We start from the raw sequence: 62,421 nt of genomic DNA, 5'->3' as shown, positions 1-62,421 counted from the left end.
TACAAAAGCAATGCTTACACCAAGGGGGGGTTCCCAAATATTGCCAAAGAGCCCTTTGAAAAATTGTAAAAGCCCTAAACATCCCCATTCACTGCATTGTAAAACAATTAATGCACATTTATGAGTGTGTTATGACGATGCAGCACACTCAAGGGTATTTACAATTATGCGAAAGCAAGAGGCGCTTGCGGCGAGTGCTTTTGCATAATATTGTGAATGCCCGAGAGTTGCTCGCATTGTCACTAACATCATGAATCTTAAAATGTGCATTAATTGTTTTATAAAACGGGTCGGCAAAATTAATTTTTCATGGAAATCTTGTTCAAATCCCTCCAACTTGTGTACGATCGCACAGACGAAGACATCACAAGACTGTCAAGTATGACATCACAGGCGTATCTACTATGCGCGCCTAAGTAAGCGCATCAAAATCCTAGCCAGCCTCTTACTGAACGCGTATCAGTTTATGCTGCACAAAAATTACACAGTGCTGCACAACAAATGCACAGTGCTGCACGAAAAATGCACGACTGGAAGGTTGCGCATAATTAAAGCATGAACATGTGACTTGAATACGCACTCACCATTGGCTACATCCTTGAACCCGTTTTATAATAAACATTATGTAATGTTGCAGATTTATGGAGTTGGTTGTGAAAAGTCTGAAAAATGCAAAAAAATCATTTGCCTGGCCTACACTGCCCTCCCTAGTTGTTACCATTATGTATTTTTGTTGACCTTGCAGTTTAGTGTTTCACAAGAAATCGACTGAATACTTCAAAGATGGCTTTGTGAAAACTTTGTGAATCTTCCACATAACCATAGCAATACTAACTCTGATCTTCCTTCATATTCCTATATTGGACAAAAACAAACGAATGCTGAAGAGGAAACAAGCAATAAATTATGTACCTTTCTAGCTTTACATTTTGAGTATAATAATACAAATTTATCAAATCACTATCAAATGGAAATCATAAGTGTAAATATTCTATATTTAGTTGATGTCTTCCTAGCATTTATTGATTCGCTGAAACTTTGATCTGAAATTATAAATGTTGAAGTTTTGAAATAGATGTGTGCCTTCTTTATAATATTGTAGGTATGGGGATTGTTTATATATTTTAACTGACAACGATTGTCTATGAAATTCTACTCTCTTCCGACAACTGCACGTTGACTTGACATAGATGTTGATTGAGTTTTACATACCGTAGTCATTATGGTTTTCAAATGAAATAGACAAGTTCATGGTGTTGATTGTTTAAAAAATAATTAATGTGTTACCATGAAATGATTGGGGGTTGAATCAGCTCATCTTCTGTAGACACTTTTTGCTATAAATTAAATCTGAGAGGTTCTCATAACATTTTTAAAACTTTGCTTTGGACACCACATTTTGACACCGTCACACCCAGGTGCATGTACATGTATGAGGTGCATGAAGTATACTATCATGCAGGCTATCATGTGAAACACGAAAATGCCATTTACAAACTCTATTAATTCAACCTAAAAAGATTGTTTTTCCTAATCTGATTTAGGCTATAGATTTGTACATGTTGTAAGAATATACAGCAAAAAAGATCAGATTTTATTCCCCCCCCCGTGTACGTTTTAAAAGTTTAAGTAAAGAATAGAAAAATTTATTTGATTCTCATTGTTTTGCAGATTTATGACTGTAGTACACACATATATTTACTTAACGTCTACATGTACTTCTGTTAAGTGTTAAATAGTTAGGTACATGGAGTTTGTTATGTTATTACTGGTGGGATATACATGTGCACAAAATAGGGAAAGGGGTATATTTTGCTTCATGGGGAAATAGCCTTCAGGAAATTTTCTCTGTACACACTGGAAAATGTTAAAGTTTTCTGTCTTGTATGGCCATTACATGTAGGCTAGTGAGTTTGATAGGAAAATGTGGAGCAACTTGGAAGGTATGAATCAATAATCCAAACTGTATACTATGAAACTTGTCTTGATGTGGACATGCATCCATCTACTTCAGGTGGTTAGTAGTGGGGACGTTCATGGAGTGCTTTAATGTGCATACAAAATGAGACAAATCATTAATGTATCATGTTAGTGGTTTTTGAAGAATATTAAAGAGATGGCGCTCATGTTTTCTCACTTTCTTTTCAGTTGCCCCCCCCAAAAAAAAAAATTAATTAATTAATCAATCAATTGATTAATTAATCAATAAATAAATGAATGAATAAATAAATAAAATGATTTGTACATGGGAGAAATATGGTATTGATACAGTAACAAGTGAGCCTTGGGTATTTATTGCCTTGATAAAAAATCCTATCATACTGGTCAGCAATTAACACCTCAATGGAGTTACAAGAGCCCCCCCCCCCCCATTTAGTATGAATATTTATACTTTATAGTTAACAGCCTGTCCATGATGTGTCATGAAATGAAATGCAAAGAAATGGAGTAGCAAAAGTCCACCATTTTCAATCATTACTATTATACAAACCGTAATTGACAACTGTCCCTATAAAAGGGAATTCTAAATTTCTTTTCTACCTCATTGATTGGTGGTAAATTTATTTTGAGGGGTGTGTACATGAAATTTGTTGTGAAATCTATAGTTCTTCCATTCCGTCAACTACTGCAGTCTAAAACACAACATCTCAATGTAAATCTAGGAATATATTATGGCTTACATGTATACTCATGTACAGTAGATGTATTTCCGAACTCGAGCAAATCTACATTTTTTTTTAGATAGGTACAATATTTCATCTACATTTTGTATTGTACATAATGTGTACGAGTATGTATTTGATTTCTTGACAGGGATTTCCTTTAGTTATCAGGGCAATTACGATTTTACATTATCATAATTAATGTTTTCTCATAAATATTTGTCATTGATTCATACCAATGAACTCTCATTAAGATATGATGAAATTGTTGCCTTGTTGCTCTATAGCTTAATGAGCCTTTTTACATGTGTCTATTTCTCACTTTTTGTGGTTTACATGTATGTGTTTCATGAAACTGTTCAGAAGTTTCAGTGGATTTTACGGACAATAGATAATCCTTTCTTGTGGAATACGATACAAAGCAAGTATTCATTGGTGTTGATTTGGTTGTTAAGAAAGTGTCATCAGTCATTCGTAAAGTCACTCGTAACTTTCAACAGCGTTATGAAACACTCCACAGGTTAAACTGATTACTTGCAGACACATGGCTAGTTCGCAGACAACCGTAATCAGGATTGGGGAAAGTCATTTTTTATTCATGGAGGAATTATGATACAGTATTTGTTCATCATTTCAGACTAAAGCATTTAAATATAACTGAATAATTCATCACAATTGATATATGTTAAATGATGAAATAATACCATTTGCATTTGACATTAAGGAAAAAGTTTATCAGAGACACCCCCCCCCCCACTTAAAAAAAAATTCAAGATTTCAAAATTTTGAGATTTAACTTACCAATATGTCAGATTTTAAGATTCATATTGTTCAATTACTTGATGTATTTGTAATGCTGCATATGGTTTCAAATTTGATTTGCGTGATATAGTACAATATTAGTGCATGGTTTTTGTATTTGTTTTCATGGGCAATAATAATAGTGCATGGTTTCTTATTTGGTTGCATGGGCTTGCCGTGATGTATTGTTGGTGAAGAAAAAAAATACCAGTTCTCTTTTAGCTATAATAAATGCTAGATCAGAGATATCTATTGGTATTAATGTTGAAATCTGTGTAGCCTCTTGTCATTTGTCCAGTGTATACATGTACATACAAGTTTTGATTACATGCACATGAATGGTAGGTTAATGGCAAAATATAATAACTGCTGTCATTGGCTAACTTCCAATGTAAAACACCAATCAGCCAATCAAAACTTATGTTTCATTTGAAGTTGATGAATAAAGCAATCAATGGTAGGTTTGTGAAATTAGGCCCTAGGAATATTGCATTGTTATGTCAGTGCTGTGTAACAAACACAAAAAAATACAAGCAATTTGTACAGTTATGTTCAAAATTGTACTTTATTGATTGTAATAAAAATATTACAATCAATTGTAAAAATTGATTTCAAAACTTGATGTTCTAGGGTCCTGTTTCACAAAACTTGTTATGATACACAAATTTCAAGGAATAGTCTTAAAAGCTTCTGAAATCATTCAAATTTGATTGGCTGATGTTAGGCTTGTTATATAAACTGCATGTTTATGTTATTATAACAAATCTTTGAGGCTGGACCCAGATGTCTTTGCGCCTACTTCAGTGAAGTTCTCTGAGACAGTTTGTGATGAGAGAATGACTATTGAGAAGATGAGAGGAAAGTTGGATGAGACGTATAGAAAAACAGCTGCAAGAAAAGCAGAAAACAATAAATGGAAATAGCTTGAATAAGAGAGTGGATTGGGGAGGAATTGGACAAGCAAGAGGATGAAATTGATGATTTCAGAAGCTTTTTTCTATCTTTGTTATTGAAGTTTTTGTATGATTATTATGTTATAGGGTCAGCTAATCACAAGGCTTGTTCCTTTCTTGCTGTCCCTCTCATATTAAATCCAGAGTTTATTTCTATTTGTTGTTTTTCTATTTTGTTAATACGATGCTTTATATATGTAATTGTTGTTATTTTGAATAGGCAAACTAGTCAGTTTTGACTATTGTTGCCTTATAAACATGCTTTTCTTTTTCTCCAAAATATGATAATTTCTTTGTTCAAATTATGTCAGTCTGAAAAGTAAAAGAAAGGAAAGAAAAGTTCTCAGGAAATTGTGCAAGACCACCTCTCCTGCCCTGTATTAGTACGTTATCCTGACAAGCCCGCTCGAGGTGCATTTCAGTGTTTTTTGTAAGGATTTTTATGAGAAAATAAATTGAAATTGAAGAGAGAAATAATACAGAGGTGCTAATAAGTTAGTGAACCCAAACAGAAAATGCACTCATTCATGCTTAGTATTACAACACTACAATGTCCAGAAAAGCAAACTTTATTGAATGTAATATTTCATCGCCTGACTTCACAATTAAATATCTAAAAGATGGCAGAACTTGAATACTTTTAAACATTTTCATCGTCTGGTGGGATTTACAAAGTTTTTAGCAACACTGTATATCAAAGAGAGAATGGAGTGAATACATGTAGATAGTTAAGAATAAGCAGAATTGTCTTAATGAAGAAAATTGATTAAAGATATGGGTCGATCAGCCCCCTATTTTTCTTCAAAACTGAGTTAAAAAAACAGGCTGCAATTAAACTACATTTAGTTGAATCAAAACCATGAAAACAAAGAAAGGTTGTTGGGATTTTATGTCCAACCTTGCTGAACAAGGCTCTAAATGGCTTAAAGATAAGGGCCCCATTGGGTTGTAACAAGATAACCTACTAATTCTCAATCATTTGTTTAAGCCCCCATCACACTTATTCAGAATCAGCAGGAATCAAGCAGAAGCTGGAACGAAACAAATATTCAAAAAATCTAGAAATTTTTGAGAGGAACATATTTATTCAAACTGGAGTTGAAATTCAGTAAATTGACCAGGTGAATCATCATACACTAGTCAAAATGAACTGCAATGGAGTCAGATTGATAATTCGTGCTACATTCTTGGACATTGTCGGTGCATTCTAAATATTCTGACTGCATTTTGAGTGCATTTGAAATATTTTTGTCATTTCTTTTGGCCGTCCCGAAGGTTTTGGTCATGTTCAAAATATTTGAGGGGTATAATTTCGAACGGTGTTCGAGGTAGATTTAAATGACCAACTGGTGGTCAAACAATTCTGCTTGATTCGGAATAAGTGTGATTGGGGCTTTAGGTAGACCTTGATAAAAAGAAGATGGTTAAATAAATACACCCACACTCTATTTGCTCTTCTTTCAAAACCTGTCTTTATTGCATTTTCTGCTTGTATCTGTTTTGTAATCTTCTCTGAAATGCTTTTTATTTATTTATTTTACAATATGTAGAATATATACAATACAATATTACATAGCTCCAGTCAACAAACGTCCAATTCAAAACATTAAATTTGTACCACACATTTTCCTCCATTTGACTCAACATCCCCCATTTGTCTTAAGATCTTCCTCAGTACAAATCTACGTATCGTTGTGACAAAGGAATGAATCTGACATAAGTAAATTTGGCTAGGGAATATGGTAAAACTTTTGACAACATGGGAAACGAATATTACCTTAATACCACACAATATGATTGTCATTAATGAGGCAGACATGGGGGGAATGCAGCTTGAGGGAGATGGTCAACTATAGAACATTTCAATGTATTTTCAAAATACATGGCCAAGATGATTATGTTTGTTACATATAAATATGCGACAAGATTAGATAATATTTTTCATTGACTTATCCTCTGATTCAACATACTCTATGTAAAGAATAACCTAAAATGCCAAATTAAATTTTAGACCATTAATTGGAAGTGGGAGGGGGAATTATGCATGTTTTCTGCAGCTGGTGTACGCCTGTCTTAAGTGACTTGTACACTCCGCACATCTTTCATGTGACCTGTACTTAACATCCAACCACGACAAAATCTGATGTTTGAAGAAGCAGAATCTAATGTGACATACAAATAGCATCTTAAAATATGCAAAAATATATATTATCCTCAGTGAAATAAGATACAGTACAACCTTTAATACATAGCAAATTATTGACTGCTGAAAACTAATTCTCAACATGTTAGCTTTCTTTTTCTCAATTATATATGTTGCGATATATCTATTTCTATATTTTCGATATACTTTTCATATTCTTCTGCATCAAATTGGAAAGTAGACTATAGTTTAGTTGCTAGGCAGTATTGATCAGTGGAAAGTATCATATCGTAAATTTTCTTATATATTAGAAAAATCCATCAGTTTCTTACCTTTAAAAAAAGCATGAATACTCGTGTTACTCTGTAACCTGTAAAGTATTAATAAATTTGCCAGATTTTATAACAGAATTCTCTTTACATCCACATAATGCATCCACATAGAGCATATGAAGTTTAAATGGTCTGTACAACATCCCGCCCCAAGAATCTGGTATCTTTTATCAGTTTAATAGTTTCTCACACAAATTTCTTTGATTTTCAGTTTAATGCATGAAGATTTCCATATTAATTTTTTAACATATGGGCAATGCCATAAAACAATCAACCTTTTTGTACATCCGACCCATTTTTCTAAATTCTTGATTCACTTTATAAAATGGCCAAGTCATGGTCCTTTGAGAGCATTATAGACTGTCAAAAGAACCAAAAATCAGATACAGAAAATTTCATGAAGGTCTCACAAACATGGGGTCGGACGCACATGTTTTATGGAAATGCCAATATGAAACATAAAATACATATTCTACATTTAGTTACAACCTAACCTCAAAAATCTGATGACTCTATCATTTATTCTTTTTTTTTAAACGACTGAATTAAAAGCATCGCTTCCCTTACGACCTCTCACAATAAGGTTGCCATTTCAGATAACAGAAATGGCACCCAGCCAAATGTCAATAAATAATCTTACATTTTTTACATGCATGTGTATCAACTTTTGGAGAATTTATCAGCTATTAATGGGAGCATTTCATGACAAATTTTGTCAGTGATTTTCACCAACAGATGTTAAAAGCTACTGAAAATCCTTGCATCTGATTGGCTGAAAGGAAGTTAGTCTGTGAAAATAGCTCACTAAACTATTCATGAACTGCTCCACAGATCTCCTTTGAATTGGATTCCAAATACATACTATATGGGTAATATCACTAAAATTTCCATCAATAGGACACATATACCTAGTTCTATGCATGGCCGTTCGTGTACATGTACTTACTGCGTATTGGTGGTGAATATTCAAGGTACAAACAATTCAAATAAAAATGACATTTCACATTTTGACAAATTAAATTAAAAAGCATTCAGAATAAAATTTAATAACTTAAACCATACATGTACACTGAGAACAAATTTCTTCCTGGACTCAATAACAAACAGTATTTATGACTGGTATTTTCTTTTCTTATCCCGAAAGCTCCAATCTACAGACTTGCTTTACAGATCATGTTAAATTATATCCATGTGTATCTTATAAAGTACAACAAAATACAACTAATTCTATAGACTATAATTCTGAATACATTTCTTTCATCATAGAATTAATTATACCAGACATTCACATGGGGTTTCCATGGTGGGACTTTCCATATATTATTATACACAATAGACAGTTGAACTGAATTTTCATACACTCAACGACCATTAGGTTTTAACCATTGAGTGGTAAAATAACTCTGCCAATACTGACCTAAAAAATAAAACTGCCAATTGATTGCAGAATGCAAAGATAAACTAGATTGCAATAAATATTCACTGCAAAAGTATTCCAAACCAATAAATTGTGACTATGATTAAATAAAGGATCCTGAATGTTTTTAACGCAAAGTATAAAGCACTGTGTCTGTGGTTCTTTGCTTGTAAATCTACTTCCTTAATATTCTTCTTGCCAGAATCCGTAATCAACTACAACCAAATTTCTTAGATAAAGGTTGAGTTTTCGGGGGTTTTTTATTTGCGAAAAGGGATACAAAGTGCTTTTGATTCTAAATCTATCAATTTGCAAACTTTGATGTATAATTACCATCTGCACAATGAAGAATAGATAAACTGCAAAGGTTTGAAGAGCATACTGGCCCATATTAAACTATGGACAACCAAATGAGACACAAACCTTCATTTTATAGATAGATATTTTACAGTTATCAGCCCATTTTGGAATTCAATTTAATAGAAGCTGTCAGGGAATCTTTAGTACACTAGTTTTGTACAAACATTAAAAGTTTTTGATATTTTTTTTGTTAAATAATTTCTAATTCACTTTTGTTCATACATTTCAAATTTTCTACACAATCGAGTTCTTTGATATGGATCTCATGAAAAGCACTATATAAGATAAAATTCTTATTATTAAAGTATTACAAAGGACAACAGTTAATGTAAGATCATACAGCAAAACAGAGTTTTCATATTTTTGGCGTTCCATGATTTTGGCAAAAAGTTCAACAATAGAACGTGGGTCTTTCCCAGCCTCCACAACATTTGGCTCCTTTGACCTTCCAATGACCTTGTGACACTTACTTACAGCTCTATCAATGGAATACAGTACCCGTAGCCTACACGAAGAAACCCTGTAAATAATATATGCATACTGACTGTTCTGAGCATGGATTTCGACAACTATTTCTCCATGAGTGGATTTATTCAATTCATTTATTATTACTATACATTGTTACAATATTTAGATGGTTCATTTGTGAGGCAGTTCAATAACTGCACCAGACTACTCGCCAAGTTTTCTCAATTGAAATAAATACATAAACAAAGCTAGTCATAGTTAATGAAATTAAATACTGAGTATTATTCTAAGTGAAAAGAAGAATATCATATTGTAAAAAGATAAATTAATGTCTCAATTTGATGATTTTGAACTGTGCAATTCATTGCCAATTTGAAGATTTCAAAAAAAATGTAATGATTGTCCAAAGATGATTACATATGGGAAAATTTGAACACTTTACTTGTATCTCACTGGAATACAAAGCTGACCAAAATGAAGTAGAACATGGGTCTGGGTCTCAGATTTCTTTTTTTCAATATCAGCATAGCCACAAAATAGGGAATTCGATGAAAGTATCAATACTTTATTCATCAGGTGAAGTTTCGCCCTTAAACTCATAAATCAATGATTCAAATTTCAATTCTTAACAATAAATTTCATATCAATTTGCCACTCAATCATAATAATGACAGAAACTGAACTCAATTTAATACAATATTTTTTTACTGAGTAGAATGAGTAATCAAGTCATACCAAGTTAACTAAAATGAATTGCATTTCATTAATTCTCAAATATATGACCTCTTATTTTTATATTATTGTTTCTCATCTCATATTTAGCTTGATACTTATCTATGAAATACTATATATAATTGGTTTAACTATGAGGGAAAGGGAGGTGAAGATGATTCTAGGTTACATGAGAAAGGGGCTATATTATTCTTACTCACAACACAGCTTATCAATTTCATATATCATAAGATCTAATTAACTAAACATCACATTTATTAACAAGCGTTTCCATTTCTTTTCAGGATTTTGAATTAAGACGAGATGAATTGTGATCAATAACAAAAATTGCATTTAGAGTGACATAGACTCATATCACAAACTTCCTGTGTAGACCTTTCAAATTCCTAACTGGAAGTATGATTTTCAGGATTAGCACGGACAACTTCCTTAATACGCAATAGTTATGAAGGGTTTCATGGAAACAAACTGAATATAAAAAGAAATAGGGATAGCCCTCAAAGAGTATTATCCACATAATAATAGTAACAATTGTAAATGGAAATTGACTTTTTGAAATTCGAGGCATAGTGAAAACTGAAAGCTGCATTCTATAAATGTGTATTGTTTTGTTCCTATATGGCATAACTAAGCCCTGTATTACAACAAGTTGGGACTGACCCAATCAATCTGAAGTATGAAAAGCCAAAAGTGTCATGATTCTTTATCTAGAACAATGTGCTCACTCTGGTCCTTCATACATAAAAAGGTGCTGATTGGTCTAAATAAATGGTTGTTTGACTGATTTGGAAAACATTTCAAGCTATTGCCTCTTAGGGGACCATTTCATTAAAGAGTGTTTTTAAGGGCGACTGGTGACCCTTCCCTGTGGTAAATAGTATTCACCAATAAATGTACACTGGTGATTATTTGGCATGTAAGAAAGGTTCACCAGTCATTCACCTGGGGCCTGTTTCATAAAGAGTTACAACAGTTGCAACTTTGTCATTATGGCAACTACCATGGTAACCTTGATCGGCTGCTGAGCCCCGTTGCCATGGTAACTGCCATAACGGCAAAGTTGCAACTCTTTATTAAACGGGCCCCAGAAGTAGTTTGTACCAGTGCAAAGCCTATAGGAATGACGGAATGAATTCAGTGGTCAACAGGGTAAATAAATACATGACTGCTAGGGAATGGTGTTGGTGGCTTTCCATAGTTGCGACTGATAGGATCAAACTAAATTCCTTTGGAAGATGACAACCAGGGTACTGTTCAATAAAGCTTGTGACAGGTTGTCATTTCTCTGAAAGTCACCGTAGGATCAGTCAGAGACAAAAAGAGTGTTTCATCAACATCTGTCATCTGACAAATTGCCGGATCCAACAACTTTCCTTGATTCTGATTGGCTGGGGGGCACCGTTACTACTTGAGTAACTGTCGGATGAAACGGGACTTGTAGGATAAAAGTTCCAACAAATCCTTTCACCAAATGCTCTCCTCGGCTTCTCAGCCAATCAAAATCAAGGATTTCACTGAAATTGTCAGAGCTGAGAAATATAATAAATTACCCTCTGGTTGTGCACAACAGTCATTAACACATTTGTCACAAAAATGCAATATTTTCTCTAATTTTTTAATGAACATGGGTGGATGACTTTCCTTGGATGCTGGAGAGGCAAGGAATGGTTGGATTCTTGTCACCTCCTTGCTTTGTAAGACTCGTGGAGTGCCTTGATGGCATTACAGATCTCTTGACGTTTCCTAGCGACCACCTCCTCGGGGAACCAGTTCTGAAGACCTCTCATTGGTGAGTGGTAGTTCCTGATTGGCTTCTGCATAAAAAAGGATTGAGATATGTTTACATATAAACTCTGGTACTGATAACAAAAAATAAAATTTTCACAGAATTAAACAAAATTTGTGCATAATTATGAAAAAAATAAATAAATTATATCTCCCAAACGATAATTCCGGAACAGAGTAAAATGTTATTACAGAGTAATGAGAAAATGGAGATTAAAAAAAAAAAATTGCTCAAAATTCCTGTCTGTTAATCGTGTCATCCCACATGTTTCCTGGGTTAGTTTCCCCAGAAGAATGTAGTAAAAAAATGATTATCATTTCAAGCAATGCCCAAATTATTTGAATTAACCTTTGTTGTCCTAAATAAGCATTCTAGTGTCTGACAAACACTGTAGGATTGCTTTCAACCATTTCCTATCATGATTAGATTTTCAGACCATAACAAAAGCTTAAATAGCTTTAAATGCCCACGTAGCCAATTATAAACTTTTGAATTTTCTAACTACCGGTACATGGCCCCAAATTTTGAATAAATGAATGTAAAGTAATACAGAATAAATTATGCTCTGAAAGTAAGCACATGTACAGCTGAATAATGTGCAGAATAAATAATGAATCCATTTGTTGAACTTCAGTCTTGTTTTTCAAGCACAATCATTACAACCAGACACTTCAGAACTTGTTATCGATTGATTGGAACACTTTAATATGACAGAATTTAATTCAATGGTTTGTTTTCTTTTCACAAAGCTTTGAAAAGCTTAACAATTACTTCATTAATTTTTGTTATTCTTCAATTTCCATAAAGTCAAATTGGATGAGCTTACTTTGCATACAGTACAAAAGATACAATTTAAAGGATATTGTTGAACATTCTATTACAACATTTTCAAAACATAATCATAAACTATAATAGCACCTATTTCAAAACAGAATTCCAATATCATTCAGATATTTCACAATGTATTTGCACATCAAACTGTTGATCTACATTTTTAATGGTAGAAAGAAAGAACACAGGAAGAAGTGGTGAATCAAACAGTGCATTTTTTTCAGAATAGGCTTTAATGTTCTTTTATCAATGAACACTATTAAATGTAACAAACAACAGGACAAGGAGAAAATAAAGAAACGTATTGCACAAAAAGGATGTCAATGTAAAGACTGACAACATATTCATTCTTACCTCAAAGAAAGTTTCAACATACTGGCAGACATACAATCCACAGTCACTGAAGTTATTCTGTTGAGGTATCTTTGGATTCATGCCCTTCATGTTGGCAGTAGTAAACTCACATTTTCCTCCTTTCTTTTTCTCCCATTCTATCGTCAAATAGCTGAAATCAAATGAAAATTGGGAAAATATCATCTAGGGGACTTCTTTGCCTGGAATCTGTATAAAAAATTATTTGCTTTGTGATGATTTTATGAACATAGATCCTGTTCATACGGTGATATGAAGAAGCTTAAAGAAAAGTAATAGTTATGCAAACTTTCTATTCATAGCCTAACTTTTCAATCACAAAGTATTCAACTGCCTGTGAATATGTCCCAGCATTCTCTACAACAGCCACAGAATATTTCCAAGAATCTATTTGAACTGATTTCTTGCCATGGTCGATGTTTTCCAACATGGTATTGCTGATATCAAAGTGCATGAGATGTCCTTTGGCTGCAGCTGCCCCTCCGTTGACAGCTGGTGCCTGGGTCGGTTGGGTCTATAGAGCATCCAATTCATCAAGCCTTATTGGCTTTTACGGATGCACCCTTTCCATTATTTTCAATTATATTTTGTACTTTATTATTTGTATGCTATGTATATTACATTTCCTATTTGTATCGTTTTAATCAATTTGATATTTCCATTTTTACTTGTATATGTATTTTAATGGAAATAAATAAATGAATGAATGAAAATAAATTTTGTTTGGAGGCAAAATTTTGAAGGCAGACTATACATCTTATTCGCTTCATTCTGTCGGATGGAATGTTCACACTTGGCAATACTCTTATTAGACAAGTTTGGCTTATTAGACGAGTTTGGCTTTCGCACAAACAATTGTGATATTTCCTTTGTTTGTCAACAATAATGTAAACTTGAATTTCAATCATAATCAGGAGGGTGAGAGGGTAGGCAAGAGAATGGCAATGACTTGCAAGTCAATCTTTTACAGGGGTCCATATCACAAAACTTGTTATTATAACAACTTTACAATGACAGTTAAAAGCTACTGAAATCCTTCAATCTGGTTGCTTGATAGTAAATTTGTTACAAAAATTGCTCATTTAATATTATGACAAGTCTTTGTGAAAAAGGACCCATATTTGCAATTGAAATTTGCAAGTAATTGCAAATCATTTATGTGCAACACCCTCCCCTCCCATACATTAGTCTCCCAATGAAAATGATTTCAAATAGGTTCATTCATAAACTGCTCATGTATACTTACTCTCTCAGTTTAGCAATGACGTTCCTCCTTGGTGGCCCAGCCAACGAATCAAAGACAAGGATACATGGCCTAAAATAGTAAACAGAAAAACAAAATTGACACTCAATATGAAGCTATTATTGCTACTGGGGAAAACCAAAAAAAACACATCATATCAACAACTTCAAAATTGACACTCAATATGAAGCCACTATTGCTGGTGGGGAAACCAAACAACATATCATATCAACAAGTTCAAAGTCCAGATGCCTATTGCAGAATAAGCCAAGTTTAAATTAAATTATTTTTTACACAAATTGTGCGCAAAGTCTTGCATAACTTTTTGAAAATCCACTTGATCACTGGCATAGTACTTACTGCCTGAAGTTCTTTTGTTTTCCAACGTGGTATTGCTGATAATCAAAGTCCAGGAGATGTCCTTTGGCCGCAGCTGCCCCTCCGTTAACAGCTGGCGACTGGGTCGGTTGGGTCTTTGGATCAGGTTTGCTGGATGATATTGCACTGTCTGACGTAACCTAAAGATAATTGGTTAAGTAATTAATTGATTAATAATTTGACTTAAATCGCACCAATCCACTCTGTAGAGTGCTCAAGGCGCTTTTCAGGCAATTATAAAAGAAATTAAGAAGAAGAATTGAAGAGAAACATTTTAAGGTAATGTTTGAAAGTTTCAGATGTCAAGCACTGTTTTATGTTTTCAGGGAGGCTATTCCATAACTTAGAGGATGAGTAAAATGATCTTTCCCCTCAGGTTTTGGAAACTTTTGGGGTAACAAGAGAATAGGAAAAGCAGGAACGTAAGGATCTTGAAGGGGTATAACTTTTGATCAGTGAAATGAGGTACTGGGGAGAAGAGCCATGGACACAGTGGAAATGGGGTATATACTGGACACATGAAGACATGGAATTCAGGGCCCCCATCTTACAAAGAAATGCAATTGATTTGATCACCTTCAGCTATATATGGATCAAGTTTGCTGGATGATATTGCACTGTCTGATGTAACCTACGGAGAATTGGTTACAAAAAGGGGGAATATACTGGACACATGAAGACATGTTATTCAGGGCTCCCATCTTACAAAGAAATGCAATTGATTTGATCAACTTCAGCTATATATGAAAATCCATCACTGTCATGACTCTTCCTACCGGATATTTGCAGTGTGATTTGTAAACAAAGAGGAAGCACACTAAATTGTCAAGACAATGAAGAATATACAGTGTCTACAAGAATTATTTGAACACTACAAACAGCAATGCAAAATGAGAAGATTAATCATGTTTAATATAAAGAATTATATATCATATGAAAGAGGGAAGTATAGCCATTGTTTTGCACCTAGTTGCAAATTGTGATCGGTCCCGCATGAATAATTATGGCTTATGAAATGCGACAATGCATTTTTTCAGACCTTGATGTGATCATTGAAGCATAGCACGTAATACTTCAAATCTTTCAGTGTTTATAATGTACAGTGTACAAATAATTCTTGTAGAGACTGAATGATTCGAGCAACCTCAGCTATACGGAAATTCATCATTGTCATAATTTTTCCAACCAGAACTTTGCAATATTCTTTCTAAACAAAGAGGAGGCACACTGAATGTCAAGAAAATGATGAATGTATGAGCATATAACATATCTATTAAAACCTTTTTTGTAAGGGATTTTAAATGTGGATGCTGCTGGCTTTCCATAGAAGTGGTTGATTGGGTCAATTGCAACTCTTTGTAATACAGGGCCCTGGGATATTGCACAGAACTGAAAATTTCATGAAATTTATCATCAAGATTTAGGCCTCTTGCACACAAGTAATATGCTTTTATGGAAGAAAATACGAATAGGAATTGTTACCTACAGTGTAATGTCTGAAAAGGGGCATTCCAGGGGAGTTCTAGAATAAAGGAGTTCATACGACCCTCTTTATCACATGAATTTGTTATATAAGGAAATAACCCAAATGAGAGAATATAATGATTTAGGGAACTTTCACACAAGTGGCCTGAATGAATTAATTCACCATATTTGAGAAAATCAACAAAATTAGAAAATGTGGATGATTTATATGTCTTATCCTTCATAAACTTGAATAAACAATAGTGCTTTAAATAAAGTAGTTTTTGAAACTGCAATTTATGAATCAGCTTTATTCATCTTGCTGGGAGTAATACAAGCATGGCCTGCTTTCAATGTGACACCCATTTTTGATATCAGTTCATGATTCGAAACTGAGAATAGCTTTCAGATGGACAGCATCATTAATTACCTTTTCTGAAGCTGTTGTACTGTTTGAAGCTTTAAGTGCTTCTGTACTGTTCCCTAAGGACTTGTTAAGTGGATTGTCTGAAGGGTCATTCGTATTTTCTTTCAGCTCTCGTGTAGTTCTTTCACTTTCATGATCGTCCATCCTTTCATCCGGACTCTCTGAAGTGTCCATTGGCTCCTCCTCATTTGTGCTATTGCTTCCCTGAGTGGCTGGTTGCTGGCCGACATGCGCAGCCTCTGCCATCCTATTGGCCGATTGGCTAGTATCATGCACTGTCTTTGTGGTCTGTCCTGAAGGTGACTTTGAGCTTTGAGAACTTTGAGATGCTGGTGCTTGAACACCTGGGTTCCCGTGATTGGCTGCTTGGTTAAGAGCTACGTTATGATTGGCTGGCTGTTCTGATGGTGAGGGCGTGGCTCGTGATGGAGTGGCGGGGGAGGGTGTGGCAGGCGATGCTGCTGATGCCGGTGATGGTTGATTTGATGATGATGGGCTGGGGGATTGGGATGGAGATTTACTGTTTCCTTTCTTCATGTTGATTACATCCCCAGCAAAACAGATGATTGCAACAAACCAATGTGCACTGAAATAAATATTTTACAAAAATACATATTCATTTCAATTACATACAAACATACAGCAAATAGAGTAAATACAGTAACTGGAAAGAATGGAATAATGTGGAATGGTGTATCATCTCTTAAATCTATTTTATATCTCCATTAGCAATTTAGAATATTCTAATTTGTTTCCATTCCGTAACACTTTTTTCAACTCTATTGTCATTATGTTTTTTTTTTGCAATGAAAAAAAAAAATACCCGATCAGTGCACGCAAAAATATGTTGATATATTTTTTACATGATCTCATAGTGAACAATTCACCAGTGGTTCGAGCATTGGACTCATAATCGCAATGTTGTGAGTTTGAATCCCTACTCTGCCATTGTCTCCACTTTGATAAAAAGGCCCGAGAGTAATATCTGTTGTCTATAAGGTCAGCCACTATGACTGATTTACCTACACGCAAAATGTTTCCTAAGTTACCAGCAAAACGCTGTCCTGCCGACTTTGTACGAGAGTTACCATAACAGAAACATAATAATACAATAAATAATGCACAGGGGTACTTGTTGATTTATTCCCAAAATGTCACAAAATAACCCTGGTAATGTGCAAAATAACCCCAATGATTTCATATTCCTATTTGGTTCAACAGAAATTCAATTTTGAATGAAAAAGAAAAGGGAAATTAGTCCCTATGATGAAAATCAATTTACCTCCTGCACTCGAGCCCCATAAATAAAAAAAGAAAAATATCACTGCAAACATTGGCAAGAATATTATACAAGTACTCATGCCCAACTGTGCATTGTGACGTGCATCTGTAATCCAAGCTACAACATAGAAATCAAGAATTGATGCAGAGGTTTGAGGTTCAAGCCCTTTGTCATGTCTTTCAGGTATGATATTGAATGACGGCCCCAGACATAAATAATCATATGTGATTAATTAATATCCGGAAAATAAAAAAGACCTCCCCCCTTTTTTTATTTCCCTTGTTCTACACTCACCAGTCGTTGATGGGAATTATGATGAAGTCTTTGGCAAAGATATCGACGTGACGAGTCCACTTCCTGACCTTCTGATGCCGTTTCTCCTTCGGGGTGAGTCCGTTGAGGTCCGGCGAGATGTTACCTCGGGTGTCCTGTTGCAGCAATCGCTTGTAGAAGAAGCAGCTGAATAGATGGGTCCTCTCCCGGTCGACATCACTCAGTTTCTCCATCACAATGTACCTAGTAACATAATATGATGTGTTAGTATATATTATACAAATCCCAAGAATGTTCTGAATCTGATTGGTCCAAATCGGATCACATGATATACTGCAAACTGGACTATTGCATCCAAAATGCACTATTCTGCACTCTGACGTCATACCAAATGCACTATCCTGCACTCTGACATCAGAGTGCAGGACAGTGCGAGTTCTCGAATGATCTCATATTATCTAGAATTTAGATCAAATATAGCATTCGGGGCAACTCAGTAACATGGGTAGGGGGGGTGTATAAAACAAACAATACACTCATTCTTGTGCATAGAAGACCTAAAAAATGAACTCTGTGCTCGACTCGCAGTCCTGCTGACCTTGGTGCTGTATAATCATTGACTCTTCTCGCACATTGTTCATTAATTGGCCCTGCATGCACGCACTTATGTGCATTATTTGTATAATAATGCACATCAATAAGGGTATTAGTAAGAATATACCCACCGGGGTAACTTTGAAATGGCTCAAACATGCCTGAGGTAATGACCGAGGGTGTCAGAACATCATGTCATGGCCGGCAAAAATTACATAACTTGTAACTGATCATCACCTATTATATTGCACACTAGAAAATATGAATTGATGGCCATGTGAAAAAAGCAACTAAAATCCTTTTCCCCATTTCTCCTTTTTGTTCTTGAATTGTTTACTTACTTTAGATAGAAATCAATAATGACATCATTCAGGAATTCCCCTTCTTCAAGGCAGTCTCTGTCTTCTGTTGTCACGGTGATTCCACCAAACTTGGGTGGTGGTGGATACACAAATAATTTACTGAAAGAATTGGAGAATAATAAAATTATTTTTCTTATATAATTTTAAGAACTGCACATGATTGCCACATTATTATCAATATTCTTAAAGAATTTCACAAAAGAAACAATGATTTCCAACTCCAAGAATGACACAGTTCCCTTCAAGCACAAAATCCCCCCCCCCCTTTCCCAAGATGTAAAAATCCCCCAATCAAATAAATTTACTCGGGATATTTCTGTATAGACTTCCCTGTCTATTGTTCTGAATAGACTTTCCATCTATTAATGATAATAATAGCTAGTTTTTATATAGTGCTTTCCCCAGAATGGCTCAGAGCTCTTAACAGCATATTATTACCCAGATCATTGGATTCACTTCAATCCCGCACGAAAAGTGCACAATTTTCACTCCCTGGGGAGCATTCCTTGCATTCATCCCAGCCTCATTATGGCGCTGACAAATTAAAAAAAAAAACTTTTGCATCCTACCGGGTACCCAATTTAGCACCTGGGTCGAGAGTAGCAAAGGATTAATGCCTTGACAATGGATTTGAACACACGAGCCAGAGGGTCCGAATCACTACACCACGCCTCTTCCACTGCTCTTCTATTCAAAGTACCCTCGGTACTTCTGAATAATATCCCATCTATTCATTCTTTGATGTCCTGGTTGAGAGTACTGCCCTTATGGAAGTATCCCTTTGTATCAATACAATAAAGTGGAATGAATAGAAGAACTCCCAACAGGTTAATATCATAAATTGTCAAGGTGTAACACACTTACTTATCAACCTGGTCTTCAGAGCTGGCTTTGGTCTTGACCACTGCACCCTGACCACTCCCTAGCCTGGTGAGTTGCTGCATGGTAATGGAAACTGGACGGTCAGCTGAATTGAGGGTAGCTGCATGGGACCCATTGTTTGGCCTTGTAATGAAGACCGTGCCCTTCATCTCAGGCCTCGTTGAGGATTCCAGGAGGGAAGTGGTCCTCGCCTTGTCTATCGGCTCAAATTTCAAACCTAACGGAAGAAAGGGGGATTTATTCTGTATTATCTTCCGCATACTAGCTATAGGATTGGTCTAAAGTTGGTCATGTAATAAAGGGTAGTTTCCCATCAATCATAACTCACATTGATGGAACTGTAGTGTTTCGCTAATATTTTCAGCCATACGGCCATCAAGGGCAGTGATGATCATGCAATATCTAGATGCGCCAGCAGTGTACATACGTGCTAGCAGTAAAACTTTGCACAAAATAAAAGTATATTGCCCCTCGATTGTTTTGTTGTGACAGTAAAATTCCTTTGTGAGGTCACAATAAATCTTGCTGGAGCAAGACCTCGGATGCATACACACAGTTTACATACACGCAAGCATTAAAACAAGCATAATCGTCTCAATATACTTTTTTCAAAGGAAACTGATTTTTTTTTATTAAATCAAAATCCTTCTTATAGAGATGTATTGATATCCATTTCTTTGTTTATTGTGGTTCCTGATGCTGAATATAAAGCATATAATCACCTCTTGATTTCAGGTGTCGAGGCAAACTATCACTTCCTCAGCAAGCCTGATGTGCTCGCTATCTTTCCTCATCTTCACTTCGGAAAGATAGCTACATGGTTTTTGTACCATGGTGTCTCCCTTTGTGAATTCAAACCATTATGAGCAAAGTTAATAGAACCTGAAACTAAAATATTGGGGAGGTGAGCAACATTTGCTTTGTATCAAGGAAAATTTTGAATTTCTGACATTGATGGTAGTTCATCCGGAATTCATGTACTTACTCATACCAGAGTTATCACTCTTTTCAGCCATAGCGGCGAGCACCTTTTGGACCTTCTCCCTATAGGAATGGGCATGAAGCTCCTGGGCAGAACGAATCACAACCATCTTCTCATACTCCTCTGTAATGAATGACACAGGTAACAGTAATGACATGTAATATGCATTTCAAGTTGTCCATCCGAGGGTGTACAGAAAACCCATGTAGTCCTATATATCTTGCCACAATGGTTATATACATCTCTCGCTCCCTGGAAATAAGTCAAATTATTCGCCTACAATCACTGGCTTAAATGAAATTTTAAGTAATTACTTGACATGTGCAATATAAAGCGGAAAAAGGATAGGAAGCTCGTTACAGCAAAGCATTGTTCTTCCCAACCCTTTCAAACTCACATCATTAACTAACTGAAAAAAGGAGACTCATCAAAGATACCAAAGTACTCACCTTTACTCCCAGGATCAAAGTGCACTACCTTGCGATACATGGCGAGACGGGATCGTACAACTTGAGCAAAGTGAGGCGTCGTCATGATGAAAAACGTTGAGAAGCCGTCGTCACTCAGGTAATGATCACATTTCTCAATGTCCTTGACTAGTAGCTCAATCTTACCACATTTGTGGGTTGATTCTATGCAAAATAAAAAAAAAATTTCTGAGCATCAGCAATAAATGTCATATGGAAAATTCATACATGTTGATTATAGTAAAATTGGTTGCACTATTAACCAAGTCCTTCTTACTTGCATTCAAGGATTTAAAAAAATCCTCAGAATTAATATCAACAGGTACACAGTACTATCATAAATACATATTGTTGATGCTCATTGATAAGCTTTCTGGGGAGCGTTTCATCAACATTTTTGTTCGACAAGTTGTCAGATCTGACAATTTTTCTTGATTCTGATTGGCTGAGAGGCACTGCTCCTATGGTAACTGTCGGATAAGACAGGTCTTTTTAGGATTTTTTTTCTTCTGCAATTTTTTGCTCTATATGTATTGGCTTGTGAAATCGAGTTGAAATTTAAGTTGCAAAACTATTAATATCAGGATTCTGCAGTATCTGCATCATTGTGGGCGCGTCATGGTCTAGTGGTTCTGACTTTCGCCTTTCAAACAGAGGGTCATGCGTTCGAATCCTAACCAGGGCGTGTTTTCCTTCAGCAAGAAATTTATCCACACTGTGCTGCACTCGACCCAGGTGAGGCGAATGGGTACTTGGCAGGATTAATTCCTTGCATGCACTGAGTGCCGGTGATGGTAGCTCGAGCTAAAGCCGGGGTAATAATAGCAGTGCTTTGTATCCTCAGGCAAAAAGCGCTTTATAAATACAGCTATTATTATCATTATCTTTTCAGCAATGTCATTATAATTTTCAAAAGCACCTGTCAATGTCATGTTCCTAACATTTACTGCTAAATAAATATGTCGAGTTTGCTTGTCCATAGACTTCATATTCACCAAGGAGTTGAACTTCATTTAGTATCCTCAGATTTTGAAGAAAAAAAATCAAATAGTCAATATAATAGCAAGAGACTCCATTTTTTCATATTTAGAACATCGCTATTGAAATGAAGTAAAGTAAAAAACGGAGTGGCACACTTACGTTGGAAATGAAATTGAAAGCCATCAGGAGTCATTGACACAGCAGGAAGTCTCAGCGTCGTCCCTACTGCGTGCATAGGCCAGGAACCAAAACGGAGGATCGAGACATTGAAGGCTACATTTAGAGAGTTAGGATCGCCCTGGAGGGAGTGATGACCATCAGTAGAGTCTTTGCCACCTTGAGTGTCCGGTCTTCCCACTAAATCTCCTCTCTGTAGCAAATGAGTAGAGTGTTGGTCTTTAAAATATTGATGTCAAATTAAAGACGGTTAATTGTCAATTAGGAAGAAGTTTGAGAGCGTTTGAAAACATGCATTCCATCCCTAACACACTGCCAATCTTTTCAGATTATACAGTGAATTTTGGCTGGGTTAATTGTCAATCTATCCTCTTCCCTTTCACCTACTCCCCAGACCTTCAACATGTTCAATAAGTATTGTAAACTTAAAAGTAGATTTCTACTGCAGAACATCGTACTGTTAAAATATATTCCTTAAAAGAATGATCTTTTCCACATAATTTACAAATTTTGTGGAATCAAATGCCGAGTTGGAGTGTTTAACATCAGATGTAAATTTCAACAATTTTTGTGGGGGAGTCGTGGTCTAGTGGTTTAACCCTAAATAGACTGGGCTATTTCGACGCCTAAAAAGACTTATGATCTCGGCCGTTGATCGCGCGATCGCGACGAAAATTGGCACACGCGTTACCCATGGCATTATCTACAAAACTATAACATCAAATTCGGCAAAAAATCTCATGTCTCATTAATTATGCTATTTTATGCGTAAAATCATAAGTTTGCTCTAATTAATAAATTAATGCCCCTGAAATGCTAATTTTTGTTTCACATACTCTAGATGGGCATCTGATCAAATTGCTTTTTAAAAAATTTCAAAATCAAATTTATTTTCTTATGTATTCTATTGTTTTCTAAATTTCTTATGTATTTCTTTGTTTTTCGACTTTTTGTTTTTTATTGTTTTTTAAATGGAAATTGTTGGGGACATTGAACATAAACAAGATAAAATTAATTGATTTTAAGCAGTAAAAGGAAAAATAATGAAACATTTATGAATTATGGCTAAAAACACTATTTGCGTTGGATTTGTACACAAATTCACGTTTTTGAGTAATTTTGGGTCTGCATGCACTTACGAAATGTTGGAACCGCGTACCGGGGGTCACAATTTTGGTCTCAAAAGTTGCGCGAGACTTGAAAGTATAAAGTCAGCGAGCGACGCGGTCAAAAATTTCACGCAGCGGATTTATCGCGAAAAATGTCGAGGGGGGCTGAATCAGCCCCCCCCCAGTCTTTTTAGGGTTAAGAAACTCATCTTTCAATGAGAGGGACATGGGCTAACATTTCAGCAAAAGCATGTTTTCCATCAGCAAGAAATTTATCCACATTGTGCTGCACTCAACCCAGGTGAAGTGAATGGGTACCAGGCAAGATTAATTCGTTGAATGCACCAAGTACCTTTAGCAGCTGGAGCTACAGCCAGGGTAATATATGTGACCTGCCACCCCAAAACCCACAATAAGTCAAACAAAATGAATATCGAGATTTTTATTGAGCTTGAAAATTCATTTCCTAAAGCTTTAAAATGATATATGATATCTTAAAATTGACCAATAATAACCATTACAAGTACTTGATTGAATGCTGTGGAAATTCAGCAAGAGCTTAAAAAATAAGGAGAAACGAGGTTTGAAGTTTGGGGGTTCACTCAAGCATGAGATGTGTAAATTGTGTAATAAAAAAAATAGTAGTGTCAAAGAAACTCTTGCATCTTTTCTTTTTCGAACTTTACAACCTCATTTTTTTAACGGTATGAAGAAGAAGAATTACCCCTTATTGCTATTATTCTAATTTTATATTTTTGGAGACAAAATTACTATTTTGGCTATTTACAGAGAACCTTACCTGGTGACTTATTTGTGGTTTTGGGGTGGTAGGTCACATATAGTGCGCCACTGAATAAGAAACTAGATAACCAGCACCTCGTAAATGCTATATATTATTATGTCAATTTCAAAAAAAGGTTCTTACCTTGTCCCTCATCTTGGCTTTCACCGTCATGAAAGACCGGGCCAACTCCTCATCTGATTCTGTGGCTACTCGAGTGAAGGAGAGAGATTAAACATAATTGTGAGACGTGGTAACAATCTAAGAATCAGTTTTACCAGAATCCGATAAAATGTCCAATCAAGTGTTATGTATTCAGAAAATATGTGTCAAATGATTCTGGAATCTGGTAACCGAATATTGATGAAATGAACATGGCATTCCAGCTGGGTGTCCGATTTTTTTTCAAAGCAATAAAAATCCACTGTTCCCAACATGCTAATATAAGTAAAATATCTTCAATGTGATCATTTTCCAGCTTATATTTCATGATTTTACCAAACTTTCTGTAACTTATAAAGCTCTAGATCCAAGAAGGTATGGCGATAACTAACCTTCATTTTACACACTTTCTCAAGAAATCATGGTTTGCTGCCTATATACATTAACATGGCTTCTACTACTGAGAACCATATTCATTTAAAGGAAACCAAAACCCAAGAAGAGAAGCAATCTTATTGGAAAGAGTAAAATGAAAGGAACAATTTAAAAAAAGTTTCATCAAAATCGGTTATGAAATTAGCAAGTTATGGACGATTAAAAAGTCTTGTTGTACTTACTATGTGGATCCTCAAATTGGCAAACGTGCTTCAAAATGGCTGATTTTGTGGACAACTCTCCATTTTTTCAGATTTTCCCCTTTATTTTACATATTTCACATCTCCTCCTGACCTTGACATATATGGCGTGGATTATATTTTCCCATGACATATGTTGTGCTCAGAAGGAGGCAAGATGCAATTTGAAAGATAATGAGGAAAATCTGAAAATTTGTGTACAAAACAAATGGAGAGTTGTCCACAAAATCAGCCATTTTGAAGCACGTTTGCCAATTTGAGGATGCCCATAGACAGTACAAGAGTTTTCAAACTCCCATAACTTGCTTATTTTATAACCGATTTTGATGAAACTTTTTTTTTAATTGTTCCTCTCATTTTACTCTTTCCAATAAGATTGCTTCTCTACTTGGGTTTTGGTTTCCTTTAAGAGGCTTTACCTTACATGTATACAGCCCAGGATATTTGAGACTGTATAGCCCCTGACTGAGATCTTGAAAATTTTGCAAAGAAATTAAAGCACCTGGTGGGTGTTTCATAAAGCTGTTCGTAATTAAGAGCAACTATAAGAACGACTGGTGAACCTTTCTTACGCACTAAAGCATTGCCAATGAATATAATGGTGAACAGTCGCTCTTAACTTACGAGCAGCTTTATGAAACACCCACCTGTAATGGGGGCTGCTATGTACAGGGTATTTACCCAACAAATTGTTTTGCATTTTCTTAAATGAGAAGCTTGTCTTCCTATTTTGTTAGATTTCTTCCCACAAATTAGGTGCTCTGACATAACAAATGTTGCAAAGAGAAGGTGGAAAGCATTTTTAACATTATTCTTTGACACAAACTATGAAGTTATGAGAGGTGATAGAGAAGCAACCAATACCCAGTATAAAGGATGAGGGAGCATTCAAGCATGTGATCTATCACATCTGGTGGATGTTTCATAAAGCTGTTCATAAGTTCAGAGCGACTTCTAGAAAGTCTGGTGATCCTGTCTTGTGGTAAAAGGTATATTCATTGGCGATTTGGTTTAGCACGTAAGAAAGGTTTACCAGTCGTTCTTAAAGTCACTCTTAACTTTATACAAACAGCTTTATGAAACATCCACCTGGTGATTGATAACTTTATCCATCATGAGTGGTGGTAACTACATGTACTCTTTGAGGGAGTTTCAAGAAAATATTTGCAATCAATTGCAAATATTCTGTTGCAATTTTACGCTTGATTGATCAATATCAGCTGTAGCATATCAGATTACACTCCTTGTTTCAAAAAGCAGATTACTAATCAGTTGCAAATTTGTAATTGCAAGACAGATGATTGATTGATTAAAGGACTGAAAATAGACTTTCAAATGATCGCAAATAGTTATTAATATGCTACAAGTATATCATAGCATTTATATCAGTGCAGAAGAGTTAGGTGAGTGAATATTCAGATGATCCTATTCCTTTAATGTGCTACATAATCAATAATACCACATTACTTTTGAAAATCACTTTGTTTTCCACAGAGAGAAGTTAACATATATATATATATTTACCATCTTCAGAAGCAGTTGCAGCAGAAGGCTTTTGTTTGGCACTTTCTTCCTCCTCGTCTTCGCTATCCGATATTAGGACAATTTCTGCAGGTAAAAACAAGTATGAGTGCTGATCATTAATTCATACAAAAAAACTTAACTGGAGTTTAGAGCTAGTGGGAAAAAGAAAGAGCCACGATACTGAAATATGACCTCCCCGGAGCTGCCAACCAGAAAAAGAACATTTCAGTATTTTTAAAGCTGAAAATCAGTATTTCGGTGAGGAAATCAGTATTTTCAAAGAATACTATTGGACCACATGTAAAGCTGAAACTTAAAAAATTCAGTATTTTTCATGACACCATCAGTATTCTTCTTATTTTTCAGTAAGTACTAAACACTGAAAATCAGTACTACTTGGCAGCTCTGCCTCCCCAATATAGGTAGAAGAAACACTGGACGGGGCCCAGTAACATAAAGCTTCGCAATTGATTGTGGAACTGATTTCTATGATTGATTGCTTTGATTAATTATAAAGAAACACCACCACAATCAATCTCTAAGCTTTATGAAACACGGTCCAGGGGGGTGTTTCACAAAGATTTAAGTATGACTTAGAGTCGCACGTAAATGCCTAGTTGCGCGCAGTATAAAAGGCATGACAGCATTGGTCAGATCTTGCCAAGAGGAAGCGCACTACTGCGTATTGAAAAATAAGATTGCGCATTGAATATCATGTACGCGTCGACATTTAAGTGCGACCCAAGTCATAATTAAATCTTTGTGAAACACCCCCCAGGTCAAGGTAAGAACAAGATGAAACTTTGAAAATGAAAAAAAAAAACAACGGATGAACTGCGTTTGTTGAGAAGGAATTAAGATGAGAAGACATCTCACACGGAAAATTAGAGTAAGCAGTTGTAATTCAGAAAAAGAGTGAAGATCCCCATGCAAAGATATCAAGGAAATATATGTAGAGTCCGACCTTATTTAGATACTTGATTTGGAAATGGCAAACACCTCTTAAATTAAACGGCTAGATATGAGGGTAAATCTAGTGCGACACCCTTCCAATAAAATTTCCTATGGTACATGGTTTGTTGTAGTGGAATATTTTGAGATCATCACAAGGTTAATGAAAACGAAGATGACAATTAGGATAATGTTGGCCGCTCATTATTGATGATGACTAAAGTTTACACTACATTCAACACATGAACAAAGGATACAATTCATATTAAACCATGGAATGCAAATTCACATTATTTAGCAGTGAATACATTTGTGCACAATATGTGTTGTGCAGTAGATTACTGGTGTATTTGTTGCTTTTAAACCTCACAATATTTCAGTACAAAATAAGAGCAGAATATATAAAACAATTCTTCATTATTTATCATCATAAAATCTACAGGAAAAAATTTAAATATTTGTTTATACACACGATACTTTTTACAAATGTACATGCATGCACTTCTCTTCATAATATCATGACAAACCTGGTTCCTTTCGCTTTGGAGGAGCACGTTTTGCAGGTGTTCTTCTTCCTCCATTTGACTTCAGGCTCCTCTTCCTATTATTCTGGGCGCCACTTGCCTTTGCATCAGCCGGCACGGCAGATGACGTAGCAATGCCTCCCGTGCTGACGGGCAGCGCAGGGCTGACCGCCGCTAGTTTGTTCACGTAGAATGCCTTTGCACTGATGGATGGCGTGCTGGTTGAAACCGAGACAGGTTTGGTCTCCTCCTCTGGATTTTTAACAATAATGTATCTCTGCTTGGTGGTAGGATGAGGCTTCACACAAAATCCAGAAAACGCTGATGAGAAGGTGTTGATTCTCACTAAATTTGATTTGGAACTTTCACCCCCCGTGGTCCCTGTACTTGTGTTTATTTGGCTTGTCCCATGTGAGTTCTCAGCAGATGCAGAACCAGGGCAAGATGATTTGCTTGACTCTTGTGAACTCGTCACTAGAGCAGAACCAGGATTTGATGATGCGCCGGACCCTTGTGGACTTACCGCTGTTGTAGACTTCAAAGATAAGCTATGTGAACTTGTCCCAGAGGCAGATTTTGAATTTGATACTCCAGTCCCATGCGATACCTTCGCCATGGAAGAACTGGACGTAGACAGTATGCTGGTTCCATGTGAGGTTGTTCCTGTGCCGTACCTAGGTTTTGATGAAGAGTCTATTGGTGATAACATCACCGAATTTCCAATTTTCTTTGACGTCCCTTTACGGAAGGTTTGTCGTGGGGCTGGGATAAACTCTATAGTCCTTGGGCGAGTTTTCTTTGGCTTACGTTGTGTAAAATCACATTGACAGGATAAACAGTATCGATCATCCATAGACCATATCCCACAGTTTGAGCACAATGCTTCCTGCACAAGATCGAGAAGAAAAAAAAATGACAGTTATCCATTCATGTAAATCCTTGTGGTATCTTACACATATTTGTACATACTAACAAAAAAAATCCCATGTTTTACACATGTACTTTCTTGTAATCAATTTCTTATTTTGTTTTTATGATATAACGAACTTACATAGTATAATTTTCACCCTAATTCCGTTTTTTTTTCTGTTTATCACAAGTTTAAAATCATTGTCAAAATTTTTCTCTTAAGATATATACTAAAAACTGAAATTTAACCATTTTATTACCAAAATCACACTTGATGTCCTCCTACACAGTAGGCATATTTGTAGGTTTTTCCACGCCTGGTCATGAATATGGGACGGCCAAATGACCCAGAAATATAACAGATGTACTGACAGCCAACTAACGCTAGGCAACAGCGCACAAATATGACAAGTTTCTATTTACAGAAACGGATATTACAATTTTTCTTTGAATCTTCCATTACCATACTTCTTATGTAATAAAGGGACTTGCCATTGGTTCTTCTTTAGGAGAGCTAGCTTGGTCTATAATCTCACAAGATTCGGAAGACTCCTTACTCTCTGACTTTGCAGCAGGTGCAGCGGTAACATTTCCTGAAAAGACAAGAGACACTAGACAAGGTTCACAAAGAGAAAATGAATCAAAATTTTCAAGAATACAGCAGTGGGGACGGTGACTTTCCCTTAACCAGTATTAATAAAAACGGAAAATCCTTTTCAGTACTTTACTTTTCATGAGGAAATTCATTGAATTTACCTCTCCAAATCAGAATTCACATTTTCGCTGTGTACATTTTCTTTAACAAAATAGACTTTCCATTTTTGATGAAGTTTAAAACAAAATAAACCGGTTTTCAGAAATGTAAAAGACAACTTTTCAATGGAAAATCGCTGCCCCTACAACAGACCTCCCAACCAAAGGGGCTAAAAAATAGAAATGATTCTGCTAAAAAATAGGAAAGAAACAGTATTTCCCTTATCATTGAGCAGTGAATTCATCAAGAAAAATAGGAAAATTATACATAGAAACATGACCTCGGAATTATTGTCAAGATCGATTTCCTCCGAAGTCAGTAAGTTTGAGTGCTGTCATATTTTGGTATAGAATAAGAAAATACTTTTCTGGTTATTTTTCTTGTGAAAGAATATTTCATTCTTGGAATAACCTAGACTGAAAAGAAATATCTGCTATATATTTGGCATAATATGCCTTTAAAACAAATATGAACAAGCAGCCTTGTATAGCACCACCTCATGTGCTCAACTCCTCAAATCTGGCCAGATTTCTCATCAACAATGCCATGCTCTGGGCAGCATAGTCTTGTAATACAGACCCACTTAAAAATGTCCCTCACAAAAACCCAACTATTTTCAACACACCTTCTTCTCCACTTTCAGTTACTCCAACCTCCATCTTCTGTGGAGTATCTTCGGATTGTGTGGATAGCGTTGCCACCGACTGGGTGGATGAGACAACAGAGTTATTGCCACCTTGAATGGTGGTGGAACAGTTGCTGGCAACACTGCTGACATTCTGGGATTGGTTGTTCGCAAAGTTGCCGGTGGCACTGATTGTTGCAGCTGCGGTGTGTGGTATGGTTAACACTGACACGGCGTGCTCTTGGACAGGCGGTTTGGAGCTTGAATTGCTACAAGGTGACATTTCGAACAAAGAAAATTAACAAAATATCGATATGTTTCAATTCATCATTAAATCAAACAAGATAAAGTTTTCGCAAAGGAAAGGGCAGAGACTGCGCCACCCTTACAAACACTGTAAAGCTGTCAGATAAGAAAGTGTTCCATGAAAATAACAAATACCAAATAACCTAAAGATGGACTTTTTACAATTCGTATGACAAGTTTACTATCGGCCAATCAGGTTGAAAGACTTCAGTAGCTTTCTACCGTTATTGCAAATTTGTTATAACAAGTTTTATGAAATAGGCGCCTGGAGTGTCATAGCTAACAGATACGAGTGCTACACTGTACATCATTCTTATTGTATCTACATCATGTTAGTTAGCAGAGCACGGACTTTAATAAATCTTCATAACGGGAACAAAATCAGTGACCATTGTCTTTTATCCCAGCATGTTTTCCTTTCATCTTTACAACACATACACAGATTCAAACTGATTTCTTAGATTTATTAATTTTTATTCATTTATTTATTTTACATCTTTATACAGGGTAACCAATACTGCTACACACGATAAAAACATTAACAAAGATAAAAAGCTGGTTTGCTATCGGGCCCTGTTAATCAAAATACATACAAATTATACAGTACATAATGTGCAAAATTAAAGTTGAGTCTGACCTGTTAGCATAGCGCCAGTTCCTCGCTGCTACTTGAGTAACTTGCTGTGTTAAAACAGGAGTTGTCTGCTGCTGTCTCCTAGATTAACAAACATACCAAGAGATCTTATCACAAATAAATCCTGATCACGTCGAAAAGGTCAAATATAAATTTCCCTTATACCCTGATGGAACAGTTTACCCTTGAGTGTAGTAATAAGCTCATCCACAAACCCATTTCAGGGTATAATTTTCCTGGTATCCCATCACAATTTCCTCAATATTCTTTAAAGACTTATACACAAAAAGTCTTTTGTGCAGCAATTTTTTTTACCTAGGGCTGTCAGTTGAGAGCCTTCCTCTTGTGACTAAACAAAGCTAATCAAATTTGGTAAGCAAAATTATTCCCCCATACTGCATGGAGATATATATCTACAGTTAGCTTTAATTAATTTTGTTTTTAACAAGCTTTTTTTTCATTCAGTATTCTTCAATATCTTACCCTGCCATATTCAAGCCTGTTGCGTTGCCTCGGAGAGCTCGTCCCCTTCCTTTGGTTTGGTTGCCTTGATTACCATGATCCCCTCTGCCCCTCCCTCTTCCTCTCCCTTGCCCTCTCCCCCTGCCTTGACCTCTTCCACGACCCCCACCCTTGGGCGGGGAGGTATTCATTGCAGTTCGGCACCAGCCAGCCTTCTCAAATTTTCCAGTTGGGGTGTTGCTATAACAACAATGTAACACCTTGATCTTACTTCATCATCCAAAACATGATAACTGATGACTATTAATACTATTTTCATGCAATAATAATATTAAAGGGATTGTTTCATTTTGTAAGCGGCTGATTTAAAAATTTATCAATTAACAAAATGAAACAATCACTTTAATGTGCAAAATGATATAAGTGCTTGAATAATTTGCATGCAGTCTGAGTTACAGGTGAATTCAATCTTAAAAATATATTATGCTGTCTGTTTAAATTTTGAAATGAATTTCTAATCCAAAACTAAGTATAAATTTTTAGAAAAATTAAACCAAAGAGCACTCCCAACAGCTGTTTCACAAAGAGTTAAGTTAGACTTAGAGTCGCACTTAAATTCCCAGTTGCACGTGGTATAAGAGGCATCAACCCATTGGTCAAATTGTACCAAGTAGACAGGCACTGCTGCATATCAATCAATAAGAATGCGCGTTAAATAATCATGTGCACGCTAGCATGACTGCTAGTCACACTTAACTCTTTGTGAAACACCCCTTGGAGCCAGTAACACAAAACTTAGCAATGATCGTAGAACAAATTTTCACGATTGATTGCATTGTCTACAATGTACAATCAATCATAAAAATCAAGCATACAATCAATCATTATGCATTGTGCTATGGAGCCCAGACTATATGAGAATACTTTGTGAACCTGAAATATGTGAATTTTAACTCGTAATAGAAGAGAGATGAACAACTAATGGATGAAAATACAGATGGTGATGACGATGATGTTAATGGGGACACTGATGGAATTGATGGTGATGATGAAGATGATTATGATACTGGTGATGATGATGATGACGATGATGATGATGATGATGATAACAATGGTGATGATGATGATAATGATGATGATGATGATGATGATGATGATGATGATGATGATGATGATGATGATGATAACAATGGTGATGATGATGATAATGATGATGATGATGATGATGATGATGATGATGATGATGATGATGATGATGATGATGATGATGATGATGATGATGATGATGATGATGATGATGATGATGATGATAATGATGATGATGATGATGATGATGATAATGATGATGATGATGATGATGATGATGATGATGATGATGATGATGATGACGAGGACAATGGTGATGAGATGGCGAATAGTGATGATCATGATAAAGATGGTAGTGATGGCAATGATTATGATGACGATCATGATGATGATGTTTGAAGATAAACTGTAACCAACCTGTCAGCTCCTGTACTCAGTACATCATGCTTGACTTCATGTTTCTGTACCTGTGTACCATTCCAAGTCTTCTCATTGGCAGTTGCAGCACTCTCCTTGCCTGGTGAGGAAGCTTTCTTTGGAATTGCTTTCGCAATTGTCCTGTCATACGTCTGGGGAAAAAAATTGCATTAAGTATATCAGAATAGATGGAACGCTTGTATTTATTGATTCTACTATTAACCCTATCTAGGCCGGGGGGGGGCCTCGGAGGCCCCCCTCAACGAGTCACGATATTTTTGCCGCGCAAAATTTTTTGACCGCGCTGCTCGCTGACTTTTTACTTTCAAATCTTGCGCAACTTTTGAGACCACTTTGCATAACCCCAATACGCAGTTCTGAAGTTGAGCAACGTTATGTATTGCATGTCAGACCAAAAATTGCTCGAAAACAATATATCGTGTACAAAGTCAAATAAAATAAGTAAATTGTGTTTTCAACCAAAAATTAAAAATGTATGATTATTTTTAGTTTGCTGGCCTAAATGTATGTATTTTATGCTGTTTATGAAGAGTCCCAAAAAAAATCATTGAAAAAACAATGAAAAATAAAAGGTCCAAAAAACAGATAAATACATAAGAAATTGCAAACAACAATATAAAACATAAGAAATTGATCTAATATCACCATTTTTTTCATGCACACTTGCTAAGAACATCACAAAGAGTTTCTATTCCAAAAAATAGAACATTTGGAGCTTTATTTCTGGAGGTAGAGGAAAAAGTATGATTTCGCATACTAATTACGCATATATAAATTAACATAATTACGTAATAATAATTAGCATGAAACAAATTACTATACAATTTTGCAGATAATATCAGAGACAACCTGCATGCCAATTTTCGAGGCAATCGCGCGGTCGACGGCCGAGATCTCAAGGGGGGCCTAGGAGCCCCCCCCCGGCCATATGAACTCCGAAAATACCCCGGCCTAGATACATGTAGGGTTAAAGGTCAAGTCCACCCCAGAAAAATGTTGATTTGAATAAATAGAGAATAATCAAACTTGCATTACGCTTAGAATTTCATCAAAATCGGATGTAAAATAAGAAAGTTATGACATTTCAAAGTTCTGCTTATTTTTCACAAAACAGTGATATGAACAACTCAGTGTCGTGCAAATGAGTCAGTCGGTGATGTCCATCACTCACTATTTCTTTGGTTCTTTTTATTGTTTGAATTATACAATATTTCATTTTTTACAGATTTGACAATAAGGAGCAAGTTGACTGAACCATATAGTATTAAAAAATGCTAATTCCACATGTTCAGTGAGGAATCAATCGTTTTATCACTTGACAACGAGCAGAAAATTTGAATATTTCATATAAGAAAATACAAAAGAAATAGTGACTGGATGATGTCATCAATTTCCTCATTTGCATACTGACCATGATGTGCATATAAGTGTTTTGTGAATTTAAGCGAAACTTTAAAATGTCATAACTTTCTTATTTTTCATCCGATTTGATGAAATTTTCAGTGTTGTTCTTGCTGGATTTTTCTCTTTTTATTCAAATCAGCTTTTTGTTGGGGTGGACTTGTCCTTTAATAAATGGTCTAAATATCTAATATCATCATGGCTAAAGTAACTTTGTCTACTATCCGTATGGTCTATTACTTGGTCTATAATAATTCTCTGGGCTACCTCAATTAGTCTAATATGCAGATGGTCTAACTTGTCATAAAATTTTGTTTACCACTCATATTCAAATAGTACAGTACATGTATGCATGTAAAAGGTATTTATACCTTTTTTTGGTATTTTGAGCATGTTTAATATAAACAATATGCTCCATTTTAACGAAAATTTTCCTTCCGATCTCAATCAAATCCTAACATTATTGAGCAATATCAATAAAACTGAGGAAATATTAATCCCCAATATTTATCTTGATATGCATAGTAAAGCAACTGTTTTTTCTACTTCTATTCATTTCAAGGTCCATTTGCATTCAACAGCAAATTATAGGGGGTCCCATTGCAACGTATAAGGGATTTTGTGGCATTTTCAGATGCTTTGCCCTTTGCCACACATAGATATATTTTTTTTCATGGGTTACATATACCAACAGAGAGTTGTTTTTGTTTTACCTGTGGGTCACGATGTTGAGGCGACAAGATTAGCTGAAACTTTGGTGCAGAAGAGCTAGAAGAACTTGATGTATCCGAGCTGATCACTTCAACATCTTCCCTGAAAGATTTAAAAAATAGACAGTGAGAATATCAAAAGATATGAAGATGAACATTTACCTGCATGCAAAAGGGGTATATTGTGAACATTTCTAATAAAAGGCACTTGCAAATGCACCATGCCCAGTGAATTATAGCACACTATACCACAATTGGACTTGATGATTTAAGTTACTACCGTTATGTAAAAAACTACTTCAAAGCCCTTCATAAACCAGATGCCAAAATATATATCAAAGACAGCCTTGCTTCCCTTGCATAGACCATCTTGTCCTAATCTCTGTTCATTCACAGACCCATACAAAATCAGGTGATCGCACTTTTACTGTGACTGCATCTAAAGAATGGGACATCATCCCCTCTTTCATCAAATCATCAAACACTACAGATCAATTTAAGAAATCTCTAAAAACTCACCTCTTTTCTAATTAGTCATTTTCTTTTTATCTCCTTCATACATGCATTTGTATTGTAAATACCAGTATGCAGTTTGATATGTTTGTAGATGCTGTGATATATTTTTACTATAGAGAGCGTAATAAATAACTAGTTATTAAAGCAAATGGTTCACTTATATTGAGAGATAATTTTGGCAATCAGACCCAGGACAAGGAAGTATAATCGATATTGACAATTTGATAAAACCACAGGCCATTTAATACTTGACCACATGTAGGTGCAAAAAATACCTTGGGTAATGGGGGAAACTTCAGGACAAAAATAAAATGAAAAAATAAATTGAACAGATTGAGGGCAATACCAGGAACCAGTTCGACACGTTTGCCATTCTGGGTAATTTCTAACCAGGACTCAGGTTTAATTAGAAACAAATATGACATGATCTTTGCTCTCTCCTTTATTCTATATGAGATAGAATCAATATTCTCAGGAAATGGGTGGTCCACAGCTCTTAAAAACTTGTTTTCGCATTTAGTGAATACCCCCTGTAACTAAAATAAAACTTAGCAATTACACTATAATGAAGGTAGAATTATTATTACTATTTGCAAGCAATCATACTGAGAAAAATGTTTAACTGACCACTGAGCTTTATATGGTATTTTGGGGCCCTGAAAGATGTTTCAAGAATCTGTGAAAGTTGTCAGCATTTTCTAAATGTAAATTGTTCGCTTTGACAATTTCAGTACAATCCACGGTTTTAAATGGCTGTGAAGTACATGTAAGATACCCAATTAACCCTAAAAAGACTGGGGGGGCTGATTCAGCCCCCCCCTCGACATTTTTCGCGATAAATCCGCTGCGCAAAATTTTTTGACCGCAACGCTCACTGACTTTTTACTTTCAAGTCTCGCGCAAATTTTGAGACCAAAATTGTGACCCCCGGGTACGCAGTTCCAAATTACGCAACATTTCGTAAGTGCATGCAGACCCAAACTTACTCAAAAACGTGAATTTGTGTACAAATCCAACGCAAATAATGTTCTTAGTCAAAATTCATAAATGTATCATTATTTTTCCTTTTACTGCTTAAAATCAATTAATCTTATCTTTTTTATAGTAAAAATAAAGTCCCTGACAATTTCCATTGAAAAAACAATAAAAACAAAGTCGAAAAACATAGAAATACATTAGAAAGTTAGAAAACAATAGAATACATAAGAAAATAAATTTGATTTTGAAATTTGTTTTAAATCAATTTGATCAGATGCCTATCTAGAGTATGTGAAACAAAAATTAGCATTTCAGGGGCATTCTTTCATTAATTAGGGCAAACTTATGATTTTACGCATAAATTAGCATAATAAATGAGACATGAGATTTTATGCAAAATTTGGTGTTATAGTTTTGGAGATAATGCCATGTTTGGAGATAATGCCATGGGTATCGCGTGTGCCAATTTTCGTCGAGATCGCGCGATCGACGGCCGAGATCATAAGGGGGGGCTGAATCAGCCCCCCCCCAGTCTTCTTAGGCGTCGAAATAGCCCAGTCTATTAAGGGTTAAGCCAGTGCTGCCATTACAATAACAAATTCCCAAAGAGTTTAAAGCTACTGAAATCATTCGATATGATTGGCCATCCATGAAACAGGGGCCCGTTGCAGAAAGAGTTGCGTTTAAACGCAAGTCAAAAAATCAATCGCAAGTCCCAAATGCGCGCTGTTGATTGGTTAAAAATCAAGTTGCGCATGATTTTTAGAGTTGCGATTGATTGCAACTCTTTCTGCAACAGGCCCATGTCTACTTTGTTCCTTACTCTGTTGATGATGAAGCTCTTGTTGAAGGGTTGCTTACTGCCGGTGAAGGAGACTGTTGATTGAAAACAGTGAAAGTAGTCTGCAAGAAACCCAATGATGCTGGGTTATTATCAACTTCACTCAGAGCTGCAATACAAATAAACACAAGTGGTAAAGTATAAATTATATTAAGTTCAGTAGAGGGACTGTACATGTATATACTGTACATTAAATTAACAAATTGAAAGGGAACAGTTCAATTTATTAATTGCATAATTTCTAATGAAAATCCATAATTTATTGTTCGAAATAGACATGAAATGAAATACTCCGAAAATTTGCTTTGCCCAATTGATCGTGGGCCCAGCAGCCACCGTGCAGCGCCAGATCGACGAGGCTCTATCCCTTTAATTGTTGAACGCCAAACAGGGTAGCAGCAACTCCCATCTTTTAACGTCTTTTGGTCTGATGCGGCTGCTTGTTAAGTATAGATCCCCCTTTAAATGTAATTGTAAAACTTCATATTACATGCATATGAAAGAAATGAAAAAGGTGGAGATAAGTTTTGTAAGTTGCCTTTCAAAACATGAAATTTGAATAAGTGAAATCATACAAATTCTCTTGAGCTTCCAATCGTGGCACCCTGCCCCCCCCCAAAAAAAAAAATAAAAACAAAAACTATCAATCAATATAAAAAGCAACAAAAAAATAAAAATTTTGTCAAGTTGGAATGCAGAACTTTGCACATAATTTTGGTCTCCACTTCAGTTCAGGATACATTATTTGTTTGCACACCTCAGGCTAGCATTAGCAGCAATTAAAATTGTGATATACCGGTAAAGTATTTTGTCAGTTCTGATTCTGACAAAATAAATCTCACTAGTAAATTGTCTTTATCTACTTTTCAAAATAGGAACCAGCTTGTACACCCCTATAGAGAATTTCCCAACTATCTAGGCACAAACTAGCTCCCATTTTGAAGACTAAATAAGCAATTTAAAGATTCATTTTGTCATCGATGAATGAGCAAGCTGTCTTTAATCTACATTGTACAGGTACTTGTCGAAAGGGGAACCATGAACCAGCAGTGTATACAACTCTACAGAGAGTTTTAGTTAGATTTTACCAGTGATGACTCTTGTTTAGATTTATTTTGTTTCTGATGTATTTACTGGTAGGCCTAGATCTAGTGAATTTTCATTGATTTGTTTATCCTTCATCTGTTCGAACTTTGTGAAAGTGGTCTTGAAGGGTGGGGAAATGTGGGGCCAGGTAGACTTTCTCAAGATGAGTTAGTACATTACATTTGCACGAGTAGAAAGCGGAAACCAGATTCATGGAGAGCGTCGCATTGCCCTGATTGGAAACAAAGTCATTTTGCTTAAAGATAAATTCCAGTTTTGGTAACGATCTCAAAATGACTTTTTACAGAATCTAATATAATGACCACCCAAGTGTCTGTTTGTATGAATAAAAAATATGTGCCAAAGGATTCTGGAAGAAATTGTATAATTGCTGAGAAATAAGCAAAATAAGCGCGGATTCGGTCAATTTCGTCGGGTCTTTATTCCAGCAATAATTATACACTGTCCCACGTGTGCCTATCTGTGTTGGTGATCTTCAGTGTGAACGTTTTTCAGCGTAGATTTCAAGATTTCACAAAGTTCAGTTTATGTAACTGTACCAGATCTAGATCCTCGATGATATTCTGACAATTAAGCCTGGTTTTACAGACTTTCTCATGAAATCAGTGTTTACTGCAACTACTGGCATTTCTCTTTAATTATTTTGAAAATCGATGAAGACAGGATTCTTCACCAGTGCACCAGTAGCTGTAGTCTGTAGAGGTGCATGGCCAATATGGGAGACTGTCTCCCATGAGAGAGATAATCTCCAATATCAGAGACTTTTGTAAAGAATTTGGGTAACCAATTTCTGAGACAATCTCCAGTTTGGGAGACCATTTTCCTTTAATTTACATTTGCTGCAAAAGGATTAGCTTGGTGACAAATAAAAATGTGATAAGCTGATTCCTCATGAAAAATTACCCTCTTTCACTGTATACTTTTGTTTTGATAAGGATTTTTGTTGTCATCCAACACAAAACAAATGGGCTTCTGACCTCAGTGAGACAAATTTTGGATGGAAAAAATTGTGCTTTTGTTGGTGTGGTTTCTTTTATTCTTTTAAAAAGCAAGTCTCCAATATGAGAGACAATCTCCCATATTATATGTGCCTTTACTGTTCACATTTGTATGTATTGCAAAAAGAAGGTAGCGGTTCGTTTTGGTGACCATTTCCCAAAGAATGGAATGGCCAACTTAAATGTTTGCGAAAATGATGTTCCTGTTTTCCTTCTAAAATTGTATAAACACTGACTAACAAGTTTAATACTTTATACTATATGCAGGACAAATTTAAAATACAAAACAAAAAAACAGACAAAGCTTAACGTTAGCAATGACCGTAGGTCCCCTAGAACATTTTTCTATGACTGATTGCATTGCCTACCATCGATAGTATTCCCAGTTTTTGTGTGTCCGGACAGGTTGTGTGTCCGGACGATCAATTTTAGAAAGTCATTTGGAAAAATTTACAAGCGAAGTTTGAGCAATTTTTTTTACAAAATGTTAGAAAATATTATTGAGAACAAAATAGAAGATGACTACAAATATTGAATTCATATTCTTAGTGTAACCCAAAGACAAAAAAAGAAGACTTCAAAAATAAAAGTGTCCGGACACCAAACCCAAACCCCCCATCAAGCGTACGATCAATTGCCAACCTGGCTTTGGCTTTGCCTTTTTGCGTTACGGGACCCAGATTTAAAGCTTATTTAGATCTACATAATGTAGTCTAGATCTACACAGTTAGGACTTGGCCGAATTTACAGGGATTGGGTATAACGTTACACACATTTCAGAAAAACGCATAGCAATCACCACAGGCTAGGCCTATGCATCGACCATCATCCATCAACAACAACCACAACACGCTACGAGAAACACTTCAATCCTCGAGCTCTCGTATTCGTGAACAACAAAATGTGTGACTGTGTCTGTGAGCTTGATTAATATAAAAATTAAAATTTTAAAAAAGAGTGTAATGAAAATACAATACCTGCCAACAATGTCTTGGCACGTGGATCGGAACTCATGTTTTAAAATGAACACCAGCTGACATTTTGTAGATGGTTAAATACTAAATAAATAACGATTTTACGTCCAAAAACTAGCAGCAATGACTATCGCAGTCGAGAAAAGCTGACAATCTTTCTGGATCTTCCTGCGAAAGGTCAAGTCGAGGTCATCATCGCTTGACCCAACACACGGACACCAAAACTCATAATTTCTGTATTTATAGTTTTCAAGTCTTTAAATAATCTTCATCAGAATTAATTGATATTCAGCGTCAAATTATTTATCAAAATAATTTCCTTCGTGACAAGAAATTCAACATTTTTTGGCCGAACCGATCCTCGTACACAACTAACACGTGCGCCTCGCATCAGAACTGCGTGGAGAGCGAGTTCGTTTTGGGGAGCGAATGTTCACGGGGCCGGGAATTATCTTCACGGGGAGGTAGCGGGTGGGTTTCGCGGTGGTGTGGTTACATCTTGACTGCTGCCGTGGAGAAAGTTTGTGAGAAGTCTTTGATTCGACCATACTTTAAGGTGTGAAGGAGAGGAACATCGTCATTTGTCATGGATGTTTTGCTGAGGTATCTAAAGATATTTGGTTGATATTTTTTTAGCTTAAAATTAGTAGGCTACGAGCGAGTCTGTTCATTGCAATCATGAAATCTTTGCTAGACAAACGGCATCTAAGTTCTAGTTCTAGGCTTTCAGTTCAAGACCCTATCTATACCGGTACTCAGTTGCAGTTTATGTATCTTTTCTGGAATCTAAAAACCATATTGCCCTTAAACCAACCTGTGTCTACAGAGCGAATAATATGATTAACTCACATTGCACGTCGTTGTACACTGCAAATAAATAACCACTTCTCAGAGTTAGAGATTCTTCATTTCTTGCGCGGGTAATAACATGCATAAGTACCTACACGTGACGTAGGGCCTATTGAAAAAATGAAAAAAATATTTATGGTGGTGGTCCCCAAGTCTGCGCACCTAACGATTTGAGTTAAGTTTAACATCAAACAAGTTTCTTTTTATTTCACAAAATCTTATCTTTCTGTTAATGATGTTAATAAAGAAATTATTGGATTTTCTTTGAAAAAACTTCAGGCAGTCATTCCAGATTGAAAACAAAAATGGTACCCCATGTCTGCTCACCCATTCACTTTGCACTTTATTCGGGTATTTTGATGAAAAAGGACGCATTTGCCCCTCACATGAAATGCCCAAAATTCATTATTTTTCCATCATTTTTGTCAGATTTGTTAATGAATATCTGTTCGAGGTTCTATGTGGTGCATATGTAGTTTGTGTTCGTTGCATATCTTCTTCTACTAGAATCGCACAGATACGCGTTTGCGCAGACTTGGGGGAACTTGCCATACAAAAAAATAATGAAGGTTGAGGAAAATCTATCAAAGATTAAACAAGATGTAAGTTTTTTTTTATTTGTGACGTTATAGTAGGGTGACTGCACACAGCCACGGGTCTTGAGAGCAGGGTGCAGCATCTGAACAAAAATTTTGTCGGATTAAAGAAAGGGATTTATCAAGCTAACCCCAGTCAGTCGGAAAGACATTAATTATGGGTGCAAAAAAATGCCTTGTTGTTGATGTTCCTTTAATCATTATTGCCAGAAGTGGCATATGTCTCCAGTATTGGAGATTGTCTCCTGTTGAGTCTACATGTATCATATCCATTGTGTTCCTCTAACATTTTTTTTCCTTTCTTTAGCCTTCAAGCTTCTGGTGTTGAAAGGGATAATGATGACGATGATGATTTACACTCTAACATCAGTGCAAGTGAAGATGAGGTAAAAAGCCTTTCACACACCTCTCGGAAGGAGTCTCAGCCATTTGGCTCATTCCAGACCATTTTGCACAGCTTGGCAGTACGCAATTGATGAAGTTTTCATGATTGATTGCAGTGCCAATGACCACAATGCATTTCAATCATGAAAATCAGTCATACGATAACCCTCAATGTTTTGTGTTATGATGGGGAGCATGTCTGCGCACCTAAACTTTAATTTTAATATTAACCTTGAAATTCTTTTCATTCCACACAAAAAAATATGGTTGAAAATGTTCCTTATATTCTTATAAGAGTGCCAAAAATCTCACCAAAATTGGGAGAAATATATGATTTTCTTGGAAAAACCTTGGCCAGTCATTTTCAGAATGAAGAAAAAAAATTGAAAAAAAAACTCTTAAAGCAGATAGTGAGACTATTGCACCCTTTATGACCATATGAAATTATTTGGACTATGGTCCATGATGTAAATGTTATGGCAGTTTGTCAGACATGTACAATGTATTCTTATTATGATAGTCTTAATGCTTTAGGAAGGGTCCATTTATATCAAACATATATAAAAGAAAAAAAAAACTTTATTGTATACAAGTGAGAGATTTTCATGTGTACATATCAAAAAATCTTTCATTTGTTATTAGGAGAAATTAAACAAAAATGAATGATGAATTCAGGAAGAGAAAAATATCCATGCTGTCTTCATTAGATGAGAAATGAGTAGAAACAAATTATAAAGATATTTTTCTTAATAGAATTGAAGCATATTCTATTTCTTTTAAATCAGTAATCAGTATACTTGTACTGCAAAAATCAAAATGAATTTGGAAGCATTTCACATAGTACTGATGTTCATGTTTTGTCTCCTTACTTTAATGGAATATGTTGTCTTCAGAAGATGGCTGTTCTCATGTAAAGTTTGAAATACATGTATTAAAAAAAAAAATTTTTTTAGTTTATTTCTGATTTTTATTTTACTTAAAGGTAAAAGATGCATGTAGTAGTTGCAGCAAACTATTATCATTTAATGACAAAGTCTTTAAAATCAAGGTTAATTGTCAAATTAGTAATATCGTGATCTGGTACATTTAAGTAAACTTAGTGGGAATTCATATTTATGGTCTGTAATGGAATGAATTATTTATTCTCTTTTATGAATGCATACAGACACTTGGGTGCTTTATGGGAGTTAATTTTATAGGATTCTGTTCGAACTCATTTTTAGATTGTTACCACAACCGGTATTTATCTTTAAATAACTTGTTAGGTGATAGCACAGAAGCTTATTAGTTTGTAATTGGAATAGCATTTTGGGTGGTAAGAGAAATGCTCCCAACTAAATGCGGAGCAAATTACGATGCGATACCAAGATAATTGTTCCCTGTAAGAAATAATACTTGTTACATTTGGTAAAAGACCATTAAAGAAACGAATAAGTTTCTTCTGAATTTTGTTTAATTGGGCTACTTCTTTTCTTATCAATTTTATTTGTACTCTATTTGATTTCATCATTTTCAGGTAATAGATTTCTTGTCATTTTTCTTGTATTTTTTTTTTCAATTTAGGGAAGCCTCAGATCATTGAGCAAATATGTTTGTTTTGTTACCCTTATCAGTGATTTCATTTTCAAAATTGCTCTCACTGACTTGGCCAATCATATGAAAGGATTTTTTTTGCTTCTGTATATTGCTGATGCTGATGAGGAGCTAGTAGTAGTTGCTTTAGAAAATTGCTATCCAATTGATACTTTATTGCTGAACTGGGTCCCCGTCTTACTAAGGAGTTATGATGGATCAGATCAATCACAAAAATATAAAGCCATTACCCCAAATTCTAAAATGTTTGTTCAAAATGCTATCTAAATATAATTTGTATTCCAGCATGCATCACTGTATTGACAATTCGGCGGAACATTTCATCAATATTTGTCATCTGTCAAGTTGTTGTATCTGACAACTTTCCTTGATTCTTAATCGGCTGAGAAGCACTGTTACTGTACTAGGGTTGGATAAAAATGTCAATTCTTATCATGACATGCTTCCCAGTATTATCCTATAACTTTATAAGCTGTTTACAATGGGATATGGTGCAAATTTCCTATATGAAAATTATGACATGAATGGCTTTCCATAGTTGATTTTTTTATGTGATCAATCACAACTCTTTGTAAGACAGGACCTCGGTTTCATCTTATCTTTACAAACAGGGTGATTTGGAGGATGAATCGAGACATTCTAAACTCTTGGAAGCCATTGGCTCCATGGAAACCAAGAAAAGGTAAGAAATGACAAGTTTCAGGATACTTTTCTCTTTTTTTCTTTTGGGTTTGACCGTCCAGTAGTCAAGTTATTATAGAGAAGATATGAAGACTAATTCGTAATTCAAATCAAGCTTATTTTGTGCAGTACTGTTGAATAAAACTTGATTAAACAGAATGTGATTTAAATTTTCAAATAGTACTTTTTTTCTGTTTAAAAGATAATCACTAGAGTATATAGAAAATTCATAAAAGAAATGCATACTGACCAAATATTGAAGATATTTAAAAATTACCTGTATTCCTCAAATTTGAAATATATTTCTAGAGGATGTCATCCACATTATTATTTGTGTTGTTACTCTCTGTTTGGTGATGTACAGGTCAAAGGTCAAGCAAAGGTCCGAAGCAAGTGCAGATGTTTCAGAGTATCAGCTGAATACTAAAGATGGTAAGTGGTTTTTTTTTACACATTTGCCTATTATTTGCAGAACAAATACATGTATCATTTTAGGTACTTATCAATTGTGAGAACAAATGAGTGGTGATGTTGAAGGTAGACTTAACCCACCTACATTGACCCGCTGCTGAAATGGTTTTCGGTATTAGCCATTGCGGTTCATCAACATGTTGTTGCAAGGCACCCTTGAATCTCAAGTGTCAACAACGGTGTGGATGAGTTTGGGGAGACAGTAAAATCAGGATGAATGCATTGTCAATTCAGATGGTGAAGGAGGGTTCAACATTGACACATGCACAGTGTATAAAGTTACATCAACGTGCAAATTGAAAAGTGTCGGATATTGCGTATATAGCATTCATGAATGCAATTTTATTTACTTGATATCTTGGGACTTAAATTTCCATTCCATTGTAGAGCAAAGATACATGTCAAATGAAGGGCATATTTTATTTCATCTCTTATCAATTATAGAGTTTTTGATGCTATATTAAAGTACATTGAATGGTCTTTGATTATATATTCATGATCTGTAAGAATGAATTATATTATTGGTTAATTCAGTTCAAGGGAAAGGGATTTGGATCCATGATCTTATGGGATCTCTGTAGAGGAAAGAACACCCCATCCCACTCCGCGCTGAAGAAACAGATGAACAATGTGAACAAGCGGAAGACACTCCCTACTCCCTTACATCAGCATGAGGCGGAGAAGGTATGGGAAAAGATTTAAATGGCAATTGTAATCACAGGCCATTTCACATTAATGTCTGCACTGAATGAAATACTGGCTTCTGATTTTATATATGATAATCATCAGAGAATGTGTTGTTGGTGCTGACAAAGAAAAACTAAGCTAGTGTTGAAAAAAGATGAGTTTTATTATGTGAGGATTTGAAAGAAATCCTCATGAAATACTCCCTAGAAGTAAGAAGACTGTCTTATTCCTTTGGCATTTGGCAATAGCGCTATATAAATGGACATATTATTATGATTGCTTCTGCATGAGATCTATTGCCATGCCTCCCAAAATCTGATAGATTCAATGAACAATTCTTATGAATGTGAGTGTTTTCATGATGACAAGCATTTCATTTCTTTAGTATGCATTGTGGATATTTTTAGCTCATCTAAGCTGTAGAACTTTTTCTTTGTTGATTGACTTTGTTGTTCTGTAAATTGAGAACAAAATGAAAAATCTTATCTAGTAGATCTTCATGAGGTTCACAAAACTTCTACACAGAATTCTGAAATTTTGAGTAAGAACATGCACTTGCTCAATTTATGTTGACCAAGATATGTTTGCATTGTTATAATACAAACTATAGTGTCAACTGGGGTAAAATAAATTCAATTCAAGATAACATGATTAAATTTCAAGATTACATTTCTTTTCTTTGCTAGATGCCGGATCGGCACCACATCATCGATGTGCTAGTTTTAATTTTCAATACTTGTTTTGTCACCTTTGACCCTTCAGATCCAGCGGACGATGGCCTATGAAGGGGTCAGCAAGGAGGTCTCTAAATGGGACCAAGTGGTACAGACCAATCGTAAGGCTGAGCATCTGTCCTTTCCTCTCAACCAAGAGGTCGTTGGACTTCCGACCACTGACCAGTTCGTCAAGAAGTTTAAGGTAGGTCAGTGACCAAACAGTTTGGTCTCTAAAGCCTAAAATTCCAAAATTTTTAGGGCAGAGCCTTTTCTCAAAATTTGCTTATTTCTGTATTACAGCACAAAGGAGAAAAGTTGACAGAGATACAAAATATCCTAGGCCAGTGAAAGCCCTTCTCTGTAAGGGGCTCGTTGCAGAAAGAGTTGCGTTTAAACGCAAGCCAAAAAAGTCAATCGCAAGTCCCAAATGCATGCTGTTGATTGGTAGAAAATCAAGTTGCACATGATTTTTAGAGTTGTGATTGATTGCAACTCTTTCTGCAACGGGCCTCTGAACTATGATTTAGAATTTTTTTATGAAGATGTATGACCAAGGTTTAGATCTAAATGAAGTCCAGGATTGTGATGCCAATCTCTTTAGATTTGATATAGGATTTTGTCTAGCTCTTGAGATTAAACCCTTGATTCACTTATATAAGTGATGATGATAGATCCAAAGTTATCAAGCTGTCACCTGGAGGTGTTGCATCAGTGCCAACAAATGCCATTTTTGTCTAAATTCAAGATTGTTGATTGGCTGAGATGCACTGTCCTCTGACTTTTATAATAGCATCTTTCAGAGAATGACTCTTTGTTGATAATGACAAATTTCATGAAGTCATTATAGATGTTTGTAATATTGTAGAAATGTGTAAATCAAGAATCCCAAGTAACAGTTAAGATAACAATTTTCAAAGCTTCGATCAGATTCCTCCATCATCATTGGTGTTAGAAAGAGTCAACGCTGAGTTTTGGAGACTTTTGCCAGCTGATGATGCTGGATGCATTTTATTGAAACTCTCTTCACATTAAGTTTGAACTCTATGATTTGAACTTTATTAGTGAATATTAAGGTCCCATGATGCCATTTTGCATGGTTCGGAAAGCATCCACTCAAGTATCATTCATTAATGAAGATACAATGGTAATAAATGCATCCTTCATCTGTTTTCTTACAGCCAAGTACACCATTGGAGCAGGAAGTCTACAAAATATTGCGTGGGAGTAAGTTTGCTGAGAGACCCAACAAACAACTCTCTCAGGCTGAAGAAGAGGCCATCAAAGCAATGAGTTTGTCTGAGGTATGGTCCACATATCGATTTCATATTGAAATCGGTGTGAAGAAAGTTATTTACATAATGAAATGTTTCAAATGTTTTCATGATTTACAGGACAATTATTTTTTTTTTTTAAATACCGTGAAATAATAAATCTACAGAAAAAAGATGTAAATATAGGAGATGATTTGCTAGAAATACAGTGTACACAAATTCAGGGGTGATGACAGCAATTGCAAAATTGGTGATTAATCTTCAGTTTCTTTGAAAGACCAGACCAAGTACCATCATCGAGACACCTAATGAGTTTGATTCTAAAATAATAAGTTTTTCATCCTTCTCGTCATTACAAAAGGTAGAAGAAGCAATTGATAAATAAATGAACTTCCTCTCCCTAAATACTACTACTAAAGAATGCAGGATTTTCCATCAATCTATTCCATTCATTCTTTTTTTTTCCATCAGGCACGTGAGCGGAGAGCGGAGCTACAGAAACACAGAGCTCTTATGTCATTCTACGAAGCTAAGTGCAGGAGACATAAAAAGATCAAGAGTAAAAAGTGAGTCAATTTACTTTCTGTAGTAAATTTTAGCAAAAACGGGTCCTTGTACCTCTATCGAGTACATTCAATCATTGTTGGCTTTCATGGAGGGTGCTTATCCGAGAACATATACTGTCAATTATGCTGAGTTGAAAGACATAAAATGTGTATTTTGCGCACATTATCCTGTGCTGAAGTCATTATTTTACTCATCATGGCCCAAGCCTTTGATAAGGGGTGTTGCTAGAAATTATTTGTGATCAATTACAATTTCAGAAGCAAATTTTACGATTGAAGTATCAATGGTAATGAGAGCCAAGAGATTTTTACTGCTTGTTGTAAGAAGTAGACTAGCAATCACGTGCAAATATGCAATCAAAGCTAAATGATAGTAGTTGCAGTAAAACACTAATTTCGTGAGAAAGTCTGTAAAACCAAGGTTAAGTATGACTATATCATGGATTTTGATCTGGTACAGTTACATAAACTGGACTTTGTGAAATCATAAAATCTAAGCTAAAATATGATCACACTGAAGATCGCCAACACAGATAGGCACACGTGGGACAGTGAATTATTATTGCTGGAATAAAGACCCGATGGAAGTGACCGAATCCACGCTTATTTTGCTTATTTCTCAGCAATTACACAATTTCTTCCAGAATCCTTTGGCACATATTTTTTATTCATACAAACAGACACTTGGGTGGTCATTATATTAGATTCTGTAAAAAGTCATTTTGAGATCATTACCAGAACTGGAATTTATCTGTAATTGCCAGACTTATGATTTTTTTTTTTACCCAAGTTGATTTGCAACTTTCTTGCAATGGGTTAGGGTTAGGGATATATACCTTCAGTATCATCTCTAGAATAATTAACATTATCAATGGTTTGATAGTACATTAAGTTAAGCAACTTTTCAAAGGAAACATTAGTAAAGTAATTTTTAATCTCCTGACATTTATTCAGCACACAAGGAGTTAAATGACATTGCTCTCCTTGTGCTATTCGAAAGAGCCACTGTTTGTCCTTTCTTTTGTATTGAATCATACTTTATGACCCTTAGGATTTCAACTCAATGATTTATGATTAATGATTTTTGTTCTGTGATACAGGTACCACCGTATAGAGAGGAAAAGCAAAGCAAGGCAGGAGTCCAAGAAGATGGAAAAACTGATGGAAGATGACCCAGAGGCTGCCAAAGAAGCAATGGAGAAACTAGAAAAAGCAAGGGCTACGGTATGTCTGAAGGGTGAAATGGGAGCTCTACATTTATGTATAGAGACAATCTTTTATATTCAAGGTCAGGACTGCCACAGTAGAAAGTTTATTTCAATAAAAATAAAGATTCAAATAAGCATAACAGTGAAAATTCATCAAAATTGGATGGAAGATTAAGAGGTTATGGTATTTTAAGTTTTGCTTAATTTCACAAAGAGTTAGTACAACATCATGTTTATATGTAAACAAGGGAGCCTGTGACACCACATATTCACTGTCTATTTTTTATTTTGAAAAATTTAAGATATTGAATTTTTCTCTGTTAAAATGGGAAATAAACTTTGATTTCACCCTGAACCTGAGGATTTGCGATTCTTAAAAACTACTGAGGTTCAATCATGAGGGTCCTTAATTTCAAATTTTCAGCCTTATAATTGTTTGATTCATTTATCTTTTTATTCAAATGAGCTTTATATTAGGGTAGACTGCCCCTTTAATCTCAGATTCACTTTACATAATATACATTGCATGCTTGTATTTTATGACATGACTGTTTCCTTCTCTCTGTAACAAAGTTTGTAAATATCGCTGTTTGCAAAGCTATTTAATGATATTTTTTTTTACCTCTATTTTTAAAGATTATACTTAGTGTAATATTCATGTATTTGTAAACTTCTTGTACATTTGTTTTTCCGCACGCAGGAGAGAATGAGTTTGAAGCACCGTAACACAGGAAAGTGGGCAAAGACTATGATGAGATATGGGAAGCACAACATATCAGTAAGTGGACTATCACCTCACTGCCTTGTCTGTTCTACTTTCATTCCACTTTCAGTCATTTATTGTTCCCATTGTTTAGTTATACCAAGTTTAAGTATTAACAGTGAGCAATGATTTTTTAGAACTTTCATACAATATAGTTGTCTGCTTAGACTGAGTTCTAATAGCATTGTTTCAGTAAGCCTAAATATAATTACTTCAGACAGCAGCTACTGTGATAGAAATGCGGTCAAGTTTTTCATTTGAAACTATTCACAACATTCACAACTATAGACATAATTCAGGAAAACAAGTACCTTGTTCACTCAACTTTGTTACACCATTCTGTTGTCTTTGTGTAGGCGAGACAAGAGCTTGCTGAGCAGCTCCAGAAGAGCCATGAACTGACTGAGAAGATCGCCGAGGTGAATGAAGACAAGACTGAAGAGAGGAGTGAAGCGGAAGAAGAGGAGGAGGGGGACACTGTTCAACCTTCGCTTAGCGATATCAACAACCCTTGGTTCACTGGCAAAGTGTTGGGCAAGGGAGGAGACAAAGAAGACGAGGAGAGGGAAGTGGAACAGTTTGTAGCCTTGGAAGAAGTACAGGCAAAGAGAGATGATGATGGATCGGATGAAGAGGAGAGTGGAGATGACGATGAGGAGGATGAGATAGAAAAGGACCACAAGATGTTGAAGATGATACAGGAGGAGAGGAGAAAATGGGAGGGTGGCAGTGACGATGATGGTGACGAGGAGGATGATGAAGAGGAGAGAGACAAGAAGGTGACTCAAGCTGATGAAGTTGAGGTGGTGAAGAAAGGGAAGAAGAGCAAAGGGGTTGCAAAACAAGAACGGACAAATTCAAGGAAAGCCGACAAGAAGGGAAAGCGGAAAAAAGTCAAGGTCATTGAAGTGGATGTTGAGGAGGAGAATGATAAAGAAGGTGATGATGATGCAGAGGAGTCTCAACTGGAGGAAGGCGTTGATAGACGTCAGACACACTCCTCCCTCGACGATCAAGACTGGCTCCATAGACTGGAGGAGCAGAAAAGACAGTTGCCACAGAAGTCATCCGATGATGTTGTCCAAGGTGTCAAGAGTGTGGAGAAGGAGGAAGGCACAAAGAAATCCACAGGCATTGTTGATCCAAGCAAAGTCTTTGTGGTGAAGCCGAAGGATATGTTGAAGTCGGCAATGCCGGTGCTGGTGGAACAAGGGGATGATGATGATGGAGAGAGTAAGGGAATGGACCATCGCATGAACATCATGCAAGCATTTGAAGATGACGATGTAGTGGAAGAGTTCAAGGAAGAAAAGATAGCAAAAGTTGAGAAGGACAAACCAAAGGACATTGACCTTACACTCCCAGGATGGGGAGACTGGGGAGGAACGGGAGTAGAGACATCAAAGAAGAAAAGGAAAAGGTGAATAATACAATGCAATAATATCTGACCCATTAGCCCTAAAAAGACTGGGGGTACGGAATCTGCCCCCCACTCTCCCCCCTCCCCCCTGCGTTTTTCGCGATAAATCTGCTTCACAAAATTTTTGAACTGCGCCGCTCACTGACTTTTTACTTTTAAATCTCGCACAACTTTTGAGACCAAATTTGCGATGCCTGGGTAGGCAGTTACGAAATTATGCATTGGTATGTAAGTGCATGTCAGACCCAAAACTGCTCAAAAATGTAATTTCATGTACAAATCCAATGCAAACTGTATATTCAGCCAAAATCCATAAATGTATCATAATTTCTACTTTTACTGATTAAAGTAGATTAATTTTGTCTTGTTTATGATCAGAAATTTTTGCAGCATTTGCATGATCCAAGGCTATGATAAATTCGCCCCCCCCCCACCCATCGGCTATGAGATGGGTCCAAATAACCTAGCTCTTTAAGGGTTAAGCACCTTGTCAATAGCAGAGCCATGTTTTTCCCCACAGGAATCTTATGATTACCAATCTTCACATTTTATCATAGACAAAATAATGGAGAAAATGGGCAAGCAATTCGGAAATGACATAGCTTTATAGTGAGATTCCAGCCAGAAGATGCAGCACAGACTTTTGACAAGTTACCTTTGTTAAATGATGATCCTTTATTATGGCAATGGGAGTGATGGAAATGACTAGCTAACAATCTGAATATTGTATCAGGTGGTTTGCACCTCTGAAAGAGATTAAATTAAGTATGAAATTATCTGAAGATTACATCAGACTTGGAGTGCCACCCCTGCTTCCCCCCCCCAAAAAAAAGGAACTAGAAATGTAGTGATATTACTGTATGTATATAGGTGTATATAGGGGCAACTCCATGTGACAAGGTCAAAACAAACTGTTAATTCATTATACTCCCCCCCCCCCAAAAAAAAAAATGGATGAAGAGAAGCATGTAAATATAGGAATCATTCCACGGTAATACATGCATTTGTGTTCTGTGAAAATAGCTCAATTTGCTTGTAATTTTGATAATTAACGTGATACCTTGAATGTAAACAGAAATTTGCTAGAATGAAAATGTTTATTGGTCATGTCAAGAATGATAAGAAATCTCAATTTTGTTTGGGAGGGTAGAAAGAAATTTTCCTTGGTAAAATGTAGGAAAGAGTTGAAGTTCATAGGGCAAATTCCTTCAATCAGTCTAGGGATAATTATTAAACTGTATTTGTTTTGATTTAGCATGAATGACTCTAATTCTAGTCAAATTGCTCTGCAGCACCATTGAATGTTTGCATGTTTTTCGTCAAATTCTCAGGTTTATTATAAAGGCCAAACCTCAAGCCCCAAGACAAGATGCCCAATTAGCTCATGTGATCATTAACGAGGATAGGGATAAGAAGATTGCTATACATCAGGTGAGAGGGGGGAAAGAAATTTTTTGATTGCGATGGTAACAATGATGTGGTGGTTATGATATGATGGTGGTGATGATGATCATCATCATCTCCGTAGTGGTAGTGGTGGTGGTGATGACGACGACTACGGTGCTGATGATGGTTGTGGTGGTGGATGTGACGACGACTACGGTAGTGGGGGTGGGGGTGGTGGTGGTGATGGTGACAGTGACAAGTGATTATGAGAATTGTGTTTGATGGTATAGCTACCAGTAAAATTTTTGCCTCCGAGACAATATTAAGATCCTTCACATTATTGAGAATCTATTTCGTTCCCTTTCATTTGGTCTTTATTTAGCCATATTACATCCTGAATAGATTCTACGCATGTCAAATTCATTGTAATACAGTTTCCACATCCATACATCTTGGCAAATTCAAATGTGTAAATGAATTGTCTATCTTTCCTACAGGTGAATAGCCTTCCATTCCCCTTCACCAACCCCGAACAGTTTGAGAGGAGCATACGAGCCCCCGTGGGTAGCACCTGGAACACCCCCTCTGCCGTCAAGGCCCTGACCACGCCAAAAGTCAGCACCAAGATGGGTACCATCATCCGACCAATCAAGGCGGAGGAGGCCTTCAAAGAGAAGAACAGGAAAAGGAAGAACATGGAAGAGATGAGGAAGAGGAAAGGACAGAGACCTGATATTGTGTTTGATGAGGGGAGTAAAAAGAAGAGGAGAAAGGGCAAGGGAAAGGGATGAATGAACTTGATCTGTCTAGTAGTTAAATGCTATTACTCTGTGCCTTGTGAATGAGGATGACAAAACCCTGTAATTTATTGGAAATCTCCTTTCAGGGGGAAGTTTCGGAAATAGGAAAGTGCCAACGTGCATATATGTAACACACTAGTTCATGATTAATGTGCAGGAAAAGCATCATGTGAGCATGATCTGATCATGCGGTGATGCTTAGTAGTTACCACATGCAATTGGCATCTAATTTTTATTCGCATCAGACTCAATTCTTTCTGATTAATCGGGGTCAAAAGTGAAAGGCGCCAAAAATAATATTTTTTCATCAAGTTTAAAGCTTTGGTAAAAGTCTGATCATGTGAATTATGTTCAATTATAATTTTAACATTACAATCTTAAATGAGTTTTGTTTCATCCACTGATTCTTTGATAATTTGAATTTTGACAATTGAAAAGATAGATTCATTGCCTTCTCTTTTTATTTTAATAATAAAAAGAAAAACCAGTCAAGCCTAGATGGAAAAATAATTTTTGAAGACCAAATTACTTTTTCTGCTAATTACAAATAACCTTGTCTTGCGACTTATCGTTTGTTTTAAAGCAGATAGTCAAAGTTTACCTCTTGTATGTATTATCTTTTTATTCTTCCTTCTTTCCAGGTATCAAGGCTCATTGAAACAAATATCATTTTACAAATAAACACCAAATACCACACAGTAGTTTGGTATAATGAGTACTGAAAACAGATTTTATTTATCTTGTTCATTGTATGTTGATTGACAAATGGTAGGATCAAGGAAAAATAAATATACTTTATTTACAAATTACAAATATCATCCAATCTAGTTTGCAATATCTCTGTGTGTGCACCATAGTAAATACTTCTCCCTTTATAAAATGTTTGATAAAATTTATTTCTACATTCACAAATGCACCAAAATCAGAATCTTGGCAATATTCAGAAAACTGTTGTATCTTTCATTTCATTATTAATTTTAAAGTGGCAAACAGTGTTCTAGCCAGACCCATTTTAGTGGTGGTCACTATTTCTCGGCATTACAATGTGTTTTTTTTTTTCAGTCTGAGTTACCGTTCTTAACGCCAAAAGTTAAGGAACATCAACGTAATAACAATCTGACAGCATATCTTTGAAAATGAGCTAATATTTATGAAACAAGGATATATAACACAAATGTAAATTATACAAATAAAACAAGAGTAAAGATGGAAATGAACAAAAGTGCAATTCCATTTTGCAAGGAGTTGGTTTTGAAACACTTCATTTGAAATTAGTGCTGGATGGAAGCGGTGTTTTTCATGAGTTGTGGTCAGAAATCTTCTGTGCTGGTTGGGCCCGACCACTGCTGTCCACTGTAGCTGTAACACTGAAATGAAATGTTGTGGCTGGGGTAACAGAACCTTGCATCTCAAGTTTGAGAGATTTTTTTTTTTTTTTTAATCCACTTTCCATGTCAAATGGAAGACTTCTCAATTGAATGCAGTACAACTGCAGCCCCATTTATCACTCTAAATATTACCACCTCTTAAAGGTCAAGTCCACCCCAGAAAATGTCATTTTAAATAGATAGAGAAAAATCAAACTAGCATAACACTGAAAATTTCATCAAAATCGGATGTAAGTTGTGATATTTTAAAGTTTGGGTTATTTTTCACAAAACAGTGATATGCACAACGCAGTGACATGCGAATGAGACAGTCGATGATGTCCCTCACTATTTTTTTTGTTTTCTATTTGAATATTTCATTTTCTACGAATTTGACAATAAGGACCAACTCGAACTGAACCATTTAGTATTAAGCAATGCTGATTCCACATGTTTAGAGAGGAATTAATATTTGTTTCATTTGACAATGATGAAAAAATTAGAATATTTCATAAAATAAAATAGGAAAGAAATAGTGAGTGGATGACATTTCTCAGTTGCATACCGTCCAGGATGTGCATATAACTGTTTTGTGAAATTAAGTGAAACTTTAAAATGTCAACTTTCTTACGTTACATCCGATTTTGATGAAATTTTTAGTGTTATGCTTGTTAGATTTTTCTTTTTTATTCAAATCGACTTTTTGTTGGGATGGACTTGTCCTTTAAGTTTGTTTCCCACAACACATTTTCAGCCTGTGTGCCGATCAAGAGTTACATTCTTTAAACAATCAACATCAATAGAGTGTCATGACATGAAAATAAGATGCAACAGTTTTCCCCCGTCCCCAAGTAATATAGACCGTGAAAGTAGTGACCATTTACTTTAATTCAGAATTCGATTGTCCTTACATCATGAATGGTGTTGGTGGGTCATCAGTAGTTCGTCAAACATGACATCCAATTTCAAACATTTCCAATTGACCATAATCCGTTCTGGGGTCGGTTGCAGAAAGAATTGCATTCAAATGCAACTAAAAAAAATCATAAATGCATGCTTCTAATTGGTCGAAATTCAAGTTGCCTTTTATTGTGAGTCTTTCTGCAACCAAGCCCTCAATAATATTAGCTATGCGAATTTGGGTATGGTCCTGCCAACCCTTGAATTTAGTCTGAAACCATGTGAGTTCCAAAAAGACATCAAACACAATGGTGAATGTGTTACCAACACGTGTGTGAAGCTTCTGATCATCCTCCCAGTCAGATTGGGGTTAGTTAAATTGTGTTTTTCACCCAAATGACCAAAGTATAGTGACTACAGACATACTTCCCCACCCCTCTGCAACCACTATCATTTTAGACTAACCAGGGGGGTGTTTCACAAAGATTTAAGTATGACTTAGAGTCGCACTTAAATGCCTAGTTACGCGCAGTATAAAAGGCATGACAGCATTGGTCAGATCATGCCAAGAGGACGCGCACTACTGCGTATTGATCAATAAGATTGCGCGTTGCATATCATGTACGCGTCAACATTTAAGTGCGACCTAAGTCATACTTAATTCTTTGTGAAACACCCCCCTGACATACCAAATGGTCAAAGATAAAGGAAAGGTTCTGATTATAAATTTCAGTTAGTCGTAGAGAGAAATCAGTCAAAATATCTTTCTATTCTTTTGGCTTTTCTATTGAATACTGAGCGAATACTACAAAGAAAAATAATGAATATGAATTTTCCACATTTCCCATATATACAAAATACTTTGGCACCCTTCAATAACATGGATACATACTAGGGATATATTTGGTGAACACACATTGTTAAATTGGAAGAAATAAATTATAATCAAGCCATATGAACATAGACAACAATATACATATGCAGCCGCCTGCTTTGTGCATCAACAAACATTTCAAATTTGTACATAAATCCAGCAAGATTAAAGTACAAAGTGCAGTACAAGTTCAATAAATTAATTTTTGGAATTAGTACATGTACTAATATAGAGAATATGAATTATGCATAAGTGCACATGAATATTCGGAAACAAATTAGACCACAGATTTTAGTGCCAAGTGTGGAGTTTATGGATTTAGTTCCGACAAAATTTATATTCAACACATGGTTTTTCTCATTTGAGAATGAGAGTTGGTAAATTCAATTTGAAATATCAGAATGGGGTTTCATGTTTATTTCATCTGAGAGCAGCAAAATTGGACTATCCGAAAGGTAAATGTGAAGTATTGAATGGCTTGACAAATCGCAAGCTTGAATCGAATTTCGTGTTATGTAATGATATCTTTCAGTAACGGTGGGGGGGATGCCTGCTAAACTGATTTGTTTTGAAGTAATGATAAATGAGTGATCATTGGCACATGAGTGTCAAGTTCGTACTGAGATGACACATTTACGTGTTTATATCACTCTATGTCATTGCCAGTTACCTTGATACCTCTACTTTGAATTACATGAACAAGTACAACCCATGGATTTCCATGATTCAACGACGAGGTCATAATTTGAAGCTTTGGTTGCAATGTTTCATGTTCCAATATTCACAACTCTTGCAAGTTCAAGACTTCTTGTAGGAATCGATAGCACTGTGATATCCTTTAGAATTTCATTGGAATTATTTAAAACTTGATGGTGCTGTTTTGCTAACATTATAGAGGCTGACTGAATCAGATTAAGCCAGTGGCACCATAATACATTGTCTTATATGCAAGAGCATGATGCCCTTAATGAATGTGTCACATTGAAATCAATCTGAACTATGGAAAGTTGACAGCAACATAATTCATTATACTCACAAATGTTTCTGTTTCTGTTTATGGTAACTCCCGTAGGAACTTGGCAGGTCAGCGTTTTGCTGGTAAACGCCAAGCTGGTATATAACCAATTACCTAGGAAACATTTTACGTCTAGGTTAATCAGTCATAGTGGCTGACCTAATAAATGGCAGATATTACTCTCAGGTCTTTTTATCAAAGTGGAGATGATGGCAGAGTGGGGATTCAAACTCACAACCTTGCGATTCTGAGTCCAATGCTCTAACCACTGGACTCTAAGCACTGGATGTTATGGCATGTTGCTTTGCTCTGAAAGGCATCATGAGATTAAATTTAATCTCAAAAGCTATGGAAAGTCATGAGCCCCATAATTCATTATCTCACATTAGATCATGATGCTCTATAAAAGGAATTTTGTATATATGTCATCGAATTGAAATTAATCTTATCTATGGAAAGCTAGCAGTATCATAATTCATCACCTTACACATGTTAGGTCACGATACTCTGAAGTTTTGTGCATGTGTCATCAAATTAAACAGTGCTATTTTTAGTGTAGATAAAAGGGACAGAGCACATGCCTTTCCCTTGACAGATAAGCCATTTACACAATAAATTAGGACACTGCAGGCTTTCCATAGTTAAGGTTTATCTGAATCAATCCCCAACATTTGAGACATGCTCTTTTTTAATCCCAGCTGACATCGTCTTTGCGTAATGATGTCTGCAGCACTTGCATATCCCGCAGCATTTGTAGATTTCGTTTGGAATCGCCGTTTGACACATGGATAGGCCCCGCCCCTCGACCTTTGGTCTTCACCGTGGTGATGACCTGCACCTCTGCTCCATTTGAATTGGAAGGGACAGATGAATGTCTTGTTCCTATTGATCTTGGCTTGGTCGTCTGCGCCTTGGGGGCTTTTGTCTTTTTTGGCTTTCCAGAAAGCTGAAAGTAATACACAAAGTAAAGTTAAACAGGATCTTCTTGTAAGTTTGATGATAGGGAGAGTGTTGTTAGCAATAGGTCCTGATCCACTGTATTATAACAATTATCTTAACTTTGTCAATGATGAGAAGTCATGGTTAGGACAAACCTTTATTAAGAAATAAATACAGCCACCTTTTTTATAAGCAAATATTTCTGCATATATAGTTTAATGATAACTTTAATTATTCAAAATATTTACAAGTTGATTTCTTTGTGATATTTGTGTTGTTTACAAATACAACAATGATAATAAATGAAAATCAGAACTGAAGCAATGCTCGTAATGTTTAGGAAAATACCTCCAAAATAATGTTTCTTTCAATACTAATTTGAAAATAGCAAGAGAGCTATTCAAATGGCCAATCGTGTACAGCACAAATTTCACTTTTAAAAAATCTGAACCAGATCCAATGTTATATAAAACTGATTTAAATTAATGTTTCAAATACAAGTATGACAAGTTCATGTACTATAGCTATAGTAAAGAAAACTGAACGATCCTGAGAAAAGCTGATTCACAAAAAGTTGATATGATACTACAGTAAAGAAAACTGAACTCCTAAGAAAAGCTGATTCACAAAAAGTTGATATGATAGCAACTCTTGCTGGAATGTCAACTACCATGACAACAGTGGAAATTTCTGCTTCCTGATTGACTCTTCCAATGAAAAGTTGACATTCCAGCAAGAGTTACTACCATAGCAACTTTTTTATGGAATGGGGCCCTGAATAAGGATAAATCAATGTTGCAATCTGAATGCAATCAAACCTACCTGTTCTTTATGTTTCTTGAGTTTAGCAATCTGGTCCCCCTTGGCCTCCATCTTGAAGACTAGATTATCAAGCTCCCTCTCTAGATCCTCCCTGATGTGAGGGTCTTCCGTCTCGCGGATCTGCTTAGCAAGATCTTGGTGTTCTCTGTGAACGGAGAAAGGGAGGGGAAGAGAAAATGAGGTAGGGAAATGGAGAGAAAAGGGGAGTAACAAGTGGAATGCCTCTGGCCGCCTCACCTGCATCACGCGGTTCAATATAGCAGCAGTGCTGACTTTGAATACTACTCTAACTCCCACAAGATGTTCAGTGATACATGGTTACTCTTATGTCCACTTTTTATGAACTAGACCAATAAACTTACAGAGATATGATGGTTATTCAACAAAAAACCCCAACATGGCCAAAGTTCATTGACCTTACATGACCTTTGACCTTGATCATGTGACCTGAAACTCGAACAGGATGTTCAGTGATACTTGATTACTCTTATGTACAAGTTTCATGAATCAGATCCATAAACTTTCAAAGTTATGATGGTAATTCAACAGATACACCCAATTCGGCCAAAGTTCTTTGACCTTGGTCATGTGACCTGAAATGCGCACAGGATGTTCAGTGATACTTGATTACTCTAATGTCCAAGTTTAATGAACTAGACCAATAAACTTTCAAAGTTATGATGGTAAGTCAACAGATACCCCGATTCGGCCAAAGTTCATTGACCCTAAATGACCTTTGACCTTAATCATGAGACATGAAACTTGCACAAAATTTTCAGTGATGCTTGATTACTATCAGGGCGCGACAAACCCGCTTGCCCGATTGCCCGGGGCAAGTAAAAATGACGTGCGGGCAAGCACCTCTCAAAGTCAATTGCCCGATCGGGCAAGTGGTTGTTGTGTCTTTTTTTTCTGTACCGTACCTCGTTTTTCCATAAATCATCCAAAATCCACACTCAAAATCATGAATAAGCCTTAAAAAATAGGAGTAGCGCCGTTTCAAATTCAGAAATTGCGTTATTTTTTCTGTACCACGTATTTCCATACATGGTACGGTGTGGTACCAGGTATGAAAAAAATCAACGCAATGGCGGGAAACAGTTGAATGTAGTATAGGGGTCCATTATGACTACCACCATGTGCAATTTCTAATGCACATTTTCCCCCTTCCGATATCACAATTCTGTGATAAAATAATTAGATTTACACAGGAAATAAATCACAGAGTTTAGTAACTTCGCATTGGTGAGTTGTCATGTCATTCGGCTTTGCTTTTCAAAACGGCCTATTAACATCCAAAATAACTTGCCGTATTTGTTAATTATAACTTAAAATTCATTTGTTTCCCTTTTTGAGGGGATCAGGTAAATATCAGACAATAAATCATCAAACAAAGCTCCATCTATTTTACAAGGCCGGCGGGAGGCTCACACACGTGCGCATACTAGCTAGCCAGTCTGAGCTCTGTCTCCCTGCCAGAGCTCTGGGGGACAATTCGCTCAGTAAAGGCCACAATGATGGTGATTTTCTGTTTCAGACAGAGTTTACATTTCGGGTATATTATTCAAAACTTCCAATAAAGTTTGATGATTTCTTCATTGTCATGTATATTTAAGTTATTAATGAATACATTCTCACCAAATTTAGACTCCCCCATAGAGAAATGCAATTTTCGTAGAAGTCTGCGTTTTCAAAGAACTTCAGGAAAAGTTAGGGTATGTGGGCCTTTATTACACGGCCGAGTACAGGTTATTGTACTGGAATAGGCGAAGTAGAAATTACTCTGTAGATATTGAATTCATTTATATCAAAGTTCAACTCACAGTCACACCCACACAAACACACGCGCGCACACACACACACACACACCCAAGATTCTAAGCATAGTGAAAAAAATACTTAAAAATCATACAATATTAAACAATGTTACTAATAATTCATTAATAAGTGAACAGGTATTCCTCAAAATAGAAAAAAAAGTAGCATGTGAAAACATGTCGATAAAATTATTGACCGAGTGGAACATCATAAAATGATGAAGAAAAGACTTGATGGTTTCCAACTAATTTTTTTTTTTCAAGGAAATATGGAAAATAAATGACCATTTCATGGATTTAAAAAAGATGCAAAATGTGAAATTTTAGCCACTCCACTTTTGATGATAAAATAATTTTTTCCGAGTCAATAAAGAGCTGAACATTTTTCACTGGCTTTCTTTATAGTTTCCAACTACGGTATGAAAGCAATTCTAAGGAAATATGTTACGCAGGTAGCTATTTCATGGATTTAAAGATGCAAAATATGAAATTTTAGCAACT

At 35.8% G+C, this 62,421-nt stretch overlaps 3 protein-coding genes across 5 annotated transcripts in view; 1 reads left to right on the top strand and 2 right to left on the bottom strand.

Moving 5' to 3' along the window:
- Window positions 1-6,183: 6,183 nt before the first annotated feature.
- LOC121413803 lies at window positions 6,184-40,936 on the bottom strand. Of its 3 annotated transcripts, none has more exons than XM_041606761.1 (22): window positions 40,799-40,936; window positions 37,699-37,825; window positions 35,385-35,484; window positions 33,250-33,401; window positions 31,768-31,986; window positions 31,288-31,365; window positions 30,345-30,613; window positions 29,458-29,558; window positions 28,060-28,942; window positions 26,582-26,665; window positions 24,405-24,469; window positions 22,353-22,563; window positions 21,195-21,377; window positions 20,749-20,868; window positions 19,746-19,980; window positions 18,861-18,980; window positions 17,947-18,168; window positions 16,374-16,956; window positions 14,462-14,619; window positions 14,105-14,173; window positions 12,841-12,991; window positions 6,184-11,683 (listed from the first exon to the last, which is right to left on the bottom strand). In XM_041606761.1, exons 1-22 carry the CDS (start codon window positions 40,833-40,835, stop codon window positions 11,549-11,551), a joined length of 4,302 nt encoding a protein of 1,433 aa, XP_041462695.1. In that variant the 5' UTR covers window positions 40,836-40,936; the 3' UTR covers window positions 6,184-11,548. The 3 variants fall into 3 exon arrangements, with proteins under 3 accessions (XP_041462695.1, XP_041462696.1, XP_041462697.1); XM_041606762.1 differs by having other exon boundaries at window positions 20,755-20,868; XM_041606763.1 differs by lacking the exon at window positions 31,768-31,986.
- Window positions 40,937-41,283: 347 nt separating this feature from the next.
- LOC121413805 (U3 small nucleolar RNA-associated protein 14 homolog A-like) lies at window positions 41,284-54,999 on the top strand. Its single transcript, XM_041606764.1, is given in 14 exon segments — window positions 41,284-41,398; window positions 42,548-42,626; window positions 44,829-44,899; window positions 45,263-45,330; window positions 45,904-45,953; window positions 45,955-46,053; window positions 46,819-46,974; window positions 47,951-48,073; window positions 48,515-48,609; window positions 49,710-49,833; window positions 50,518-50,595; window positions 50,937-52,000; window positions 53,332-53,431; window positions 53,884-54,999. Coding segments are annotated over 14 exon segments (2,418 nt in total). The 5' UTR covers window positions 41,284-41,381; the 3' UTR covers window positions 54,178-54,999.
- A 3,110-nt stretch (window positions 55,000-58,109) lies between these two features.
- The window catches only part of LOC121413802 (centrosomal protein of 57 kDa-like), a 21,513-nt gene continuing 17,201 nt past the window's right edge, over window positions 58,110-62,421 (bottom strand). Inside the window, exons 8-9 of the mRNA XM_041606760.1 lie at window positions 60,104-60,248; window positions 58,110-59,288 (exon numbers count right to left, since the gene is read on the bottom strand). Coding sequence (XP_041462694.1) covers window positions 59,031-59,288; window positions 60,104-60,248 — 403 coding nt within the window. The 3' untranslated portion in view covers window positions 58,110-59,030. The remainder of the gene's footprint in view (window positions 59,289-60,103; window positions 60,249-62,421) is intronic.

This window comes from Lytechinus variegatus, chromosome 4 (assembly GCF_018143015.1).
Source record: "Lytechinus variegatus isolate NC3 chromosome 4, Lvar_3.0, whole genome shotgun sequence".
NCBI classification, from domain to species: Eukaryota; Metazoa; Echinodermata; class Echinoidea; order Temnopleuroida; family Toxopneustidae; genus Lytechinus; species Lytechinus variegatus.
This window is presented reverse-complemented; position numbering and strand designations above follow the sequence as displayed.

Coding starts and splice junctions, on each gene's coding strand:
- LOC121413803 (XM_041606761.1), bottom strand. CDS start 40,835: ATGAGTTCCGATCCACGTGCCAAGACATTGTTGGCAG. Junction 35,485..37,698: donor AGAGCTTCATCATCAACAGA/GTAAGGAACAAA, acceptor TAAATCTTTCAG/GGAAGATGTTGAAGTGATCA. Junction 11,684..12,840: donor ATGTTGAAACTTTCTTTGAG/GTAAGAATGAAT, acceptor TTTTTTATGCAG/AAGCCAATCAGGAACTACCA.